We start from the raw sequence: 72,089 nt of genomic DNA on the forward strand, positions 1-72,089 counted from the left end.
CAAGGGGTAAAAAAAAGATAAGATTACCAATGAGGAGAAAAACAGAATCTCAAAACTCATTGTACAAGGGATTGAAGCTGTACAATGAGTTACCCCTGAAGAAATAAAGAAAATAGAAAAAATCGAAGTATTTAAAATTGATTTAAAAATTATGTTGATTGGGTTGTGGTCCTGTGGCTAGTGTCTCGGACTCACGGACCAAAGGTCTGTGGTTCGAATCCCACTTTACCCCAACTTGATTCCATTTTCTAATAGTGAGTTCTTTACAACTCATTGAAAATGGCCCTCAAAATTAAATATTTGGGTAAACATAAGAACGCAAATATTTCTTTTTTTAAAAAAAAAAAAAAATGTTATTGAGAAATTTTGATTAAAAAATTGTAATATTATTAAAAGTTTATATTAGTTCTTAATGTGTTATGAACTAACTTAATAAAGCGTAAATAAAAATAAAATGTTTCATTTTTCAGTGTTTCAAAAAGTAATTTTTTGAAGTCACTAAATTTTGTATTAAAAATATCTAAATGGGGACAAAGTTAAATTTAGAGCAGCTACGATAAATAAACGAGTTTCTAATATATATTTTTTTTGCCAATGAATTATAAAAAATATTTACTTGTCGTGTTGATTTTAGGGGACAATTGATTGAAATATGCTCTAAGAGATATCGACTATTGATAAAATTGTCCCAGTCTCCATTTTCAAATTATATATTTTTTCATCAAAAAAGTTATTATGATTTTTTTGTTAAGTGCCATGGGGAATGTTTCTCTGAAGTTTCGCAGTCTGGCCAGTGTATACCTATAATGTTAAGAAAGTCTGTCCGTGTATTTATTTTAATGCAGTGTATTACCCTTTATAGGGTGTAATGATGGGGGTCAAAAATTAAATTTAAATACTTCACAAATACCTTTATTAGATATAATTACGATAAAAATGAACATTAAAATAACTCAAAAACTTCAGCTAATAATTTGAAATATTAAAAAACATACAGATCTTAGTTATAAATATATATTTAATTTTTCCAAACTATCTGTGTTTCCGACACTAATGCAGTCTGATTTAGTGAAATGTGTAACTCGGTGTGGCTGCAAAGGTACAGTTTTGTATGGACACTCGCCACATTACATTTGTAACCCTAGAAATAGATCATTTACAAATCAAATACAAAATAATATGAATTGCATTGTGATAAAAGAAATAAAGAACATCTTCGCATGTATTTAAAGCCATAGGGATGGCTTTCGATTGCATTTGAATACTTTTATGTATAATTTTTGACCGAAAAGACGAAAGGCAAGTATACTTGTCAGCAACCTTTGAAGGGTTGGCATTACATTTCAAGTATATCGTCAGTCGACGTGCATTACCATCCCGCGGATCTACAATTTTAACAAAAATGATATCTTCATATTGGGGGATTTATAACTCTTATGGATGTTCCCTCATCGTATGATATGCGTGGGACCAATAGGAGGCGGGCTTTTTGAAAAAGAAGACTACCGCAGTTTGACGTAAATAATGTGTTAGATTTGATTTTAAGAACAGTTTTTTCTGTCTCCTGAAAAAAGTTGATTTAGTAGATTGGCGGTAATGCACGCCGTCCGACGATATAAATATATTATATGAATCATTTATTACTATTAGTATGTAAAGTATTTTTGTATCTTAACTTTTTACCAATGAAATACATAACAAAAAATATTTCATGCTATTTTTTCTTCATACCCTTTTACTCAAATACAATAAAATTATATTAATGTTAAGATGCTCGCCTCGTACTTGGAGACTATGAAGGTTGTATTTTCCATATCACAAAGAATTTTTAAAATTTCTCAAATCTAGGTGTTTTGTGCTGTAATTTCACTACCGTCTCTTAGTGTGTTGTAGTACAAAAAAATCTGTATTTACATATATATCACAATAACAATTTCCCTTTCTGCACCTAATGGTGCATACGGCACTGCATCGGTACATCAAATGCAGTTTAACTTTATAATATCCATGCACTTTGTAGCTGCAAGACGATTAGTAATCTAGCTTCAATAGATAAATGTTATCAAATCTCCAAATTTAGTAAGTGAGGTTTAGAATCCCAACCGTCCATGCGCTCTGTAGCTGCAAGACGTGGTGGGATATTTATTTATTGTACAGCGCCCTTGAGGTGATTTTCACAAAAACGGCGCTATAAAAATTATCCATATATATACATATATATATATATAAGGTGGTTACGCCACATTTACTTTGTTGTATTTATTTGCTGCATACTGGGCCCTGGTTAAAATGTTGCGTTTCTTACTGTGGGTAGGTACCACATCTTTGTCTCGGGCCCAACATATTCAATATTCAAAATTACTCAAATGCATTTAACAAAAAAACAATTGTTAATATAACCGAACTATCAGGATTCATGTGCTCAGGTATTTTTTTCTCTTCTCACCGCGATCGCGAACCAGTTACTTTATCCACTGTGTTGTGAAATAATTATAATCAAGAAACCATCTCAGGTGCCCCTCCTTCATGACCCCGTGATCTGATCTGATCCTGACTGTCGCGAGACAAGTTACAAACAATAAGGTACCAGAACCCCAGTGCAAGGTAGGAATTGCATTCATTGTATTTGGGGTTCAGTGGCAAAGTAAATAAAGGATAACGCATCCCGCGCACCAGCAACTTCTAGCGTGCATCTGCTAACGGACAAGTGGCGCGATCACAAGGCGATTAATGTTATGCGTTAGATGCCTGTCCAGGGATCGTAAAATATGGCAGTGAGAAACCACCTTCAAAACAAATATTATGGGACATGTGTCTAATAATAACAAACAAAATTGACAAGAAGCGGATAAATCCTTTGGTACCTACACTACGCACACAGATGCGCATCTACTATCTGCCAGGGAACAACCAAATGTGAACCAAACGTTTTTACAGTTATGTACTAGGAAAAGGACAATAGACCATGTATGTATACCTAAAATACGGACCCTTCGAGTATTGGTCACCGCTTCCGTCATCTTGTTAACCTTAATAATAAGTTAAGGAATGCTATCTTTGTTTAGTTTTTTACTGTTTACTTTTTGTGCTGTTACATGTTCACTTATTTGCCATACTTACTAGTTCTTTGCTCGATGTATTATTATTGTGTTTTGTTTGTTGTAAACTTTTTAAAATCATTTTTATGTTGCTGAAATTCCACTCGTCAATGCGCTTTGTAGCTGCAAGACTTTTTGTGATGTTAGCTTTCATATGATATCAAAATTAACTTCAACTTCAAATGGGGTTTAGATTTTTAACCGCTTATGCACTCAGTAACTGCAGGACATGTAATCTAGATTCTATTTATAAACGGTTATTTGTAAATTAAAAACACTTTTTACTAATTTTTTTGTGCAGTGTAAATGAGAGCTAGATTTCTAAACGTCTATGCGCTATGTAGCTGCAAGACTTCTTGTAATCTAGCTCTTATATAATTATTAAAATTCATCATCATCATTCCCTTTTCCGCACCTAATGGTGCATAGGGCACTGCATTGGCACACCAATCGCAGCGTATCTTGATCATTTTTGTTACATGAAGGTAAGATAATCAGTCTCACACTTCGGGTACCAGTCCAGGGACTTTTATTTACAGGGTATTTCTTGCATGGTAGGCAAATGCGTTAATCAATACGCCATGAGGCCGACAATTGTTTAAAAATTAAAATTACGTTAATGGAAATGGGGAACTAGAATCCCAACGGCCTATTATTATTATGGATAACTTATATAGCGCCATTTTCGTAATATAATACCTCAAGGACGCTTTACATAGTGATTCTATAATTATTTTTTATTTTTTTATTGAAGCTTTTAAATTTGTAATTTAATTAAAACAATTTATTTTGTTGGTACACATGCTACGGATTTATTCAAATGAGAGAACAAATGAGTTAAGTTTTTTTCCGAAACATCACTTCACTTTTACAGCCTCGCACCTCTGCTGGGAGAGCATTCCATGCCATAGGGCCTGCGACCGCAAATGCGCGTTCACTAAATTTAGTGCGCTGTTTGCGTAGAGGTATAATAACTTTTTCAGCCTTTTTCACTTTTTTTTTTGTCAGCTAATTCATCTGGAATGTATAGTTCCCTTAGATATTCCGGAGCAGAGTTGTGCAGTGACTTATACACAAACCCAATAGATTTTGAACCCTCTGGAAAACGTAGCCAGTGTAGTTCCCGAAGTAGTGGAGTAATATGACTGAACTTAGAGATTCCGAAAATAAGTCTCACTGCAGCATTCAATACAGATTGTAGGTGAGTCATTTTGTTCATTGGTAGACCTGCATAGATACCATTACAATAATCGACTCTAGACACTACAAACGCATTTATTAATTGACGGGCAGCATCTTTGTAGCTGCTAAGCGTGTTGGGATGCTTATTGTACAGCGCCCTTGAGGTGATTTTCATAAAAATGGCGCTATATAAATTATCCTAAATAAACAAAATATAGGCCTCGATTATAAACGCTATCTTCATCTGCATATATAGAGACGGTATACTTAATGTCTCTATTATCTCTATCTTCTCGTTACGAGGCAGACTTACGCGCACTTGATTTTCTTTTTCGGGATTTTTACAGGCGAATGTGCTAAAACGATGTATGATAGGTGCACAAATGTTGAAATCTGTTCATAATGTAATAAGGCTGAGACTAGCATTATCGACAAAATCAAGAAAGGGGTGCTGCGTGGGTTCGAACATGTAGCACAAATGGACTGTCTAAAAAGATCGACGATGCGAATGTTGAGGGTTGTAGAAAACAAGGAAGACCGGGAAAGACACGGCATGACCAAATCCAACAAACAATCAAGAGTCGGAATAATCAGAAGATGTATAAATGCAAAGGAAGTGAGGTCTGTATGCGAAGACAGGGTGATATGGCGTTTTATCCTCTCTGCCTACCCCTGCGGAGCAGCGTGATGGTTAGTCTGTTTACCTGAGATTAGCTATCAAATCAAAATAGATTTTTAAGATTTTTTGTAGTTTTGTATTTCTGAAATTACTACGCATGTGACGTCTCAAATTCTCTTTCGCTTCTTACCGGTCAGTTCTGCCGATTGGTCCGTTGGCTTTCCGTACACCGGAAATCTTTCACAATCCCTCTTATCATTGGTTGATTCTTATGAACTAGCGACGTCGCTCGAAACAGTTTGTTTTTATTAAAATATTTTATTTTTTTTCATACATTTTCAAGAAACTTTGCTGTAAAATTTAACGCTCTAATTTTTCCCATGCGAAGAAAACATTTTTTATATCCAATTTACCCATAGGGCTGAACTTCCTCATTATTGGGAATTTATCAAAATACAAAATGAAAAAACTATTTTACACCAAATTATGTATTTGACAGTAAATTAAATTCAGGCAAGAATTATCATTCAGATAGTGAAATTTATTAAACCATTAAGTACTATATAACACAATATAAATTACAGATTAGCATAATAACACTCCTTTGTCAGTATTTTCACAGCCTTTTAGATTTTGGTCAGTGTGCCCTCTAAATACCTACTAAATATTTCACAAAGATCCGTATTAATAATTTATTACTGAACACACACCGATTTACATACATAGTACATTTTTTTACACAATTTCAAATAAATATTTTCATTAAAATTAATATTTTTGTAGTGAACTTAATTCTACAGTCGATTTCAAACTCTTTTTTTATTTGATTGGGAACACTAGTATTAAATCTAAAGATAGGAAATTTCTCTGTTGCAAGTATACACACAAATACTACAAAACCCCTTTTATCAGCAGAAAGGTGTACGCATGTATGCTTTTCTATGTGGAATTTTTAAACCTTAATATTTACTGTCGATGACAAAACATTTGGAAACGAAGACATGACAAGTGATAAAAGTGACATTCCAATCGAAAGAGTCATTGATACATTTCTGGTCATGTGCCTACAAAAGCAGATCCCAGCAGAATGCTCGTATGAGGTTTTCCTGTCATTTGAATTACGTAATACCGAAAACACGTACGACTTTCGCTCAGAGAAATTTCTCTTTTGTGGCCCCAAGAGTTTGCAATGTCCTGGATGAACATAAAACTCTCCAAAACGAAAGCCATTTTAGGAAAAGTGTACAAGTTTGGATCTTGTCTAAGGGAAGAAACCATTGCAGCAGACTGCTGCGAGATATTGCATTGATTTATATATAGTACTATTAAGCGCGTTGTCCAGATGTGTATTGAAATTTATGTTTATGTAATTTTTTTTATCTGTAGTATTTTTTAATAATACGCATGCTTCCACTTTCTATTTTGTTGTATCCCAACTCAACACAGGGCTCTTGGCCTCATAGAGTTAAGGATACGTCATTATTTTTTTGTAATAATGTGTCTACATGAATAAATAAAAATAAATCAGAAAAACGTAGACAGAAATACAAGATTTAATTTCATTTCTATACACAGTAGAACTCTGTTTATCCAAACTCTGGTCATTTGGATTGCCAAATCGTTATCAGGAAATAAAAAATAAAGATGTTTTAATTACAAATAAAAAAAGGGCGCTGGCGGTTGGCGCACTAGCATTTAACTTTGCTGGGCATGTTTTAATAAGTTTTCAATGTGATTCCGATTGGTTCTATTATTTCAAAAGCAATACAAAACTTGATCTGAATAATTTTTGCGTTTTCTCTCAAAACATTACCTTAATTTAATGTTTAATCCAATTATCCGGATTTCGGCATATCCGGATTATATTAATATACGGATAATTAGAGCCTTGCTGTATTTCATCTTTTATTTTTAGAAAATGAAATAGTAGGAATAACTTATAGCTTTTCATGTTCGTTTTTTTTAATGGATTTCAAAGTAAAATGAATGAATTTATAACCTAGATATCTCAGCATAATATCTGTATATTTTAGAAACACAAAACAATTTTCTATCATAATAATGCTCACAATATAAAAAATACAATGGTAGACTAATGAATATTACCCGAGTAAAAAAATATTTACTATTATTCATAGTTGTTTTCAAATGCTCTCTTCTCAAATTTTATTCTAATTTGTATAAATAGTAGTAAATATATTAATTCATTGTTACATAAATTTGCTATTTTATTTTTAATTTTACTGTTTGTACTTTTCGATAATTGTGATTAATGATAGATACCTAAACTTTTACTGGGATTTCTCCAAATTGGCAGCAAAACTGTAAAATATGAAATCCTGGGTAGATCCGTGACTGAACTATTCTATTATTTTATTTGCCAAAGCCAGTGAAAATAAGAATAAGTACAGTTTCAATACGCACAAGTTTAAGTTAATGGTTAAAGCCTTTGTGAGAAAAGCTGCTTAGCTTACTAAATACTTACAACACATTGCTTATAAAACCTTTTTTGTATACTTCTTAGATATTGATGAACAGACTCGCGGAAACAAATGTATAATGTTCTTCTTAGTGTAGGCCTTGTGACCTGCTTTTCAAGAGGGATGCGTCTTCTGCAAGGTGGATTCTCAGCTGTCGATCCATCTCTTTATTTTTGGCCGTGCAATGCAATGTGAGGGAGTCTGAATGGCTACATTCTCCCCACATGTGCGTGTAATGTTCATTTCTGGAAATTGTATTTTAGGATCCCCATACAAGAACACTTGAAGCAGTGGAGATTACTTTAGAATTCTCATTTTTACTGTGAGACCTTATTGTACAATCTTTGCCACATATTTTACAGTTTTTGTTTTCCTTCTTGACATGCGCATTCATGTGCTGGATTCTGAAAATAAATGTTTCATAAAAGAAGCAACAACTGGTTTGATTTATTTGGAGTATTTTTGCAACGATCAAGGTGGCAATATCAAATATTTGTATCCGGTGCAGATAAAAAGAATGAAGAATTATTGTCAGTGTAAAAACCAAAAAATATTGCAACAGCATTGTTTATAAATCTTTTTATATAAATTATAAAAAAATTACGTTTGTTTATTTAGAGTTAGGCATGCCACAATACAGTAAAATTTGTATTTCAGAGTAAAATTATTGTATATTTTACTATTATGTACCTTAATCCATTATTTATCACAATATATTGGGATCAGAAAGTCATGAATTTCATGTCAGACATTAGTGTTGTTTTAAATAATATACCTTTTAGGTGGGTTTTTTAAAAATATGTTTATTACTATATCTAATATACCATTGAATTTATTAGCTAAATATTTTTTTATTATCCTGTCTGGACTCCAAACAAAGGTGATTTTGAAATGGAATGAAAACTTATTCATATGAATATTATTAGATGGAGGACTATACTAACTTGTTACTGGATGTAGTAAATCTCTTGTTACACAAAGGACACTCAAATGGCTTCAATTTTGCATGAAATCTCATGTGCAGGTTTACATCTTCATTTCTGTGAAAAATAACAAAATGTTTTAATAACCATAAAGTAATTTAATTTTATACATAGAATATAAAAAGTTATTTGTTTAATTTGCTTATTATTTTTAAAATTGGTTAATTGTATACAATATTTTATAAGAAACAATATATATTTTTTATTACAAGGTTTAGAATAGTTTACCTCGCAAACGATTTATAGCAGACCGTACACTGGAACGGTTTCAGTCCTGTGTGAGTGCGTAGATGATAGGACAACGTAGAGGAGGAAGCGAAGCTCCGTTTACACACCGCACACTCGTAGGGCTTCTCTCCTGTGTGAGTTCTCATGTGATGAGAAAGGTTAGATGACTAAAAACAATTTAAACATTACAGGCATGAAATAAACAGCATCATTTTTCACAATAAACCAAAATAAAAACAAACCTGAATGAAGCTTTTGCCACATATTCTACAAACATAAGGTTTTTCTCCAGTGTGGGTACGCAGGTGAGTTGTTAGAGTAGATGCGTGAGTAAAACTGAAAATAAACATCACAGTTCAACTTTGAGTGGAATATTCTTACATCAACAAGAATTATAAATTACAATAGGTAGTAAGTATTCAAATTTTAATATATTTTTGTAGTAAAAACAACACCAGTTTTCACCACTTAAAAATATAAATGTTATTACTGCACCTACGCCTATGCCTAATAGTGATGCGTAATGGAGGCTCTACTTTGCGTACACTTTACGCAATCTTTGTAATTTATTAGTCCATGGATGCTGAATAATAAATATCACAATACATCTGCACTGTCCTTGAAAGACAGCATGATGCACGTGGAACCAACACATTATATTATATTCTTTGAAATGGGGGTCAGTGCTATATAAGCTCCTGATGTCACTGCGACCTGGGAAGATCTATTGTGACGAGTCCCCATGAATCAGTTCTCGCTCTCCAAGCCTGAGCTTTAAAGAGCCTGACTACTGCGTGGAGGGAGGGTGAGAGTTCTCATTTTGCTAAATCTCCCCCTCCAAGCCCAGATCCATAAAGTATCAGGCTATTAGGTAGGGGGCGAACTCTTTAACATCCTCAGGTTTAACTGGTGGTCTCCCGATGATGAGGCTTCTTTTATGATATAAACCATCTCATTCACAAAAAATATGCATAAGTGTTTCCTCATCTGCACTGTAGAAAATACATCTAGAAATTTCAAAAAGGTTTATTCTATTAAAGTGTGTTCAATCTGCAGTGCCCCGGGCGGGCTTTAGTGATGACCCTCACTTGATTTCCTCCGAGATTTACTAGGTCAAAAGCAACCCTTTATTGATTCCTTCACGTGATGCTGATGAGGTAATTTTTGCCAGAGCATTATGCTCTGCTTACGGGCCCATGACCTAAGTTCATTACGAGGAGCAAATTTGGGCAACTCACAGTAGGGTTCGGGGCCTATTGGGGCTGTTTCAACTCCCAGCCTTGCCAATTCGTCAGCTGCTTCGTTACCATCGATATTTAAGTGTCCAGGTACCCAGATCAATGTTATGCTGTTACACTCCCCGACAGAATGAAGCGCCTGTGGGCATTCTAAAGTCATAAGCCCTGTAAATGCCTATACTCCCATATTCCCTTCTCAAAAATGTTTTCTCTCTCTGTTGCAACAAATTTAAATATTCTAAAGTTAATTTAGAATAGATCTAAACCGAGCTCAGTGCTTTTAGAGCAGCCTGACTGTCGCGATAGAATAAAAGTTATTTTGCTTCTGTATTGTATTGTGCACATCAGATTAAAATAATTTAAGTATAAAGTAATAACAATTGTATGAATTCAACTTTTGTTTTAATGTACATAATAAAAACAGATGTAAAATATATAATTTAATGAAGTTTTATTAAACTCTTTTATTCCCATAATTAGATAAAATCATGATTTACAACCCCTGCTTGCACTTGTATGTAACATAGAAATTTGTTTAGTCTCCCACCAGTGAGACGATGTCGGTCATGATGAAACCCGGTTACTGGTAAAAATTATAAATAAAAGTGGATAAAATAAAACTATATACGTATTTTTATTATAATAATTAAAATCCAGTTTCCACCGTCATGTGAAATGTCAGTAGCTCAATTTATTAACTCTTCTTCTTCTTCGTTTTTTTCCTGGCCTTTTCACTTCTCAATTCGGGTGTTCTGGCCAAATTTATTAACTCAAAAATATAAAAGATAGGTAATACATAACCTTTTGGCACAAACTATGCACTGGTGAGTTTTCTCCTTGGTGTGGGACTTTTGATGTGAAGTGAGAAGGCGCGAATCGGAGAATGATTTCCCACACTCGGTACATGTAAAAGGCTTTTCTCCGGTGTGTTTGCGCATGTGGATGGCGAGATATCTTGAATTTTGATAGCCTTTGCCACAAATCATGCATAGGTGTTTTTTTTCTTTCCACGGAGAATGGCTTAAATGAAAAAGAGAAATGAATTCATGCTGAAACAGATAAACAAGCAAAAAATACATGTAATAAATAAATATTACATGTATTATATACAATTTTGATAGAGTCGACAAAATAAGACATTTGGGTGAAATAATTATTGTAAATTTAAATAACAGTTACAATAAGATAAATCATTTACAAATTTAAAAAACGAATATAATATGTACTGACTTAATTCAATAATAATTGAAGCTGTAAAAACTTTTCAGAGAATGTGGAAGTCTAGGCATTTATAGGACTTATGGCATGTCATTATCTGTTTTTGTATAAACATCAGCTGAAATCCAGTCCTTGTCTACAAACATTTAGACAAACTTAAAATATTGTTGTAAAAACTTATCATTAACCAGCACAGATTTTCATATCACAAATTTTAGTCTGCGCTTTTTTTTCCGCCACTATTTTTTTTTTCACAGTGAGAATTAAAATAATCAAAATATTACATATTTTTAAAATTTGCAAAATTTCGTTGGCATTTTGCAAACAGTTGATTTTATTGAGTGAATAAAAAAATGCAAAAATTTAAAAAATTAATAAATTCTCAATAACTCAATGAGGGAATCCAGCCTGCACAAACATTTGGACATACTCAAAACATTTTTTATTGAGAGAAGTTTACGTAAGTTAATAAAATAAATAACGCTTAAATACATTCTTCAGTCATGCCAAAAGTACACCCTAATATAAATAACAATCTTTTAAAAAAATACAGAGGAATACATAGTTTACGAAGTTTGTCGAAGATAAACTAATGAACATTCATTTTAAAGTAACCGTTTCATTTATTTAATAAATAAGTAATGGAAATTTTTCAACAAAGAAATATAAAATTCTAATATGAAAAGGTCACCCCAAAAACAATATACAATTCTTTTTTGGTTTTAGTTTATAGATCTTTTTAATTAACAATACTTTGAGTATGTCCAATGAACATTTAGGTGTCAAACTTATTAACTAAAAATTTAAAATAAATAAATTAAACCTTTTTATATGTTTATTTAAAGTTCCCAATACTGAAAACCTCTTGTTACAAAAATGGCAGGAATGCGCTTTCCACGTCATGTGAATTTTGATGTGTCGTTTAAGAAATTTTTTATCTAAAAAAAAAATCATTATTATCAAACGCACTGTGAATTTTTCAATATGCGTATTTATTTTTGTTTTCCGTATTTTACAAAATATTTCATTAAAAAATATATTGTACATGTAGGATAATTTGAATTGTTTTTAAAGATTTTTATTTTATTAGTGTTTGCATGTATAAATATTTCTATTTTTTTTACTATTCTTCATTGTTTGTAAACCAAATAAATAAATAATATGTGCCTAATGTATATTGAATTTGATATACGTACGAGTAAATTGTTTATTGCAAGCATTACACTGAAATGTTTCACCAGGAGAATGTACAGACATATGCAATTTAAGGTCTTCAGAAGTAACAAATGATTCTTTACATTCTTGACATAGAAATGATTTCTCTATGTTTGTCACATCCATAAGATTTTCCAGCTCATCTGTTGAAAATAAAAATTTACAAAATAAACATGGAATTTAATAAATTCCCGCTGTTTCCTGACAGATTATGTTATCTTAGCCAATACTACAGCCATCTTCATCACGAAGCTCACCATTACGCTATTATTCTGCCGAAGTGTAAACGAAATATTTTTTCATAGCATTAAACATATCAAATTACGTGCCAAAAAAGAGTATTTGCGAGGAATTTTACTGCATTACTTTTTTATTTTTGAATCTGCAGCAAAGTACATAGTATTTTTATGGAGACTTATGGCAACCATGCCCTGTTGGAAACGTCATGCGGAGATCATTTTCGATGCTTGTAAAAATGATTTTGATGTTGAAGATAAAGCGCACCGAAAAAGTTTCTTCTAACTTGCATAACCATTCAGTTGATCACACAACAATTGTCAAATGTTTAAATTTCAAAAATAAATTAAATTAAAAGCATTAGGAATAATTCGAGGAAATTTATTGCAGTACGAATTGAAGCCGAGAGACATCGAACGAACAGCGAGAACTTTTTTAAGTCCCCAATAGAAAGTTTTGGAAAATGTAACATCATTTGCATTAAAAATAAAAAAAACTTATATATGTGTATCTAAAATTGATATTTGAAGCACTAACTTTGTGTTTTTTTACAAAATAAATTAACTGTGTATTCATTTTTTCAATACAAACCAAATCACTTGAATATTATTTTAGTGATTTTATACAAAATAAATATGTAGTTATGTGTTATAAATATTTAAAGCATGAATCAATAAATGATAGTAAATATTTGTATAAAACCACTTACCGACTTTTCTATGTCTACCGATTTCATTAGGAAACTAATTATACTAACATGCAAACCCCGCTATACATCTTCACTATAATAGCTGCATAAAAATATAAAACCAATGTGTTGATAGGACACGTGCTATTAGAAGCTAATGTTGGTGCACGTTGGTTTTATATTTTTGTGCAACTATTGTGGTGAAGGTGTATAGTGGGATTTGCATGTTAGTATAATTAGTGTCCTGATGTAGAGACAGGTACGTTTCGAAACCGGTAGATAGTGGTTATAATATGTACACAAATATTTACATTTAGTTTATCTGTTTCAAAATACCGTATATCATTAATCAATGATAAAAGGTTTGATTTTTTTTTTTTCAAAAATTTACCTGGGTTTTGATCCAGAGATGATGTAATCAAACTGAAATTTATCAAATTACCAACATTCAAATCTCCTTTGTCAAGAATTATAGAATCTGTATGTTGTAACCATAGAGCGTCCTTTTCATTTGGCAAATCTGTTCTTAGTATATCTTCCTTCATTGCAGCTAAAGCATTCTCTATCAGATTACATTCCGGTTCTAATCCAAGTTCTGGACATTCTGTGTAACCTAAAAAAATCTTTTAACAGTTATAGATGGAAATAACATCAGCATAGGTGTGTAGTTTAAACAAAAAACAAATCTTAGGATTGGTCGAAACCTTTTTTTAACATTTACAGTACAAACAAAATTTTAGAAACAATGTATTAGATATTTCAATTGGTAAAATAATTACGCACGGTTGTCACACATGTGCTGTCAACTGCGTAACTTTTAACTAAAAACAAAATGTCCAACTTTAAATATTTAACTTACAAGGAATATTCAGAAAATAAGTTCTGTTCGATAAGTTAAAGAAAACAAGTACATATTTAAAAAAATAAAAATATTGTGAATAAAATCTTTAGGCACTTGTCAGCGGGGCACAAGCTTTTCTATTCTCTCTTCATAAAAGGGGAAGCCCACTTCCTTCGTCATCGTGCACACCATCATGACCTTCATTAAACTGTCTCACCCATTTCCTAACCATTGAATCACATGTTCTCCGTACACCTCACAGATCTGTTGATGAATGTGGGCAAGTTCAATGTTTATTGTTAATATTCAAAGCATTAACTTTGTGGTCAAACATTTAGGTTTAATGTTCTTCGCATTAAGGAAACAAATTACAGACCTTATCTCACATGCGATGGGATTTTATTCGGCATTTGAAACAAGCACCATGAAGCGTATTCAACAGTAAGCTAACTCATAATGGTGTCAATTCCTTCTCAATATTACTAAAACTAAAATTAAAATTCTAGATTAATGCTGTATTTTATTAAAAAATAAGTAAATGCTGCCTACCTCAGAACAGGTATTTACAAATATCTAGAGAGGATAGGCAGCCTCTAATATGTTTGTACACAAATTAATTCTCTTAATTATTTTAGATACCTTTGTCACTGTTTTGCAAACAGATCATATTGCATATTTGTATTATTTACTATAATAAACACTGATTTTGGGCACTGAACTGAACTGAATAGGTCAGAGTAAGTATCACGCGTGCATGAAATACTGCGCTGTGATAGAAAGAAATACAAACTAAACATACGTTCTGGATATACCTCGTATTTTACAAATATTTCGTACCTGAAGCATCATCATCTTCAGAAATATGTCCTGCTAGTGTTGTAAAATGCTGAATTTCTGTAAATTGAGATTGATCAACAAATGGCTCCAATGCCATATCCTAAAAGAAGAATAAAATAAAAAATTCAGCTTAAAAGATACCTACATATCGACTGTAAAAAGGCTAAACGACTGAAGCGCCATAAAGTTAATTTTGCAGGGGAGTCGATTAAGATTTTTTAAATAAAAAAATTAACATAACTTTCTTATTTTGATTCAAAGTAGGAGACAAGTATTCATGTAAAACAATAAAGGCTATTTTATTTATTTTTTATTATTATTTTATTTTATTCAGAAAACATAGTCATACATAATAAGTATTAAAAACAACAATTTTTTTAAAATAAAAAGACCAATTAAGTTTTCATAAATTATGCAAAACATATAAACATTAAATGTGACAAAAAAAATAAAAATAAATAAGAATTTCAAGTGAGAAAAGAATAATTGCTAACATTTGCGTTTTCCATGGAGGTAATAAATTAAAATAAATAAAAATACCGAATGCACTCCGAGCCATCCACGCACACACACGTGAACGCACATATAAAACATACACAAACATATACATAGCATAAACCACCCAAGATGCACATTCAGTAACTATCCCAAATAATCGACCCCATGAAGAAATTTTCTGCAATGTGCAGTTAAAAATGTCTACATCAAAACCGAGTCCATTATAATTTCTACAGGTATGTCTAATGAATGAATTCGAGGTATAATTGTTTTTACAAGTTGGTTTATAAAAGAGAATTTAAAGGATAAACACCAAAAAAAATGTACTGTAAAAGCGGAAGTTTTTACGTTACATACAGTTCAAAAAGGGTATTTATTTATTTGACACTTTATATACAAATACAATATATATACATATAAGGGCGGGCATATTGCCTTAAGGCAATTTCTTCCTACCTACCCAAACCGTTCAGTTTGAGAAAATTATAAATACAAGGGTAAACCTGTATATCAAATTTGCTACCAAACTTTAATGTCCGAGTTGAGGTTACCATTGCTCTCCACCAGAAGGACAATTGCTGACCTCACTCTAATGCACAAAGTGATATGCACCATAATAGATTGCCCAAAATTACTCTCCATGATAAACTTTCGAGTACCCACAAGGACCACCAGACTCCAACACATGTTCCAGTGCGAGTACAATAGGACAAACTTCACCCACCATTCTCCCCCGGTGTGCATCCACGGAACAGCTAATAATTATGCTGAGCTGTTGGACTTGCTCCACACCACTCCTGCTGCTATTGAATTGCATCAATTACTATAATACTTTATGTACTTCTTAACCAAATATTGTAAGAGCTCTCTGGACGCTTATAAAAATTCATCCAATTTTGTACAATTTGATTTAATGAACGTCCAACAGAAGGGTTTTTTTTATGTCAATGCCAAAATTTACATCCGGTATCCATGGGTGTCGGTTGATATGACGCACCTTAGATTTCTGAGAAAAGTGGTATAAATAAATCAATTTTGGCTGTAGTGATCAGTAACGATGGAAAATCATACAATTTTAAATGTGCGTACGCACATCACCATACATTAATTTGTACAGGACAATTAATCACTACAAACGTATGATGTTCAGCGCTACCTAGAGGGTGTTTTATTAACTGTAATGTACCATGTGAAGTAGGCTTCAGTGTGCTTTACTAATCTTGCTACCTAGCCAACTGCTTTCCGGGGGTTTTACTAAATAAAATTGTATTGTGTGAAGTGTCCGTTGAAACGCATTTGTAATGTCCACGCAATAAAAAAGTGTGTATGGTGTTCACTTAAAAGCACTGTAATACTACAATTGTAAACGGTGTGATCTCATCGCTAGTAGCGCATCAGTCACTTAGCTGTTTTACTATCAATATGTATTCATGACCCATAGTAAAAATAGCTTAAATCAGATATGATATGTAAATGAGGAATAAGAGAAATACAAACCACAGTGTTCAGTTCTTGGGGTGGGATAACTTTTTCATCTACAATATCTATTTGTTGAGATAAACTGGACTGCAAAACATCCTGAAAAATGATGACATAAAATTTAACTAAAACCCAGGCAAAATACATTTATTTTGCCAAAATCTTATGTTAATGAAATTAGTTGCAACAAAAATACCTCATGTGGAAGGCATCCATAAAGAATATATTTCCTTAAAACAGAATCAGATTTCTCACAAAGCTTTTTAAAAGAACAAGATTTATTGACTTGTCGCAAACATTGCAAGCAGATATTGCTTGGTAGTCCATCTCCATGCACCACCTACAAAAAACATATTGGTTAGGTACATGTTTTCAAAGTTTAAAATGCATTCTCATCGCATATTAAACTTACTTCTACGGAAGCACAATACATCAACATGTCAATAATAGTGGAATCACAGAGGGGTTTCATGCCTTCTTTTGGCCTCAAACAAGTTCTACATAGAGTTGAAAAGGGTGGACCATAACCATTTTCAAATGAATCCATTTTTGATAGATATATAAAAAGGTTAATTAAAAGTCGGTGGTCAATCGGAAAAGAGAAAAATAATTTACTATCTCTCAGCTTTTTCTGGCACCATGGAAAACTTTCCTTTTGACAGATGACAGTAAGTGACCGTGAATGACACTTGATGACACGAGATGACACGGATGACGGCTCTGTGACCACAAACTATGAGTGACTCACAGACTACAGATGAGTGACTGCAAAGTACAGATTACACCCGTAGAAGTAACTATCAAAAACAATTTCATTATAAACATCATCATCTGCGAGCATCATCAAACCGTTTACCAAAAAATATAGCGCATGCCCAAAATCAGTATGTTTACAAATTCACAATATTCACATACAAGATGTCGAAATAGACATAAGATATAAACGAAGAGCACTCATGCAAAAAGTAATTTTCCCAAATAGGAAGAAAGAAAAAAAAAAATTTACACTAAGAACATAATTATATAACACAAAAAGGGTATTGTTTCTTTTTTGGGTGATACCATGTGTGTTGGATTTGTTCCGACGTTTCAGCTACCATTGCAGGAGCCATATTCAGGGTAAGCTGAGTGAAGTGAACATATTGATGATAACAGTGACCGCGAAAACCTTCGCACCTATTTAACAAAAACTGTATTTTGTTTTTCGTATTGTAATTTTTAATTAAAATCAACATTTTCCAAGTCGAAAAATCAATTATTATAACTTGGAATCAATACCATTATTCTTTCAAACAGAGGCCTAACGGGCCCATTTGTAGCACACGAATAATGAAAAGGGGGCATTTTTTGTTTTATTTCTTCCGGTATCTACCTGCATTAGCTTTCGTGTGCATTAGTGTATTTTATAAATATATATTTTTAAATCATATTTGCGCTGGCAATATCTGTCAACTAATTATGATTTTTTTCCCCTTTGTTAAAAATAAAAAATGATTAAAAAAATGTCGCATTGTTTGAATAATTATCTCCTTCATTTAAAAAAAATATATTACTTTACAAATGCTGCCAGCGCAACATTATGTATAACTAATACGGCATATTTTTTATAATATAATCTATCAAAGGTGCTTTACAAATACATGGATATTAATTTTAATTTGTATAGTGGATAACTTTGAATTTACAGCTAGATTTATAAGGTTCTCATCGTGGTATATTTCTTTTTGTACTATTTACTAACCCACACAATTTTATAATTTAGATTCTTGCTATATGCTAATGATTTGAAGCTATTTAGAGAAATAAGTTTCCCAAATAATATACTTCACATTCAAGAGAATATCGATATTTTTCTGTAGTGGTGCGAATCCAACAATCTGTTTTTAAGTGTAAAACAAGATAAGATAAGAAACTAACCTTTACGTTATAATGGGAATAATAATTATGAATAACTTATAAGGCGCCATTTTCGTAATATAATCGCTCAAGGGCGCTTTAAATAGTGATTATTTAAAGATATAAATTTAATTTTAACTTTTTAATTTAAGAAATATTATATTTACTTTGTCACCACATGCTAAGAATTTATTCAAATAATTTAGAGAACAAGTGGGTTTTAAATTTCTTCCGAAACATCACTTCACTCTCACAGTTTTGGACCTCTGCTGGGAGAGCATTCCATGCCGTAGGACCTGCGACCGCAAATGCGCGTTCGCCAAATTTAGTGCGCTGTTTGCGTAGAGGTATAATAACTTTTCCTTTCGACGTTGATGTAGCTGATTTAAGCGTAAGACGTCTTTCAGCTAGTTCATCTGGAATGCAGAATTCCCTTAGATATTCTGGAGCAGAGTTGTGCAGTGACTTATACATAAGCCAACAGAATTTGTATTCCACCCTCTGTGGTAAACGTAGCTAGTGTGATTCCCGAAGCAGTGGAGTGATATGACTGAACTTAAAGATCTCAAAAATAAGCCTCGCTGCGGCATTCAATACAGACTGTAAGCGAGTCATTTTATTCATTGATAGACCTGCGTAGATACCATTACAATAATCGATTCTAGACACTAAAACGCATTTATTAATTGACGGGCGGCATCAACTGGCAAACTTTTGCATAAGCATTTAATCTGTCTCAGCTGGTAAAAGCATGAACTTATCGTTCTACTAATTTGAGCGTCAAGAGAAAGGTCAGAATTAAGGATTACTCCCAGTAGTTTAACGGCGGGTAAAGCGGTACTCTTTGCATCGGGTAGTGCCGTATCCTGAATCAAATTCTGTCGTCAGGCTGAAGCCATCCATAGTTGTTCCGTTTTAGATGGGTTAAGTGTTAGTCTATTTTCAGCTATCTAGTTTCCTATTTTCTCAATGCATCCATTAATCAAATTAACATGCACATTTCTCTCGCTCGGTTTACAATAAAAATAAATATGTGTATCATCTGCATAGCAGTGAGACCGCAATCCACATTCTTTGATAATATTCTCTATATCTTTAGTGTACAGGAGATAGAGGAGTGGTCCGAGTATTGATCCTTGGAGTACTCCAGTAGACACCTTAAAGTTGGATGAGCTATTGAGTACCATAGAATGACAACAACAACCAACCATCACGCCGTTTCCCCGTAAGGGTAGGTAGAGAGGGTAGAACGCCACATCACTCTATCTTTGCATACAGATCTCGCTTCCTCTACATTCATACATATTCTCATGCACGCGCGCTGATTATTCTGACTTTTGATATGTCCATCCTCAAGTATTGGTTGGATTTGGTCGTGCCATGTCTTTCTCGATATTCCTCTATTTCTGCATCCATCAACATGCAGATGCAAAAGCTGGTCTTTATTATCCCGAATACAACAAGTTTTAGTAGCATCGTTTCAATAAAATATCCATGCAATGCTCTAGTCTTGAAAGCGATGAAACCGGTCACTGTTTTTTTTCCCAAACTTGTGGATATAAGTATCACTTGTATTTGATTTCTACAATAAAATATCTAACAATAAACATCTCATCATTGGACTTTCTACTTCGTTTCAGAATACGAATTATTTGACTGTAATAAGTACCTATGAATGTAAAAACAGTTTTTTTTTATTTGTCTCCGAGGGGTTTTTTCGACATGTCCTGGCGGACGAAGAATACAATTTTGTCCGTGTAAAATAAAACCAGAACTCCTGACGAATTTTCCAACTCGATGGCCTGGGTCGCAGTTCGATTTCTGACAGAGAGTTGTGAAATGTGGTTTTGAAATGCAATGTTTCATTTTCCCTGAACAAGCACCTACAGTGTAAGACTAATCACCTTAACTCCCATCTAATACATTCAATCCAGAGACGCTGCGATTACAGTACCAATACAGTGCCCTGAGCACCACCGGGTGCGGATCAGGAAATAATAATGATGAATGATTTTTTTTAAGAAAACGTAACATTTACTTAGATTTATTAAAGGTATTTTATTTTGTCATAAAGTACCTATTTAACGATACCGTGAGTGAATGTTTTGAAATCCAACCAATATTATTTAGTGGCTTCCGCGATAAAGTGATTAAGACGTTTGACTCGCACACTGGAGGTTCCGGGTTCGATTCCTGGTGAGAAAACAAAAATTACAACGTGATTTTTCTCAAGCCCGGGTCTTCTGTGCTATAATTCATCACTGTAATTGGGCCTCCTGGCCTGTTGTGATGTGGAAATGTGAAGTTCATGATGATAATCTCCCCTCTTCATAGTATAGTGTTATTTTTTTTATATGTAAATTTATTTTTGTTAATCTTTGCTTTTAATTTTTGTGTAAAATTGTAAGATACAATAGGTCCATGTATTTATAATTTTCCCAAACTAAACGGTTTGGGTAGGTAGGAAGAAATTGCCTTAAGGCAATATGCCCGCCCTTATATGTATATTTATTGTATATGTATTTAAAGTGTCAAATAAATAAATAAATAGTAAACGTCATACGGGCCCCGGTACTTGTTTCTCAATAAAAATGTAAAACCACTAAAAACTGTTTAAAAATTTTGGACTTGGGTATGTTTTAAAATAAGTCACTTAATTTATACATCACTGGCATACAAGATTTGTGTATATATGGCAACATTCAAGATTGCTTTTGTCTTTGCTTTCTGGGAATCTGTCAATATGTGGTTGCCAAAGCCTATCTGTAGTCTGTGGCCAAAGCTAGTCTATGGGTATAATTTGAGAAGCAAGTGTCAGTCCCGGTGGCCGTCAGAAATTGGAATTAAAATAAAATACATTTTTTTTTTCCATTTTCAAATAATTGTACAAGTACAAATCAGTCCAAAGAAAACCGTTAATTTTCTTGCCTCTACTGTATACACTCGTTCGTATGTTTTTAATTACATACAAGTATTATTATTAAGATTATTATTGTATTTCTATTTACTCAACTAATAATATTTTTTTTATTGAGTGAAAAGTGATGTTAATTCATAAGTGTTTCGTTTGAAATCTTTAAAATGCTGAGAATAAAATGGAGGGAGCTTTTTCCTACCAAATGGAGTGTTATAATTTTTATTGCTTACATGTCACTGTTTGTAAACCAAGGTATGTTTAAAAAAATAATATTTAAAAACTAGAAAAAAGTAATCAACTTAATTTAAATTCCAGCTGAATAGCAGAAATACATAAAAATGTACAAAATTGAAACAATGGGTACGTTATTATTATTATGGATAACTTATAAAGTGCAATTTTCGTAAAACAGCTTATTTTGTCACTTGCTACAGATTTGTTAAAATAATATGGAGAACAGGTTGGTTTTAAGATCTTTTCTAAAATATCACTTCAGTCTCACACTTTTGCACTTCTGGTAGGAGAGCATTCCACGCCATAGGGCCTGCGACTGCAAAAGCGCGTTCACCGAATTCAGTTCGCTGGTTACATACAGTTACAATGCCTACCTCGCAAGAGGTCTCGGGTTTGATTCCCGGCATGGTTCACATAAAATATTGCATAAGACTGATCATCTTACCTTCATGTAACAAAAATGTTCGAGATACCCTGCAATTGGTGTATCAATGCTGTGCCCTTAGCACCATTAGGTCCGGAAAGGGAATGATAATGATAATAACTTCTTCTATTGCCATTGATGTAGCTGATCTAATCGACTCTAGACAATTTAAAAGTATTTTTTAATTGACGGGTGGCATTAACCGGCAAATTTTTGCATATGCACTTGATTTGTCTTAGCGGGTAATAATATGAACTTTTTTCCACAATGTTTTAGTACTTAAGTAGGTTCCAACAATAGTATGAATAGGGAGAAAATAATCCATCTCTTACAAACAAAAAATGTTGTTGAGGAATGGACGAGGTGTGAAGAATACCTCTTCCTAAGAGGAGGAAAATTTAGATAGTGGACTGTATTGTTGGGGAAAGAAGGTTGCGCAACTCCACTAGCCGGCTGATGATGAGGCGCAATGTGTACTGTAACCTGGCTGCTGAAGCTGGCGGTCGTGAGATGCTGGCACAGCTTGTATGGAGCTAGCGGTCTAAATGGACGCTGGCACAGCTCGCTTGATGAATGATTTGTTAAGCACTTCACTTTGTTGATGTTAGATTAGTACTCAAAATTTAATATTGTTTCCGGCACTCACACGTGGAGTTATTGTTGAGTGCTCTAGGAAATAGGAAGGACGGGTAGGTAGATATGAATTTGGTTGAGAGTTGGTCCGAACAAATATATTTGTATCCGGTGTTCATTTGATGTTTAAAAATTCAATAATTATAAAAAATTTTGTGCTAGATTCATAAAATGAAAGAGACTGGCTTTTATATCAGGAAATATGAATAAAAATAATTCGTGGCAACTATGCATTCCTTTCTACTTTCTTCTTATTTATTAAATGTTTATATTTCTTTTTTTTTTTAATTTCTCGTTAACTATAGTTTATTTTGCAATTTGTAAGTAAATAAACAAATAATGTAATGATATGTTTTTGAAAAAGTTTCCTCTGAAAAGTCACATAAATTTGATTTGGTGAATTAAATATGTAAATTTTCAATGAATAAGGCTCGAATGCCAAGTTAGTTTACTTCTAGTGCTTGGCCGAAGCAATTGCGGCGCGGCGCGGTACGCGGTGCTCGGTGCCTCGCATCACTATTGCGCCACTATGGCCAAGCACGTATGTAATTGTTTCTCTTCTATTTTTCAGGGTCGTTTTTTAATGCTTCATTTTATTCAGAATATACTTTCTACATTTTACAGCACTCCTAATATTTCAGGACTTCCTGTTAAATGATAAAACTTTGTAGATAACAGGATAATTCCTCTAATGATAACTGTTAAATTCACTAACAAATTTATAATAAATTCATCCTAGAGTGATAATATTATTGTATAATTAATATTTTTGATGTTTCTGATTTTGTCAAACGTATCTATTTCAACGTGCCTAATAGGCCAATGATCATCAAATTTATTTCAGATATTTATATATTAGTCCAATTCGCACAAATTCTCTGTTCCCGAGAATTCACTCTCAGGAACAAATAACAAATTTGTTATAACTTTTTGAATCAATTATTCTTAAATTTTTTGAAAAGTAGTATTTTGATTAGCAGTTTCTAGCATTCCTTTTTTTTCATTTTAAATTGTCGGCTTCGTGGTGTAATGGTCAGCGCGTTTACCTACCATTCAAGAGATCTCGGGTTCAATTCCCGACATGGTTGATAAAATATTTATTTAAAAGGGTGTTTTCACGTCAGAATATTTCATAGTCCCTGGACTGGTACCTGAAGCGTAAGACTGATCATCTTACCTTCATGTAACAATTTTTTTAAATCAAGATACACTGCGATTGGTGTACCAATGCAGTGCCCTATGCACCATAAGGCGTGGAAAGGGAATGATGATGATGAGTTGTATTTTTATATTTGTAAATTGTTTATAACCTCTGTATATGTAAATGCCCCTTGGGCGTTAATAAATAATGATTTCTCACTATGTCGATGACTTCAAACTGAAAAGTACTTTTTTTCCAGGTTTGTCAAAAATAGTTGAAGATGTTGAAAAAAATCACATGCCTCGTTGTTCTACAATCCTGACGCAATGGTAGTTTTATTATTTATAGTCATTCATGGTGATATGTGCACCTGAACTACTGAGCTCAATAAAATTTAATATCCCAACTAGAAACCTCAGACAAAACTTATTCTTTCATACCGATAACCATAGAACTAACTATGGTTTTCATTCCCCTATGCCCAGAATTCTTAGGTCTGCCAACAAACATACCAGTCTTGATTTTTTTGATAACAAGTTGTCTTCTTTCATACGATCACTGAATCAAATTCGACTATAAACACTTCTCTCCCGCTTCCACTCCCACCAAGTCTACTATATACCATTGTGTCTTTCTACTTTCCTTTATAATAATTTTCTATGTAAAAATATGTCCTTAAAAATGCCCATCGGGCGTATATATAAATATAAATAAGTAATATGTTTTTTTTTCAGGCATAATAGTCACTGCTTCACAAAGTTCTGACAAAAAGTATAATTACAGTACGACTCTAGTTGTACTTCTCACAGAAGTTTTGAAACTATTGACTTCTATCATACTTTACTGTAAAAAGTAAGTGTTTATTTATTAAAAACATTGATTAAAATTTATTTAGGTATTTTATGGATCTGTTGAAAAATGGCTTCAGCAATTCACCGAATTTTTCGGCAATTTTTCAGCATTTTATGCAAACGATGCATTTATGATGAAAACAACACAGTAGCACTAAAATTTGTCTTGTAAACTAAAATTCCCACAATCCAGAGCCCATCAAACTAATTGCTCTTCTTCAAAATCTGTGCAAAGTGACGTTTTGCCACCTTTAACAGAGGTGGAAAATCTTTTAAAGAAAGGAATATGGAAGTCTAAGCATTTACAAAGTTTGTAGTCTGATTAAAATAAGCTGATAAAAGCCGTGTACCATGAATTATTTTACCCATCCATATTTCTTCAAGTCTTCCATCTGTTGCATTCGCATATCTTGCTTGAGGTCCCGGGTTTGATTCCTGTGAAATATTTGTTGTAAATGTGCCTCTACACTGCAATATTTGAATGTAGTTATGCAGAAAGCAGCCAGTCCACAATTTAAAAAAATATATATATTGATGTTATCAGGTGCAGTTAGGTCAATTATATATGTTCTGCTAAAAACAGCAGGACCGCTTTCATATAAAAAATTGTTTTAATCACCTTCTGAAAATGGTGTCCATCACAAAAATGGTATTTCTCAATTTGCAGAAAACACCCACAGCAGTAAAAAATCTTAACGAATTTAAAACTCATTAAAACTGGTCAAATACATAATTAAATTCTTGTTTGTTATGTTAAAAAAAAACTAATATATTCCTTGTTTATCATTTGTTAAAGTCAAAAACAATCCAACTGTTGTGGAGATTTGTTTATTCACTCTTTTCACAAAGGTGCTATTATCTCAGTTTCACTTTTCTATGGCTGGCTGCTTTCTGCATAGCTACTTTCATTTCATCGTTGCTGGGCCCCGATTACAATGAGAAGTTAACAGAGTTATCTTTAACTTGCCATTGTAATCAGGGCCCGGGGGGAAAATTTAATGGAGTACCCATGCAGTGCCCCTTGTACCACCGGGTGGGGATAGGGAAATAATGATGCATTGAACGTAGTTATGCAGAATGCAGCCAGTCTACAATTTTGAAAAAATAAGATATTGGTGTTATCAGGTGCAGTAAGGTCAATTCTATGTTTTATTAAAAACAGCCGGGCCACTTTTATACAAAAAAAAACTGTAATTATCACCTTCTGAAAATAGTGTAGATCACAAAAACGGCATTTCTTAATTTGCAAAAAACACCCACAGCACTAGAAAAATCTGACGATACTTTAAAAATCATAAAACTGGTCAAATACATAACTAGATTCTTGTTTGAAATATAAAAAAACTAACTAACAAATCGGGTTGTGGTCCTGTGTCTAGTGTCTCGGACTCACGGACCAATGGTCCATGGTTCGAATCCCACTCTACTCCAACTTTATTTCCATTTTCTAATAGTGAGTTCTGTACAACTCGTTGAAAATTGCCCTAAAAATTAAATATTTGGGTAAATCATAACGCAAATATTTTTTTTCATTAAAAAAAATTAGTAAAAAATGTATTAATTGTTTATCATTTGTCAAAGTCAAAGACATTCCAGCTGTTGTGTAGATTTGATTATTCACTTGTTTTATAAAGGTGCTTTTATCTCAGTTTCACTCTTCTATAGCTGGCTGCTTTCTACATAACTACGTTAAATTATTCCTCAGCTTATTAAATACGTATAAAGTACTCGTTACATAATTCCTAATGCTTTTTTGTTAATTTTGCATTTTAACAATCAAACGATTATTCTTATACATAATATTGGTTTGAATATGACATCATCAAAATGGCCTTTAATGTTTCTTAATGAATAGAATCATCTTTTTTATAAACACTTACAATACTCAAGGTTGCTATATGTTTCTATAAGATGTGTGTTGTAATCTCAGAGTAATAGCCTCAATAATAAATTATGAATATATGTTTAAATTTGTTGCCACAGAGAGGGAAAACATTTCTGAGAAGGGAATATAGGAGTCCAGCCATTTACAGGGCATATGACCTGTCATTGGCTGGCTTAAATGGCCACTTTACACACTGTGTAACATCCCTGTAAATGCCTGGACTCCCATATTCCCTTCTCAGAAATGTTTTCCCTCTCTTTTGCAACAAATTTAAATATGAACAACTCCCTAGGGAGAAAATCCAGCCAGTCTGCAAGCATTTATTTGGACATACTCAAAACATTTTTTAAAATATGTTAGTAAATATTTGTAAATAACCACTTACCGAGTTTTCTATGCCTACCGAATTTGAGATGTACCTGTCGCTTCATCAGGACACTAATTACACTAACATGTAAATCTCACTATACACCTTCACCATAGAATTTGCACAAAAATTTAAAACCAACATACAGATCTTTTTGTGCAACTACTATGGTAAAGATGTATAGTGGAATTTGCACATAGTGTACTAGAACATGATATAAAAATAATGTAAATGAATGCCTCGACACGGGTTATGCCCAGTGAAGTGTTCATATAGAAAGAAAAAGAAAAAAAAAACTATATGTTCATCACTAATTTCAGTGAAAAAACATGTTTCCTCATTTATTAATAATAGTTTCTTATTTGATTTTAATAAAAATGCACAGTATTTCCAAGCTAGAATCTTGTGCCACTTATTGTACCATTTATTGCACCATTTATTACACCATGATATGTTAGTTTTACTCTATTTGATTAATACATTGTTCAAAATAATTTTTCTTCATGTTAACATTCTTTTTATTTTTAGTGAAAGGGTTGTTACTATGTTCAAAGTGATCAATGACAATTTGGTCTTGCTGGGGCTCTACTTCATCCCTTCGCTGTTGTACTGTTTCTACAACAATCTTTCCTTCATCAATTTAGTTACATTTGACCCCACTACTTACTATCTACTTCTCCAATTCAGAGTTGTTATCACCGCTCTTCTTTTTCAAGTAAGTATATTCGAAATTATTATAAAAATAACCTTTGTTATTAGTGTTACACAATTCTTATTCTTTTACAAGAACACTACTACAGTTTCGGGAAAGCACTCCTCCCATCGACGGGTGATATAAAATGAATATAGTAAACATAGAATATTGTTCACGATGTCATAGAATTTAAACAAAAAATAAAACAAATTAATCAGTGAAACTTAAAGCAGGGGGGTTTTATTCCACTTATTTATTTATTTAAGTTTTTGTTCATAATGTTATTTGTACATTGGCGGGCTTATTGCCAAATGGCAATTTCTTCCAATCAACCAATAAAATAATAGTTTTATTTTTATAATTCAAGTTACAGAACATAGTCAATAGAAAATAAAGATAAAAAAGCTAAAGATATAAAAAAATAGAAATAAATGTATTTGTTTATAGATTACCTTCAATCAAAACTATTACTCAATGGGAAAAAAGAGAAAAGGAGGAAAGATTAAGGAAGAGAAAAGAGATGTTTCTTCAGACGTGATTTAAACAGAGATAATGTAAGAACATCTTTAATGGTGGATGGGAGATGATTCCACAGTCGAGCCGCATGGACACTATATGAGTTAGAGAAGGAAGAGGAATTGTGGATGGGTATTAAGAGAGTGCCTTGAGAATTAGAATGAAGAGGTAAACCATGAACTGATAAGCGTTGAAATTTTTCACGGTATATAGGAGCGTTAGGACTATGAAGTACATTGAATAGAAGTGGGAGGGAGTGATAGTTTCTCCGCTGTCTAATTTTGAGCCATTTCAGCTGCCTACGATAACTTATCTAAGATGTTAGCATATATACGGATAGTTATCTAAAGTACAGATATGAAAACATGATCAATGAGGGAAAGAACGTTAAGTAGAATTTATTTCTTAAAATTTAGCACATAAGTGGAAGTTTCAATAATTAAGTCTAAGATTTCATATGTAAGAAGACATCACTTGGCCAAGAGAGTGTTAACGGACGCGAGTCTACGTGGGTAAGTGGAGTGAGGGAGGTTGCAAAGGGAACATTGTCAATAAAGGCGAGGGGTGATTATTAATTAAATTGTTCTCAAATTTTTGTGAAGTTATATTATTTCCACATTATTTATATTACTGCCTTTGTTATTTACTTGGTGCAGGAGTTTTAGGGTGTGATTATGGAATGAGTGGGTAACCATAATAAATAGTAATATCTATTATATGATTTGTGAATTCCGAGAAATCTGTGTTTACTATATTCGTTCTATATCACCCGTCGATGGGAGGAGTGCTCTCCCGAAACTGTAGTAGTGTTCTTGTAAAAGAATAAAAATTATGTAACACTAATAACAAAGTTTATTTTCATAATAATTTATAAATTGTTAAGAAGTGAATGCTGATTCAATTAACAAAAGTATATTCTATGTTATTTTTAGTGTCACTGAAACATCATTAGATGACAATAAACTATTTCAAGTTTTAAATGTTCAAGAAAAATTGGTTACACTAGAACATGTCGATGTGTTTTGACTGAAATATGTCTTTTACAATTTATTGTTTTTAGCGTGTGCATAAATGAATGCCCAAAGCTAGCAATAAAGAAATGTTTTTGTTTAAACTTATTTTTCATGGCCATCCAATAAAATATAAAATAACAATTATGAAAATCTTGAAAAGTAACCGTTTTTTTTAAGTAGTACTTTCATGCTAATTAATTTCATATTCTAAATTAATGCCTCGATCTAGGTTATGTCCAATTGGGTGGGGTGTTCATACACAATAAGAAAATGTATAAAAATACAATGAATTGATTAAGTATTAACAAAGTGTTTTTTTCTGTACTTGATAATACATCATTATTGATTTAATTATGCTTTTTGAAAAAATGAAAAAAATGGGTCCAATCACTTCTATTATATAAAATGCATAGTTATGGACCCTTTCCTATTGATGCTTAAATTTTGTTATATTTGTTTTAACCCCTTAATTATTTTACTAATGAAAATTGCAACATTATATTTTATTTGTTGCTCTACTGTGAGAAAGACAATTTCTTTATGCATTCTTTCTACATTTGAATTTTATTTATTTTGAGTACTCTCCTCACCGCCTCATTGATCACATAAACCCACGCACATGTATCCTCTCCCTCATTCATTCACGCATACACACATTCACATACACATGAATACAAATGTCACACAAATACAATTACTAAACTTCTTTTCTTATATATTATGTGTCATTATATTTACAGTGGATTTTTTTAATTGGCTTTAGTATTTTTAAGATTTTTCTAATTATTTTGTTTATGTAATAGCTGTAAAAATCCCAAATAAAATGAAATAAATAAAAATAAATAAATAAAGTTATCTAATTTACCAGGTTATCTTTAAGAAGAATTTAAGTGGAAGACAATGGATCTCTCTGCTCATGTTGACCGTGGGATGTATGATCAAGCACATGGACTATGGGGGAAGCCAAGACGGGGCTGGAGCGCTCGGGAACAACACGACCAATTACAATTACCCCTACAGCATTCTGAAGCAAATGTTCACATTTAGTGCTGTTTTAATATTAGTCCAAAGCTTTTGCTCTTCTCTTGCCGGAGTTTATAATGAATACTTGTTGAAGAATAGAGGTCTCAGTGTTGATATTTACATACAAAATATTTTTATGTACTTTGATTCAATTATTTGTAATGTAATTGTTATAATCCTACAAGGTAAAAGAGAAGAAACATTTAATATGGAGTCGTTCGGAGCGGTGTTCCAAACAAATGTAATAATTATTATGATCAATAGTGCCATAATCGGTATAGTCACAAGTTTCTTTTTAAAAACTATGAATTCTATACTTAAGACGTTTGCCAGCGCTCTAGAGCTCGTTTTCACAGCGGTAGCGTGCTATTTAATATTCGGAATAGTCATTAATTTATTCACTGTGGTGTCTATTTTTATTGTTTCTGTATCTGTTATAATATACTCTCAGAATCCCGTAGATAATCAAGTCAAAAGCATCAAGAGTGAATCTGATCAAGTCCACTTATTAGTGGAACCGGAAAATGTTTAACAATGTATTGATCCTGAAGACATTTTCCAGCGCTCTAGAGCTCGTGTTTGCAGCGATAGATAGATAATCAAGCCAAAAGCATCAAGAATGAATCTGATCAAGTCCACTTATTAGTGGAACCGGAAAATGTTTAACAATGTATTGATCCTGAAGACATTTTCCAGCGCTCTAGAGCTCGTGTTTGCAGCGATAGATAGATAATCAAGCCAAAAGCATCAAGAATGAATCTGATCAAGTCCACTCTTTAGTGGAACCGGAAAATGTTTAACAATGTATTGATCCTGAAGACATTTTCCAGCGCTCTAGAGCTCGTGTTTGCAGCGATAGATAGATAATCAAGCCAAAAGTATCAAGAATGAATCTGATCAAGTCCACTTATTAGTGTTACCAGAAAAAAATCATGTATAATATATTCTTCTATTTGCCATTTACTATGCGGGTAAGATTCATCTGACTGAATGTTTTCTTTGTAGGCAATGCCTGAAAATATTTTTCAACTTTTATACTTCTTGGACCAGTTGGTTCAATCGATAATATTTTGAATTTGTCCAAATTTTTGTCGACATTGTCTGAATTTTCTCCTCCTAGGCTATATTTCCTTCTCTTAACTGCTCTCCATCTCTGTTGTAATATGTTAATCTTAATGTTGTTATTCAATGGTTATTAGTTACACATTCTATTTTTTTGTTATATTTTAAAAACTCAATATAACGAAATTTGAAATATAAATAATATAGTAAATAGATTTATGATTTCTGTTTTAAGACTGGAACAACCAAAAACCTACTTTAATATATATTTTTTTATACTAAAATAAATAATTTTGGAGTTTTCTGATCACCGAATATTCCCAGATATTTAGAACTCTCACCATTTTCTATAACTTGAACTGACAAAGCCAATTGATTATGGGCGTCAGTCACATTGGTGTTGATTTTTAATTTCATGCATGAAGGGTACTTTTTAGCCAATAGCGACTTGAATATACCTGGCTAAGTCGTCAATAATGACTGCGTCATTGGCATACTCCTGCATCTACATATCTGTGTACATAAGTTTCTGGGAGAATATGATCAATATTTCTTGGTCTAATGGAATTCACTTCCTTAAAATGAAATCAATAAAGATTATGAAAAGAAATGGTGCAAAGGTGGAGCCTCGTGGAACTCCGGTGGTGACCTTAAACCATTTATTTAATCTGTACATCTTTAGTCACTAGATACTCGCATAATAAGCCCAACTACTTGTCCACAGAGAAAGTAAATTATTTTTTTATTTCTCTCTCAAAGTTATGTCTCCCTAGTATAATTTTTTTTTGTACATACCTTATCTCAGTATTAGTAGAAACATAAATACTAGGTATATCTTTTTTTTAATAAAACATACATATGTATGTACTTTTTATAATTTCTTTTTTTTTGCACCACAACAGGCCAGGAGGCCTAATAACAGTGGTGATTTACATCACGGGCTTGAGAAAAATCACATTTAATTTTTGTGTTCTCACCGGGAATCGAACCCGGAACCCTCCGTGTGTGAGTCAAGCGTCTTGACCACTACACCACGGAGGCTGCCATTTTAATTGTTTTCTAGTATACCTACATATTTTATCATAAAAATTTAGATTTTTTAAATTCAGATTGATTGATTGATTCAGACCCTTCACAGATTGAAATTATCTTACAATTTGTGTGTCTTTCACACCGAGTCGAAAGTCTGGAAGGTAGTTTTTTTAATGGAAACCACCGTACAATTAAAATTGACCAATATTCCAACATTTAATTTAGGATAGAAAATCACTCACATTTGAGGTATTTTGGATTTAAAATGATAAAACTGGGAACTAGAACCAAAGCAAGTAGTGGTAGTATTGTAGAATATAGTCTCAAATTTTGTGTTTGTAATTCCTTAATTTTGGTTGCAGGGCAATTATAACAAATGTGATAAAAAAAGTAGGAACTATTTTTAAATATTTAATACACTTCATCCGATCTTATTATTATCTTATTCATATTGTGAGAATTACTAAAATTATTGTTTTACGCTTACCGGGTTTTTATTTTTTTAAGGAATGTTATTGAAAATGAATACCATTATTTCAAGAAATAAAAGAATATTATTTATTGTTTTTATTTCTATGTTATTATTACGTATCAATAAATTAATTCAAGACATGTAATATTATTTAGTATTCCCTCAATTAGTTGGCTAATAATTGCTATTATAATATAAGGCTGATATTAGCATGTTACTTAATCAAGTTCCTGTTAAAAAAAAGTATTGAGAAAGATTTTGGACTTATTATTTTGGAAAAATTCAATTTTCTGAGTGAAGTTTAATAGATAAATAATAAAATGTTATTGAAACTGTTGACATTTTTTATTATTTTGTGTGGAATATGATAGCTCAAATTGCAGTTTAATGACAGTCGCGCTTGTCGCCGGAGTTTTACGGATCCGAACTGTTGTGGGGTTAATATTGTGATTTTAAGAATTCTGCATTCAAAGTATTCTCCAAATTCGATCTGAGAAGTTCAAAAACTTACAAAGATGCTGTAGAGGCTGTTGAATCGAGGACGAAACAATTCAATTGAGAAAAATTTCCTCTCTTCATACAATCTGATTTTTCAACATTGTCAGTTGATTTACTATGGTTTCAGTTTTTTAAAATTTAAATTTCGGAGAACTTCCGAATATAATTTGAAATTTTTTCTCAATCCCCATCAATCGTTTTGAGGAATGTGTTTTTACCTTAATGGGGAATTTGCGGACAAACGTGCAAAACTGCTTATCAGTAGACATGACGAAGTGTCAGCGCTAGTTATGATAAGGAACAGTCATGTTCTGAAACCAGTCGGTAGATTAAATACATGGAGTGATTTTACACAAAGACAATATTTAGTTCAATAGAATTAAATGATAATTTAACATGGAAAATGAAGTTTGTGCTTCAAATATTCATTTTGATGTTAAATACATTTTTTTTATTTGGAAAAAACAATAGAAAATTTATAAACAATTCATATTATAATAGAATGTATGAGTTCAATTAAAGTTTTTTACGACTATATAATACCTTTTGTAGACATACTAATGAACAGATTAAAAATATGTACGAGTATATAAAAATATTTTTAAAATATACGAGAGAGTTAAATTAAATAATAATAATTTCATTCCCAAAGCGTTAGGAGGGATGAAAAGGATAAGAAAAGATAAGGATATAAGAAAGAGGAGGGATTCTGTTGAGGAGATTACCCTTAAAATGCCTAAAAGGAATGTAGACAGGAGAATGACGTAATACTGATACATATTTCATTAAAGTACATAGTTCTAATATATATTTTTTTTGAATGAGAAAGTTTTGAATCCAATATCTCGAGGAAGGAACAATATATTTAATATACTAGTTCTGATGGATATTCTCACAGCATGTTTTAAGTCTCTTAATGTGGTAACAGCAGCCACTGAAATAAAACTACTAGTCAAATTATTTATAATTCTAAGAGAAATGATTTTGCACATTTTCATTTGAAAGTTGAAAATTTTGTTTGCATATTTATTTATTATTATTATTTATTGGAGCCACAGAAACCAGCCAAGTGTTAGAATCTTTTAAGATAAAACTTCTTTCTCAGCCTGTTTCCGTCCACTCCTGGACAAAGGCCTTCGTTTGCCTTCATGTCGCCCTGTCCTGTGCAGGCTGCACCTAGGTCACATCGGCATGCCGGTCTAGGTCATCTCTACACCTTAGTTGTGACCGCCCGCTTTTTGTTGTTCGAGGTCTCCGAGTCAATAGACTTTTCACTCATTTCTCGTCCGAGCTTCTTGCTATGTGGCCTGCCCATTGCCATTTTAGGGTCGCTATGCGGTGAATGATGTCAGAAACTTTTGTTCGTCTTCATTTCTGACTCTCGAAATTATTCCTAGCATGGCTCTTTCAATGCCTCTTCGTGTCACTCGTAGTTTCTTGGCAATTTGTTTGGACAGTGTGACCGTTTCTAGGCCATATGTAGCAACCGGCAGCGCACGTGCTTCATACACTTCTCTCTTCAGGTTGATGAAGATGGTGGTTCAGTGGATTACTCATTTAATCAAATACAAAATAGCTAGGGGTTATGTTTGGACATAAAATAATATATATGTATTTCATTGATTCATTTAATTATTCCTTTTCACACGTAATGGTGCTTCTTCTTCTTCAACCTTCTGTCCTTCACTGCTGGATATAGGCCTCTTCCATATCCTTCCAATTTTCTCGGCCGGGTGCTACTTGCAGCCAATTTTTACCCCCTACAGCAGCTATGTTGTCGGACCATCTCTTTTGAGGTCTTCTGATGCCTCGCTTCTCCCAAGGTCTCCATCTTGTGGGGTCTTGTCTCGCAAGATTGGTCTTTTTATGTTAAAAAAATGTTGTTTTTAATACTTGTTATGTATGACTGTATGTTTTATGAATAAAATAAAATAAAACATGTCCTGCCCATTGCCACTTCAGTTCTGCTACGCGATCCATGATATCCGTTATTCTGGTTCTGTTCCTAATTTCTTATTTTGTCTCTTAAACTTATACCAAGCATGGATCGCTGTGTGCATTTGAGCTTTTCTACATTTCTTTTTGTGAGGGCTATGGTCTCTAATGCATATGGTGTATAAGGCACTGCATTTGTACACCAATCGCAGCGTACCTTGATCATTTATCATTTCGCGAAGGTAAGATGATCATTCTTATGCTTCAGTTGCCAGTCCAGGGACTATGAAATATTCTAGTGTAAAAATATTAAATAAATATTCCACGGCCATTACGTCGTAGTATAGAAATTAGCACAGCTTAAAAACTGTTTCTCCGTCATTCTAACTACATAAAACCAAACTAAACGAATCGGGTTGTGATCCCGTGAGCAGACTCACGGATCAGAGGTCCGAGGTTCGACCCCATTCTACTTGACTATAACTTGATTTTCATTTTATAATAGCGAATTATTTGCAACTCTTTGAAAATGGCTAGCAAAATTGAAATACTTGGATAAATTATAAGAACTCTAATATTTCTTTTTCCAAAAGAAAACTATAATTCAGTCAGTGTGATAAGTTTTATTTATAATTCTATCTCAACCGTGACTGTCTTCTTTAGCTATGGTATACATTCCATAATCCTACAGGAAATGTGAAGTTCTTATAAATAATAAGTTATAGTTGATTTAACATCTGTCTATGAGAGCATTGTCTGATACATTCCATTGACTGCACATGTTGATTTATGCTGACGCGCAATTTAAGCACTTATTGCAATGCATATATAATATTTAGTAAAATGATTTTGCTTTAAGATGATGTACTTTTTTGGAAATTAGGTTTACACAATTTATTAAAATTTGTTCAATAATTAACTTAAAATTGAGCCCCTGTTACGGTATATTTCTTTTAGAGACAAGATTTTCAAAAATCTAAAAATTGTTAACGCGTTTTTACATAACCCCAATAGCACAATGAGTTTCTATGGGTTTTCGTGCTGTGTGCCATTCTTACTCCTTTCCGATGTTTTGGATCACATTACAGCGTCCATCATCAGGGTTGATGTTATTTGTGTAATCGGGTTGTGGTCCCGTGGCTAGCGTCTCAGACTCACGGCAAAGATCCGTGGTTCGAATCCCATTCTACCCCAACTTGATTCCCATTTTATAATAGTGAGTTGTTTACAATAAAATTAAATATTTGGGTGTTTACCAAAATATTTCATTTTATTGTAATTTTCATAAGAATGCAAATATTTCTTTTAAAAAAACATGTTTTTAGAATTTGTACCGTGTCACAGTCCCTGTATGCACCATCCAAACTTGATTGGCAAAAGAAACGATTGAGATTTACAAACATCCCGATAAAATAAACAGAGGTAATGGGATGCGATTGAAATCTTTCTGGTACCAATTACAAAGAAATCACATAAAAGCATAGACTGCAAAACGATACAGATCTCAAATTAACAAGCTGCATACAGCAACAACTGTGACACGATACAAATTCTAAGTATATCTTCTTCTTCTTCCAAGTCGGTCCCTCAATGCTGAGGATCGTGACCACCATGAACACTTCTGATTAGTCTGTCCTCAGCCCGACAAACCAACACATCAAATTTTATCCCCGTAGCCTTCTTTATTTGGTCAGTCCATCTTTTTTATTTATTTATTTAATCCAATATAAAATACAAATACATAGTTTACAAATTAAAATGTGTTTATACAATTCAATATAATTTTACTTTTATTTATGGATGTAGCCAATCCACTGGCCCACAGGCACGTTCCGGATTGTCAGTGTATTATTTATTTTATACATAATTGTACATACTTTCACATCAATTGTTGTGTAAAAATTCAAAAGAAATCAAAAAAATTAAAACATACCTACATCAATAAAACGAGAAAGGATTTTTAAGAAACTAAAATTATATTCTTATATATGTAACGTATTCCCCAGCTTCCTGTCTAGTCTTTTTAGTCAACTGACCATACATTATTGTCTTTACTAGATTGTCTGGCTAACGTCTAGCAATATGTCCAAAGAAAGACATTATCCTCCTCAGACACACCACTGACAGACGAGTTGTAATATGGAACTCTTCCAGTATCGATGCATTTCTTAAGGCTGTCCAAGGCACACTCAGCAGCCTTCTCCGACACCACATCTCGAATGCATCTATCCTCTCTTCCTCTCATAGGCAACGCATTGTCCACGTTGCAGCCCCATATAGTAAAACGGAGAATACCAGGGCTTCCATCAACCGTTCTTTTGTGTTTATTGATGTACCTTGATTTCCCTAAATCTTCTCCGTTTCATTCATTGCTTTTTTGGCCATTTGAATCCTGCAACCAATCTCAGGTCTGCAACTGCCGTTGTTGGAAATAAGCGAACCGAGGTACACAAAGTCATCTATCAGTTCAAGGTCTTGCATCTGCCTTGTCCTCAGGAGACTGTACATAATGTTACCCTTATAACATCAACCCTGATGATGGACGCTGTAATGCGATCCGAAACGTCAGAAAGCAGTACGAATGACACATGACATAATAACCTAGACTCAAAACAGAAAAACTCGTGCTTCTGAACAGCTGTGAAAATCTTAGAAATTTAACCACATAACAATAATCTTGTTGAAATTTTTCAATGAATAAAATATTGTTATATGTTGCTGTATTGTAAATCCTGATTTTATATTATTCTATCTTGTGCAAACAAAACCATTTAATTTTTAATGAAAATAAACTATGTGCTAGTAAATATATAATACATATTTTCATGTTGGTAACTATCTAGTTATTCGCTTTCTATAATTATTATTTCTGAGTAAATTTGTCTAGTTTTCTATGAAAATAAAGTACATATTTATTCAACTTACTGACATTTTGTTTCATTTTTATTTACTAATTCTTGTTAGAAGAGTTGCTCGCGAATGAATTACAAATCACAATAAAAAAATACTAAAGCTATCATCATCATCAAGTGGTGCATATTATGGCACTGCTTTGGATCATTACATGCAGCGATCTCGATCATCTCTCACGTGAAGGCAGGGTGATCAGTCTTGCGCTTCAGTTGCAAGTCTGGGGATAGTGAAATATCACAATGTAAGACCGCCTTATAAACTCGCCCTCCTAGAAATCGAACCCAGGACCTTTAAAACTTTCCATGTACCATTCCTTCCTGTCGACCTTCGTTACATTCTAACCTACAAAGCAGGGGTGAATAATAAAGTATAGATTAAACATTTGTGTTAATTATTTATTTTAACAAAATTGTCCACCTTAACAAAATTTCAAAAGTTTAAGCATAAAACATGTATTGCAACATAGCCCAACATAATATCGCAGTACGGAATATGATCCCTAAATGGTATTGTTTTTGGGTAATTGAAAGCATGTGTTTTAAAGGCAGATTGAAGATGTTACCGTTACTACAAAAAGCTATAAATATCATCAATAATAAACTCTTTTCTATTTATCAATACATAAAATGAATTTTTAAATTAACAATTTGTTACAGTTCAATTTTCACTGTCACAGATTTCCAAGTAACGTTTCACTCACATTTACATTACTATAAGAATATACTTTGGCTGCAGAATATCATTTTCAAAACTAAATTTAGTATAATCATATCAGAAATATGTACAAGTTGTAAGGTGTGTCAAACCTGTGTAAAACAGTATAATACATTATGTAACACTACTAATTAGTTTAGTAACAAAATTTGATTATAAGTAAAACCTTTTAAATAAATGACTGGAAGAATATAAAATGAGCCTTGTCAGTAGACAAAATCTACAGTATTTTACAAATGTTTTACAATTTTTATAAATCAAACATTTAAAGTACAAAATGCACATTTTAAAAGTGATTTACAATTTCAAAAACTTGCGGGTGGTAATAAACATAATTTGCTAAAATCCAATTAAATGTACTTATTTATTTAATTTCATTGCCAATTTTGCAGCCATTTCTCAACAATTTCAATAAAATTAAAATCACCCATAAAAGTTACATCCCTTACTATTCTAAAAAAAGGAAAAAGTATTCATCCTATTATCTGTTGCACTGCCCAGAATGTGCTAACCTAACAAAAAATCTCCAGTGACTACAGTCGTGAAAAATAATTATATAAAACTGTAATCGAGAATACATTTTTTCTATTATTTACAGTTCAATAATATTTTTCAAATACTCCATGTGACATTTAATTTTGTACATGTGTCGTGAAAATAATCACGCATAGACGGATTTCTTTATTGTAAGTTAAATCAATGTCGCCAATCGCATATCAATTTTCTCAACCCTCCCTCCATTGCTGCCAACTTATGGGATGTGCAATCAACGAAGTAAACTATTTCTACCAATTTTTCACATTACATTTTCAATAAAATGATTATTTTAAAGTATATTGCCTCTTCGTAGCAGTAGCACGCTGTAATATTCCTGGAAGGAAATTTGTACTTGCGGGTGCATCGATAAAGCAATATTTGTAAATCTATCAACAGTATATTAAAAAATTTAAGGCATAAGTGAATCAGCATTGATGTTTGTACATTACAATATTAATAAATAATCCTATTATATATTTTCAATAAACTTTACGGAAAATTATTTTCATCGGGTTATTCTGTCTTAGTCTTAAATAAAGATGTACAGATTCGTGAATCTTTTTTGTCAGTCAATAGATTTTCATCTTACAGATTAAAGAGCTGAAATTTAAAATTTGGTGGAAAAACAACTACATCATTATGTCTGAGAAGTGACATTGTTTGTGATAACTCTCGGAATTTTCAGTGACCATTTTTCAAGCGATAATAATAAAAGTAAAAATGACGCACCAATTTAGCTATCAAGAATAACGATTGCTTTTCCAATTCCGATTAATTTGTCTTTATATTGTCATATCGGAAGTACAAATGGATCGCGTAACAATAGTCCTAAGGGGAGAAAGCTAATCCCAAATTTTACTAAGAGGACTAATAAATGGCCAAATGTACATAAGCTTTAAAATAATACTATAACAATGGTAACAAGACTAATCTGTACACGATCCTCACAGAGTCGGCGTTAAACAACGGAGTGATGTTTCTAGTCATATTGGCTTGTAGAGTAAAGTTGTCACATATTTTTTTCTATATCTATGAGTGGCTGATAGGACCATCACACCGTCTTTAATTGATAAGGCATATAGGTGATTTAACATTACGTGATTTGGTTCTGGAAGCAATGTCGGCTCGCACTGAAATAAACACAATCAAATAAAAACAAATACAATAAAATGCAATATGAAATAAAAGTACAATATAATATTTATATATGGCTCCAATAATGGCAGAAGTGTCTCCTATACATAGTGGATATGTGCTACAACATAGATTTCGATTAACTCAGAAAAACAATATTCTTTAACTATTCTCTACAGAAATAAATCCATTTTAATCCAAGAATTAATGTAGTCAGAACCTAGTTTCTATTTCTCCATTTTTATTGATGATTTCAATTAAAGAGTTTTTAAAAAAGAAATTGACAAGTTTTTGCTGTTATTTTTTTAAAGGAATATGGAAGTCTAATTTCGACATGTTGCTTAAAACAGCTGATTGTAAAACAATATTTTGAGTGTGTCCAAATGTTTCTGTACAATTTCTGGATTTTACCCCCAAGGAAAATTATCAAATTTAATATACTGTTATGTTCAAATATGATCCGGAATTTTTAATTTAAAAGAACCGCGCTCAAAATATTGGTAATTTTTTTCTTCTTAAGGTCGGTTGGACTGTCATAGGTGTTAATTTTTACCATGATCTGTCATGTAGTTTGTTTATGGCAGCAGTGTAAACAAAAATATTGTTACAATAAAATATACATCAAGTTGTAACAGACTAATTATTTAGCTTATCTTGATTAGTCTTTCTCTATGATTATTTACAATTAGCTGCACAAGTGATCGCCATAAAAGCTGTTGTCTGTTTTTAGTTTAAGGTTATTAGCGCTACATTAAATTCTTTTAAGATTAGATTAGAAGTTGTAAAATTATTCAACTGATAATGTGATAAAATAATACAACTTACTGATAATGGAGTATCTTTATTTAGGATGACTTGTAACAAATGGGGAGGGAGAATGGGAGGACCAGACACTTTGTCCCAAGGTTTACTTTGAGGAATTTCCTGCAATCAAATGAAAATTCATTATTACAACATTCATAATAAATTATACAATTAAATATGGCACAGTGAAAATATTGCATGAACATACGCATTGAAACATTGTTTCCGTGTTGTTTCCTAATAATATAATATTACAACTCAAAATCGTACAGTCTTAAATTTTCGTTAAACTTCAAGGATATATTTTCCGAATTATTATTCAAAATACTTTTATGAAGACTTGAAATTCATTTGCCAGGTATATACAAATTTTTCAAATCTCTCTATATGCATTATTTACTCAAAACTGTCATCTTTTTAGTTGCAATAGTCTTATGTTAAGAGTGCAATATGTTTATCAAAAAATATATAAGGAAATGCCATTATTGATAACATGAAATATTGGGTGACTTTCAATAGCTCATATTAAAATCAGACTGAAACTAGGTCATAATTCTGTCACCATTAATCTGCTTAGTATTAAGGGTTTTAATGTCATCGAAGAGGCGTGGAAAACGTCCATTGAAAACATCCATGAGAAAAACAACATCACATGAACAAACCGCTGTGAAGTTTTTTGTGTTAACCAGAACTCAACTTAAACTAATAAAAGGTACACAACTCACTGTACACAACTTTTGTAGGATCAATGCAGGCAGTGATAATTTTACCTTAATTACAATTTAAAGGTCAGGTTCTATAGCACCATCTCGGATTTTTTTTTCCAGAAATAAAATCATTATTTGAATGGACCATCACTACAGTACAGAAGTAACAATAATTGTAACTGGAGATCTGAACATTCATTTTGACCGTGAAACTGATTCAGAATCTACTAATTTAACGCATTTTTAAGTGATTTTGATTGTTCACAAGAACACCCCTACACATGATGCGAAAGGTACACTTGATGTTATAATGCGATGAAAATGTGATCAAAAGATCACAGTCTCGCGTAATAAACGCGCTACCGCTATAGAGCCACTTATATGGACCAAAATCATTCTAGGATTATCAATCACAAAGTTATTATTAAGTGAAGACAAAATATTTTTTTAAACTTAAATTATAAATTTTATGTTAAAATTACATTTATATTCATATAGTCACTTTATAAAACGCCCTTGAGAATATTACGAAGATGGTGCTATAATATATGATTATATTATTTTTTTCCCCTGCTGAAGGTGCATTTTTAATATTAACCCCTTAAATATTAAAAATGCACCTTCTCTAGCCTCCTTAAAGAAACGCTTGAAACATTATTATATATTACCAGAATTCTTATTTTTCTCAAATTTATTTTTTTTATCCCTTTTTCTTTCCTTGGTTCCTCTTTCTCTCTCCTTTCAAACTCATTATCAGATCCCACATTTTCCTCATCATTTAATACGTATAACATAATGTACTTTTTAAAAAATAAAAAAAGAATAATATTAATATGTGCAAGCCTTATTTCCCAATTAAAAAATAGCTGTTATTTTTAATTAATTAGGTTTTTTTTTTTACAGAGAAATACTCGAGTTCTTATTATTTACTCAAATATTTCAATTTTCAGACCAATTCCTATAAGTCGTAAATAACTTGTGCTGGAAAAATGGAAATCGAGTTGTGGTAAGGTGGGATTTGAACCTCGTACCTTTGGCCCGTGAGTCCGCAATACTACCACTGGACCACAACCCGGTTCTATATTTGTTATACAACAGGTTTAATATTTTATTTTGACATAGGTATGTATCTATTAATATATATTTATGGTTTTTAGTACAAAATTTTGACCAATCTCTTCTTTTGACCAGTCTTTTTTTTGGTTGGCTGGAAGATATTGCTTTTAGCAATAAGTCCGCCAAAGTACTTATTCTTTGTACTTGAAGTTTAAAATAAATAAAGAAATTATGTTTTATAAAATATTAGGTTATTATTTGGAAAACATGAAAGATAATAAAACAAATTGACAATTGAATGCTTTAAAATAAAGTTACGAGAGAATTTATGGCATAACTCCAGCACAGAAGAGTTATAAATTAAAAAATTTAATTTGTATCAAAATACCACCGTGTTTAATATAAAAATAGATAAGTTTGATCAAATTGCTTTCGAAGGATTTTCAAAAATCAATTTCATATTTGGTACCAAGCAAACACCTTAATATTAAATGAGTTAATCAGTTTCCAGAGTTACGCAAAATGTGGTAATTTTTAACCCAGAATGGTCTTGTGCATGGTGTCACAATTTAAAATAAGTGTGAATTTCCTACGAATATAAGGTGGAATTAATAAATAAAATGATTGATTACCTGCGAGTACTCCCTTTGTGTGTGAGCGTGAACACTCTCACTATCTGTGGCTAGTGCTTGGAATACTTCAAAATCAGTATTCTTCACAGAAACTAAGTTATTTTTAGAGCCCATTCCATTGTCAATCAATTTCTGAAAAGTATAAATTTATAGAAATAAAAAATAACATAAAACAACAGTATTCAGCTTATTACTTCACCGCTGATGAAAATACAGGAGTGTCTTAAAACCGAGGGTATGTAGCAATGAGGAAGAAACTAAGCCAATTTTTTTTTACGTATCATATTATCAGCACTATGATTTTTTGGGTTTTGAAATTACTCCGCATGTGACGTCACATGTTCTTTTTGGTGATTTCTGCTGACCGGTGAATTGGCTTCCCATAAACCATGAATCAATCACAACACTATCATTGGTTGATTCGGAAGAACTTGTGATGTAGTTTATTTTTATTAATTTTTCATACGTTTTTGAGAAACTTCACCATACAGATAAATGCTCTAATTTTTACTGTGTGAAAGAAAACATTTTTTATCAATATCTTCATTGTGAAATATTAGTCTTAAAACCGAAAAGTTTTTTTACAGGAGATTATAATAATATCATGTCTTAAGGTAAATCCTGGGAAGAGACTGCCATAAAAGCCAATAAATGCCTATAATGACCGGCGGATGATCCATCAATTTGATGTTTTGAATGCTCAAAAATTCACTTGTTTGAGCTGATGTGTGACAGCTTGCATTGTCGTGGTGGAGAATGATTTGTCTTCTGCAATTGGTTTCCCTTATTTTTCCGAACACTTCTGGCAAACGAATGGTGGTGTACCATTCAGAATTGACCGTTCTACATTGCTCTAATGGAATGGCGGCGACATGTCCAGTTATTCCGAAAAAACAGGAGACCATTTGCTTTGAAGTCCTTCGTGCGCAATCAACTTTTGTTGGATTTGGCTCGTCTTGAAAGACCCATACAGTCGATTGTTTAGTTTCGGGTTCATATGCATAGATTCATGATTCGTCGCCTGTCACGATCTTATAGACGTCTTTTAAAGCACCGCGATTGAATTTTTAAACATTTGTTTGCACCAATCGACACAAGCCTTTTTTTGAGCGATTATCAAATTATGCATCCAATGCGAACAAATTTTTTTGATGACCAAATGTTCATGCAATATTGAATGTATGCGAGTGGAACTAATGCCCAAGAATGCCTCAATCTCACGGTATGTCACATGATGATCTTGCAATATCAGTTCACGCAAAGCATCAGTTTTTTCTGGCACAACAGCCGATTTTGGATGACCTTCACGAAATTCGTCCTGTAACGAAGTGCGACCACGATTGAATTCAGAAAAGTAGCGAAACACGGTGGCTCGAGATGGTGTTTCATCACCAAAAGTCGCAGCGAGTTGATTGGCACACTGTTGTTGGTTTAATCCACGTCAAAAGTCATAGAAAATCATTGCACGAAAATGTTCATGATTTAGTTAAATTAAAAAAAAAAAAAATTAAGTATCTGTAAACAACACAAATATCACTCGTATGACAAAACGTTCTGAGTATGTTTACAGATTTAACATATTTAACATATTCACACTGGTGTTGACATATCTCAAAACTTAAGTAGCAACCCTCATAGAATATGTTTTTATGCGCCAACATTTATTTCCTAAAATTTTTAATGGATCTAGTCAAAGATTGAATAGTTTACTTCCAGACTCGGGCAAAGACACTCATTTTTCATAGCTTCAGAACTGTTTGATGCATTGTTTTATAAGGACAAAATGATAGAGATGAATTATTTGACTTTGTTTTGATTTAAATTTTGGTTGAAATTATGGATGAAAAAAGAAGATTAGACTTTATTATTATTTTCACACTTTTATCGTCAAAAGAATTGTTTTCTAATATTAGCTCTTATTTAATTTTTTTGATATCTATCGTATTAGTTAATAAAATGTATACCCACACACAGGCCATGCCTTTGTGGGATATTTTTTTGTGTTTTTGCAATAGTGTATTTTGAATTTGTAACTTATGTATACCTATTGTAAAATGCAAAAAAATAATAATAAATAAAAAAAATAAGCTTTTTCCAGGAGACAGAAAAAACTCTTCTTAAAATCAAATCTAACACATTATTTACACCAATATGCGGCACAGTTCTTTTTCAGAAATTTTACCTCCCATTGGTCCCACGCATATCGTATGATTAGGGAACATTCAATAAGAGTTGTTATAGATTGCCTATTATGAAAATATCATTTTGTCGAAATTGTAGATTGGTGGTAATGCACTCCGACTGACGATATAAAATATACATATTATGTAGATATACCTTTTGAGTTTTTTGGTTTACATAATTTGATGAATACAAAAATATATTATTGGATGTGTTTTGATTATTTACTATTGCGTAAATCTTATCGTCGTACCTTTGTGAGGCAACATGCGCTATTTATTTTTATACAATGTGAAATATATGATGAATTAATTCAACTTACAAGCGAAGGATCGTGCTTCCATTCTCCATCAACACAAAATTTATATTGATGCTCTCCTTCGGGAAGATCTATTATAGTCACAAAATCACCGTGGGACTTCACCATAGGTAACGTCTTCCAATCTGTGAATGTTCCACTTATAAAAACCTGTTGACAGATAATATAAAACGAGTTTACAGCCAGAGTACAGAAAACATCACCAGCAGATAATTTGTCACCAGTGTATTCACCTTATCACGCAATAGTACTTATTTATGTAAATAGAAAAATCTACAAATCTTTCCATGTATAGTCTATTCACTTATGAAAAAAATTACGTGATTTTACGAAATATAATGTAAATATAAATTAACGGCAAACCTCATTTTATCGACGCTTAAAATTTACAAATTGCATTTAGAAATAATTTAATCCTATAGCGAATTTTAAATATCCAAAGACTTATCAAATATGTTACATAGAGAGAGAGAGAACATTCGATTGAAAACCAAAAAAAGCACTATCATAATTAAATTTGATTCATCTATTGCAATTTTAAAACAGTACCTTTTTAAATTAAGTACTCTTTTTGCAGCAAAATAGATTAATCGCAGAGGAGAATTTCAACACACAGCACCTAGGCTTGTGAAAAGTTAAATTGAATTATTGCAAACTTACTGCGATTCCAACCCACAACCCCCGTGCGTGAGACAAGAGTTTTAGTCACTATACTATAGACTTCAGTAAGCTTACATGCCCGAGGACCTTGTGCTGGAAGTTGGTTTAAATTTTGAACTAATCATTTGTTCAGCCATTAAAATAAAACCTTCACATTACTGACCGAAGCATTTACAACATAAAACTTACTGCCAAAAGCTATAGTTGTCTGTTTTGCAGACAATAAGGGGTACTTAATTTTTTTTGCTTAATTTTAAGGACCGAATATATTTCAAAAAAAGTAGTGACAGTTGTACTTCATTATTGGTTTTTAATCGCCGAATTATCAATTCATGAAATGCGAATAAATTACACGTAGACGAGTCAGTAGCATTTACCTGTTTTCCACCGCCTTCCCACTTGAAGACAGTCGGAAGAACCTTCCTATTATCAGGAATTTTAGTGCCTTCAGAAACAGTGTTAGATCTTGGCCTTTGCCTGTTCGTCGTAAACTCCATATCATCCTTTGATATAGTTTTACTATAGTACGAGTCATCATCATCTGTTGATTTATCATCTTCTCGGAGCGAGGTTCTTCTAACTTTAGGTTGAATCTTTTTATCAAAAACAAAAGCCTCTCCCTCCTTCAGTGGGGATGGCGGGGCAGCATCCAACGAGGTAGACTTCAGCCTTTCTCGGGGAGGGTTAATTCCAGCATTACCCATATTTTAATTTCAAACAAACACAACTACGAGTCAATGCATTAGAAATTAAATAAAATATTTTTTATATCCCCGAGAGTGCCATTTCCCCTCATGTCAACTGATGTCAACAGATTTTCTTTATTTCTATTTCAATTTTCTATGCCACAAAAACATTACCAGAAGTAAATATTTATTCCGCTTACATTTTAAGGTCGCTATATTAGTCATCATCATCGCCAGCCATCACTCGCCCAAGTAAAGTTGAACACAGGCTTCCCACGGAACTTTCTTCTCGATCTCTATATTCTCTGTTCGTGGCTACTTTGTATTTGTTCCATTGATGCCGTATTGTCCTGCCACCCTCTTAATATCGCAAAAACTCAGTGTAACATAACGAGCAATAGAGAGGAGAATGTTTAATATTATTTTGCGGGACAGAAAACGGAAAGAATCGATTAGATAAAAAAAGGGTTACAAACGTAGCATACAAAACAGTCCCGTGGAACTGGGCTGGCTATATTATTTGAACTACATATGATAGATGGATCAAGCAGACTTTGGAATGGCGAATGGCGACAGAGTACCGGCCACAGAAATCCAGGCAGGCCACAAGTATCGGTTTATTTTAGAGATCAAATACAAATATTTCATTTCTACCCGAAACCAAAACAAAATTATGGCTTCGAGATGCCAGCCCAGGGAGTGTGAAGTATGAAATATTGCAGTAACACACATTTAAAAATTTCAGCTGAAAAATAATACTTTTGACCGTTTTTTTCGGCTTCAACTTTTTCCGGCTTCAACTTTTTCCGGCTTAGGTCGAAAATCACCAGAATCTGAATCTGCGACTGAAACGTGTTTTTTGCAGAAACCATAACTGAAATTTTAATCAGGTACTTTTTTATATAATGTTAATTTCAACAATATTTTGAGTTTGTCCAAATTTTTGTAGACAAGGATTGGATTCAACTCCCTAGGAAGCTGTTTATATTAACATATTACAACAGAGATGAAGAACATTTAAGATAAGGAAATATAGAAGTCTAGGCATCTACAGGGCTTATGACCTGTCGATGGCTGGTTTAAGTGGCCACTTTACACACTGTGTAATATTCCCCATTCTACCTATATTCGAACATCTATATTCCTTCAGTTCTTTCATCTGTTGGTGTTTGTGAAGTTAAATTGATAAATTTTTGTTGTTGATAAATCCACCTGGTCCATGAAGAAGTAAAGAAATTGAAAAAATAATATTTTCAGGCGTTGCCTAGTATGTAGGTGAAATAATTCAATTAGATGAATCTCACCCGCATAAATAAAGGTTTCAGCTCTTTAACTTCACAAACGTCAACAGATGAAAGAACTGAAGGAATATAGATGTTCGAATGTTGGCAGAATGTTGAATGTTACACAGTGTGTAAAGTGGCCACTTAAACCAGCCATTGACAAGTCATAAGCCCTGTAGATACCTAGACTTCTATATTACCTTCTCTTAAATGTTCTTCATCTCTGTTGTAATATGTTAAAGTTAATTTATTAACAAAGAGTAAATCAATAACTAATAAATTCAACCCGTTAAAGGATGAAATAAAAAAGAAAATCAGTAAAATAACATATTCCAGTTAGCACACAATTTTATACTTTCCCACTTAAGTTACTCATTCCAATATAATCCACTAAAATTTAAAATATTTTTCATTCTGAAAACACAAAAATAAATTTACGGATACTAAACATTTGAATTGTTAAAAAAAGCCGGATTATAATAAATTTTAAACTATTGAGCTGCCAAAAATAGTTTGAAAGAAACTATAACATATTATCTGAATTCAGTTCCAACCTTTTTGGTGAGGAAAACCTATTTGAATTTATTATAATGAAATCCGTGAAAAAAAAATCTATATTTTACTGAAATGAATAAATTAGTACGACTTTGAACTAAACGTAAAGACAAACATTCTAAGAATATTTTTATAACTTAAAGCAAATCATGCATTTTGCTTTCAAGATTATTTAAAAATAATATTTTGGAAGAACAATCAACAGTGTTCTCTTTTTAAAAATATTTTCTTATAAAAAATGTCTTCAAACTATAATTACGTTCTCAAAAACTTTTTGTGTTTTATTTAAACATTCTTCCTCTTTTATTGTCGTTACTAAATTACATTTAGCTACAACAAAAAAAATATTGAACAAGAATTATGAAATAAATAGCAAAATGATTTACTTTTGTTATATTTTTTCCATTTTTCTTAACTTTTTTATATTTTTATTTGTTTGTTGAAATTTCCATTTAGCTAAATTTGCATTTCAAATTATAGAAAAGCACTTTATCCCGAGTATATATTGAACAAAAGTGTATGTTAAAAGTAGGTCTAATCTAATAAAATTAACATGATAAAAGATGGCCTCCATGGTGTAGTGGTCAAACGCTTTACTCACCCACAAAAGGTTCCGGGTTCGATTCCCGGTGAGAAAATAAAAGAAAATAGAAAATTAAGGGTTTTTACCCAAGCCTAAGGGCTCTATGATGTAATTCACCACTGTAATTGGGCCTCCTGGCCTGTTATGGTACAAAAAAATTTAGGAAAAAAAAAGTAGGTACAATTAATTTCGCTAGAATTTCATTTTTTTGTATATGATGTAATTTTAGCACTATAAACTGTACTTTTCCTGACAACACTGTTTATAAACGTCAATGATCAAAAACACTTAAAAATGTCGGAACCGTGTCATGACGGTAATTGTCATGGTACTTCTAATAATTTTAGTGCGGATGAATCGCCCACAAAGTTAATAGTTAACTACATTCCCGAAATAATGAATCAAAGTATGATGTATTCGCTATTTTCTACAATGGGTAAATTAGAAAGTTGTAAACTTATTTCTAACCGCGGTTACGGCTTCGTGGAGTATAGTGATCCAGACGATGCACAGAAGGCCAAGAGAGCCTTCAACGGGTTGCTAATGCAAAATAAGACGATCAAAGTATCTCACGCTTTATTAAACCCCGGATCTAAACCGCCCACTAAACCGGAGGCTGACTGGAATCTGTACGTGTGTAACCTTCCGAATGAGATGACATTACACGATTTACATAATTTGTTTATACAATTTGGGAAAATAGTGAATTCGCGCATATCAGCGGGCATCGCGTTTATCCTATTCGAACAACAGTACGAGGCGGAGAGAGCTATCCATCACATGCACGGTATCATCCCGGACGGGTTCGTGCAGCCGCTGACCGTGAAGTACGCCAACAAGTCCAACCCCAACAAGGTGCGGATGAACCCCAGCCAGCAGAGCTCCCGCGTCGTGGTGTGCCCGCCCAAGGCTTACAGCTGGTACGGGGCGCTGCACGAGCCCACTAGCTGGTCGCTGTACGTGTACAACCTGGCGCCGGAGACGGAGGAGCTCACGCTGTGGCAGCTGTTCGGCCCCTTCGGGGCCATAGTGTCAGTTAGGATAATCAAGGACCGCCAGACCTACAGAAGTCGGGGCTACGGCTTCGTGACCATGAGAAACTACGACCAAGCCGCCATGGCGATCCAGTCGCTCAACGGGTATATGGTAATGGGGCAGCCGCTGTCCGTAAGTTTCAAGACGCAGAAGAGATAATGTATACTGTCCTTGGCAATGTCGGCGAGTTCTAGTGTCGGTACAATGTTTTGGCTTCACTCGATGTGGACTCGTTTCCTTTCTCCGTTTGCTGAACTGTCTGATGAATCTAATAATGTTGTTTTGATATTACGTAGTTTATTTTTATGACTTTAGGAATGTGGCCGGCCAAGGATGCGGGAATCAGACCTAGGCTGCGTTTTTGTTCCTTGTTTTCTTTTAAATTAAATTAACATATTTACTGCGAGTTCTTTAATTAAGTACGATTTTATTACAAAGCTATACAACCTGCCTATTGATGAGAGTATATTATTATCTTTATTTGTTATTCTTGACGAGAGATGCTTCTAAAGTACTCGACTCCGGAGTGTGATTAGCCATTATTTAAGTTAGAATTTACTTTGTCATTTCGATATAATTTTGTTATATTATATTTGCTGCAATAAATTGCTGGGTTGGCCATCACTTATTTTACTTTTTTTTATCCTCTTTTCTTTGTCGTATGTTTATCTACATTTCATCGCCCGCGATAATTGGTCTTCCACCACGAGACCAGAATATCTTAACTTTTAGGCAATTCCTTTATTGACATCAAAAGGTGTGTAGTAATTACAGTACTTAATAACTCATCACCGAGTACAACTAGAACATTGTTAGTCTAGTTAGTCTAGTTCCTACTAACATCTGGGGAATTTAGATGGAGATAAGGAGGGAATGCGGAAGTCGAGGCATTTTCAGTCTTATGATCCGTCACCGGCTGGTTTGAGTGATCACTTTACACACTGTGTAACATTCACTATTCTACCTTATTAATATACAAGTCAATTCATTAAGAATAGAAAAATGAACTTCAAATGTGTCGCACAGGTTCAATAGAACAAAATAATAGTAAACACACTATAAACAGAGATGGAGATACGCAAGTCTAGGCATTTAGAGGGCTTATGACCTCTCATTGGTTAGTTTAAGTTTTCACTTTACCTAGAATTGTTGAAGATCCACATTTCTTCAATTCTTAGACTAGCCCATGGTAGGTCATAAGCCCTGTAAATGCCAAGACTTCTTAATTTTCTACTCCAAAATGTTCTCCATCTCTGTTGTAATTGGTTAATCTTAATAGGGTGAAATCCAGTCTTTTGTTCACCAACTCGATATATTGTGAAAATTAACATGTTTAAGGAACACTTTTTCTTCTTATTTATATTCAAAATTATAGTCTTTCTGAAGCCCTAGAAAATTTACACATTTTTCGTAGTAAACATTTGGTTGGTTTAAAAGTTAAGTCCTATCCGATGCAAGAAAAAATATGTAAGTAATAACATCAAAATCTTCAAAACATACACTGGATTTAACTTTTAAGGGATTTCACCAAGATTAACCCCTTTAAATTAACAATTTGAATTTTATAATTTGATATGCGGCCAGTTTATGGGGTGAAGCGGTAAAAAAATAAATGAAATTAGGAAAAACTTGACAGCTTACAAAGACAATTTGCCATAAGATCTTGTACAAGATACCGAACAATTTCACTCATCTCAGCTCAAGCCCTAACAGGGTTTACACTGTTAGACCAAGATTCAAGAAAGAAAGGAGATTTATAATGTCAAAAAATTTGGTAAGCTGTATTCAATTCCAGATAATCGCAAGTATCAAGAACTGCAAAATATTTCGATTTACCTCACCCGTGTGAAAGAATTCCTAAAATTTTTTTTTACAACTTTATTTTACTCGACAAAGATATACCTCCCTATGCTCCCTATAAAATAAGAATCTTTACGGATGGTAGCCTGCTCGAAGGCAAAGTGAGAGCGGCATTCGTTCTTTTTGAGGTGATAAAGAATTACCAGGCAGAACATTTAAACTAGACAATTTGCTCTCAGTTTTTCAGGCTGAACTACTCGCAATACGAGAAGCTCTCGAATGGTTATTTAAAAAAACCACCAGAGGTGGGTTATTGCAAAAATATTATCAGATTGTCGTTCAGGCGTTCAAGCTATAAATGATACTCGGCCGGTAAATCCATTCATTCTAGGTATTCAGAGTAAAATTAAGCATCTAAAAATCAGAGGGATGATTATTCAAATATGCTGGATAAGAGGACATGCTGCTATCGTAAGAAATGAGAGAGCAGATGAACGAGCACGAGCCGCAACTTGTAAAAAAACGGCACCTTTCTTCTCAGAATTTCCCCTTAGCTTTGCTAAGCGCTGTATAAAACAAAATATGCAGCAGCATTGGGAGGATCATTACTGCGCTTCTTCTACAGGTAAAATCACTAAAATGTTTTTCCCAACTCAAAAAAAAAACCCTTTTAAAAAGGAGATGCTGAAGTCTGGCCGTCTATTAGCAGTCATTGGCTGGTTTAAGCTATTAATCGAACCGACTTATTGAAAAACTGTTATTTTACAATATTTTGAGTTGATTCAAATTTTTGCAGACAAAAGACTGGATTTTACCCCCTAGGGAGCTATTATGATTAACACATTACAACAGAGATGGAAAACATTTTAGAGAATTAAATATGAAAGTCTAGGCATGACCTGTCATTGGCTGGTTTAGGAATTGAAGAAGCATGGATGTTCAAACATAGGCAAAATGGTGAAACAATTTGTTTCTTTTTTTGGTTTTGGGAGTGATGTCACTCAGTTTACCCTGAAGATGGCTCCTGCAACGGTGGCCGAAACCCAACAAACACGGTATCACCCAAAAAAGAAACAAATTCATAACAGTGACCGTGAAAACCTTCGCACCTATTTAAAATAGTGAATGTTACACATTGTGTAAAGTGGCCACCAGATAAACCAGCGAATAACATGTCATAAGACCTGTAAATGCCTAGACTTCCATATTTCCTTCTGATAGCTGCAGAATTTGTAATTTGGTACGCTGAAATTTATTGACGTTGATCACATCTATAGTAAAACATAATTTTTCCTCCAAATCCATTTACTTATAAACAGGATGGCAAAAATGTATCTTCTTGCTGTGTCTTGCTAGGTCACCCCAGCATTGATTATCACTCTGGAGTATGCATCTCGGTCCTGGGCAGTACGAAATAGCTCCTATTACCGTCCATTCGCGGATGTTGCAAACCGATGATATCCTCCTTCGGCTCACATCGAATCAACCCTCTTTTTTATTCTCGATGATCTGATGCAATAGCTCACATTTTTCACCTCTAAGTACATGAACCGAGTAGAACACCTTTTGGACTTATAAATTTGGACTTATCCCTATCAACTCTAGCTCTCTGAAGAACGTTTGTGTTGCTGATCATATTCGTCCACTGTATGTGTAGCATTCTACGGTGCATCCACATTTCAATAATGTAGTTGTATAAATTAGCATATTGTCATGATCGTATAATAATGACACACATGATTTTCTCCAAATTTACATGAGCAGTTCATTTTTTAAAAACATTTTATGTCACAACTCAATAAGTACAAAAGTATATCCTTTGATACTTAGGTTAGTTATTTAAATTTTTTTTTTTAACCCTGGAATAAAAGCTTTTATAAAACTTTTTCGAGATCAAATATAAAAAATATGTCAATGTTGCATTTTTCACACATCCGTCGTTCTACAATCACAACAATATAGTAATTTAATTTTAAATATTAGTTAATATGCAATATAATACAAAGAAAAAGAAAATAAAACGTTTCTAATCGGTTCATGGTACTTACTTCGAGGGCCAATGATTCAACTATGGAGTTGGATAAGAGTACAGATTACGCATAGCATCTGACCATTGTATAAGTATTTCAATATTCGAGGTAAATAAAAATATCAGAAATTAGGCAATTTTATTGTTTTAAGAATATTATTCTTGTACCTGTGGTGGTATTCTGAATCTTCTCTTCCTTAGAGAGTGATTAATTTGGGGATTTTTATTTTTTGCATGCGTTTACACTTCGCTTCATATATGGCCATACTGATGATTAAACGTTAGATAAATATGAACATGTAAAATGAAAAATATTGATTTTCATTTAGAACATTATTGCGATTTTAAGCATTATCCAAAACACATAATTAGGTTGAATTGACCAAAGGGTTAGTTTTTTTCCATTTTTTGAACAGTTTTATACATCATTTGATGTTTAATCATCGGTGTGGCCATATATTATGAAGCCAAGTGTAAACGCAAGCAACTCATAAAAATCCCCAAATTAATCACTATTTAGGGGATAGAGAAAATTGAAAATACCAACCCTGATGTCAACTAAAATAGATTTTTTATTTACTTTGATAATCATCATCAAACCTTTATCTGCACCTGCAGTGCGATCCTGAACGCTCTCTATGGGGTAGATAAAGCATTTACGTAATCTACCCCCTAGTGTTCACAGTCTCACTACCGATGGTGTATAAAGTCACTGCATTGGTAAATTGAATGCTGCCTATCCTGATCATCTGTTACATGAAGGTAAGGTGATGAGTCTTTCGCTTTAGGTGCCAGCCCGGAAAAATTAAATATTGCAATGTAAAACTAACTCTTGCTATAAACTATTCAACTATTTATTATGTCAACCTGGCAAGGAATTGAACCCGGCATGCCGATTGCATGGTTGACATATTGTCATATGTGTCAACCATTACACTTGATTTCCTGGTGATTTGATAGTCATATGTGAATTATTCCAGAAGTATTTTGAACCTCAACAGTATGTACTTACCATTTTAGTTCAAATAATAAATGAATGTATTCTTTGTATAAATTACTTCACGGACAGTTCACATTTTTACAGACTTAAGCAAATTAATAAGTCTTTATTGTTGACGGAAATCCATCACAACGTAACTCAAATTTGACCACTTTAGAGGAGAGGTTTTATGTGTATTCAGTAAAACTATGTCTTCTTTTTACATTTAGGTAAATCTTACTTTACAATGAGGAAGTTCAGTGTCTTTTTTAAATTATTTTGTTCGTTAATAGACTATAAAACTAAGCAAAAAAAAAAAATTACTTTTATATATTGTATTATCAGAGCGCTATGATTTTGTAAAGTTTTGTATTTCTGAAATAACTCCGCGTGTGATTCGTTTACGGTAAGCGAACCGGATATCCATCACAGCTCTCATTCCATTGGTTGGTTCATATGAACCAGTACATCGTTTAAAGTAGTGTTTTGATTATTTTTTTCGTACATTTTCAAGAAACTTTGCCATACAATTTAATGCTCTAATTTTTTCCGCATGCAAGAAAACATTTTTTGTATCCAATTTCTCGTAGAGCTGAATTTTCCTCATTATATGTACAATGTCTTTGTTTTGTTTTTACTAGCAATGTTTGAATACATTTACCACCAAACGGCCTAACTGGATGACTTAGGTGATGATGGATTGCCATCAACATTATGTAAAGAGTATTTAAAAGATTTTATAAAAAAGCAAATTTTCAGTTTTGTTTGGATATTTTCTTAGGCTTCAGTTGTTGTAAAATAAGTTTACTCAAATCAGCTAATCACAAGCTATAAAGCACTGCGATGAGACTTCCATATTCCTTATTTTTAAAAATATCTCTGTTGAGAATCAATCCGAAATAAGATACTTGGCAATTTATGCTTAAAATTAACATGGATAATTTTTTAATCCCTCGAATCCTTTATAAATGCTATTGGAACAAGACACTCGCTTACAAGGGAGGGGAGAATAATATGCTCATATTAATTTACAGACATGTATATTCCCGTCCCTTTGCTAGATCACATTAGATCCGGTGCTGTTCATTACTCCTAAACCACTCCATTAAGATACATACTTATGATCATAGAACTGTATGAGATAATAAAATAAAAATGTTCATTATGCTTAAATTAACTTTATTTCATCAAATAAATGTTGCAATTGACATAATTTTACAGGTCCAGAGTTAATTAGTGACATTGTTAGGTTAATTTGGAATTCAACTTCAGGTTTCTATTGCAGTTATAGTTAGGAGTGAAAATGTAAATTTCAAATTGGACCTCGGTGAATCTACACCGTTACGGAGCACAGCTCTCGTGGTCAACTACTCTCCCTCTCCGGGGAGACAATATTGCTTTCCATAACATTGCTAATTTACTGTCGTATGACATCAAATACAATTATTAAAACATACTAACATTTAAAAGCAAACACAAAAAGCATTTAAGTGATCCACTTTAAGTAAGAATGTCTCTCATTACTGTAAATATTTGCGTTCCATTTAAGCTCATTGTTGCGATTCAAAATTTATACAAAGGATTTTAAAAAGTTTCAAAATTGCAATTATTCTTTCAATACATTAGAACTGCGATAATGATTTGAATATTGTCTATAATATATCAAAAACAAAAGGTTTTACATACATGCGCCTCTGTTCACAATGATTATATACCAATATATAAAGATGTCTTTTAGTCAGTAATGCGTAATGACAGAGAAGATGCTATGTTACTTTAATACATACATATTACAGTTGCACAAACATTATGAAATACATGTGATTTATTACCAGAGATAAGACTATAGTCGGGTCTACGTTCAATGCGTACGGAAGGAATGCCACTGTGTGTTGTGAAGCTGTCAGGATAAGTGATAAAAGTTAGCAGGTCAATATTCAGGAATATATATTATAATCATTACCGCATTCCACCCGTGCACCTTGAACGTAGACCGCGTCTACAGCTCCCCAGGCATGTGTATTGTGCCAGTATTTGATTTGATTACTTTTAAAGGAGTTTCTTCTAATAAGCGTATTACAGACACCGATTTCATTTTATGGATACACAAAGCTCACATTTCAAAGCAACACTAAAACTAAAAAAAATAATTAAAGTAAAGTCAATTATACAATGCAAAAGTCAAAAATATACATAATGCAAACACAAGGTCACTTATTGCATATGGAAATTTATTAGATTTATCATGAATATAAAAAAAAATAGAATTTGACAATATTTTGTGTCTTAAAGTCTGAATTTATGATAAAATACGTATGAAGATTAATTAAGTTATTTCCACAACATTGGAATATTAAATTAAAGAAATAGGTCAAACATTAAATTCCGTAAAAGAATTCCAAATGACGAAATTGGGCAGCCTGTTTAACATTATAATGTAACACACACAAACGACATGGTTACAAATTAACTAATATATCTCATGATCTATCTATATATTTTAATGTACTTATTTTTATATTTTCAATAAAGACTATTTATTCTGTAGTTTAGAAATAGGAATAACATTGTACTTTATCGAAGTCAATCTTAGGATTTAAAATCATATACAGTACAACTTCTATAAAAGAACTATTATTGAAGAATAAAATTGGTATTGGCTGTATGGAGGTAAGAAGAGAAAGGTATATTGTCAGTTACGAGAATCATGGATTAGTTATTATGAAAATTAATTAGCAATAGCGTACGAAAATAGCAAATTTACTGCAACTAGCAACATTACGTATGCTACGCACTACATAATTAAAAATAGTTAATTTCACCAACTCTAAATATTTTTGAAAGATTAAAATTCACTGCTACTGAAGACGGACAATTTATTTATTATGAAATCTGTCAGTAAAAAGTGAAATTAAAATTAATTGGACAATCAAATAAGTTTGTTTTGTATTGTCGATATAAATTATGTTTCTCAAAGCTAAACTTTGCACCATATACATTTCTACCCTTTTAATCATACCTTTCAGACTATAAGACACTAATACATCAATTATTATAATCCAACCACTCTAATTTTGCTTCGGTTCGTTGTATTAGTTTGAGTGCATTTTATTTAGTTAACAACATTCTACATTCGTTTGCACAGGAAGATGTACGTAAATAAATAATGAAGGGAGGGAGTTGCAAAATAAGAGTTACGCTAAATTCAACTAACTTAGTTTTACAAGCGCAGGTACAATTTTAGTCAATTAATCCACGTTCATGTTAATGCCAGAAACAATTTGTAATACATTTGATTAAAAAATAAATATTAGAATAAGTACAACTTATTGATGATCATTCTTAAAATAAATTTGTACAATTTATTGTGCTATCAACAAGAGCTAAGAAAATATTCCATTTTTATTCAATGAAAGAAAAAATTTGATTCCTTTATGAAAATTAAAACACTGATTAAGGATTGAAAATTAAAACAAATATTAATTAATTGATTAAGTTTGTTTGTTTTGTTTTGTTTTGTTTTGATTAAGGATTATGTGTAACATTATACAACATAATATATTATATGTAATCAATTGCCACTCGACATACATAGGAAAGAGGGAAAAAATATTAATATGAGGGAATACTTTACAGGAAGAATGAAATCTTGTTTGAAAAAAGCAAGAACTTGATATGTGAAAAAGATTCTAATTTACTTTGCTAAAATGAGTTTGGTCCGATTTAAGTACCAGATATGATTGCAATTCCACTTTAAAGGACACGGGATTAAAATATTGGACTGATCACTACATATTATTATGCAATCAAATAGTTTTTAGTGCTAAATAAAATGTTATAAAAAATTCATAATAAATGCGTATGTTAAAAAATAGTAAAAATATACAAAACAATTAATAAATAGTTACATGTAATGTAAATTTGACTAGAATTTTCAACCTGTACAAAATGTGAAATACTTCACAGTATTGACAATATAAATAATAACATACTTGAGGTGATTTTCACAAAAATGGCGCTATATAAATTATCCAACTATAATAATAATACATATATTATACACTAAATTGGAACAGAATGGTCGACAGAGAAGTCGGATATGTCTCTCTAGTGTTCTTAATTATGCCTAGTTATGTAAATGAATATTCTTTAATTCGTCAAACTTGTAAATAAAATTAACATTTGAATTTATTATTTGTCAATTGCAAACTCTCGTAAGAGAGTATTGATCCCGAGGTACATATATAAAAGGCATCAGGTTAAGACATTGTATTCATATTCATAAATCAGTACATTGTTTCAAAACACGAGGAAATATTGCTCCAGAAGACACGAACAGGGGGAAACAGAGAACTTTCCAGAAGACAATCACTGCGGAGGAAGTGTTCACACCGACCACAACACTCGGATCACCGAACATCACAGTTGGTAACATTCATAACACTGTACACAAATAAATACTAACTTGTTACTCCTACTCGTTAAAGCTAATCTATATTATACACGTCTATGCACACATTTACAACATATTAGAGAATTTGGTTAACAACAAACGTAAACATGGGGATAGAGTGCGCTAGTGGAGGATAAACGGCCAGAGGGAACTCGACAACATCGACACCGGCTGCGGAACATTGTCCGCTTCCGCTCTGGCTCTCCCTGGTGGATCTAATTGCCAAGAAAAATACTGAAACTTCTTATTTCTACAATAAAAGCCTACAAAACATAGCGCAAAGAATCAATTTGTGAAAACATAAGGCGAGTTCCGCAAGAACTTTACACGGTAACTTCATCTGTTTCCAAAATCTAACTCCGATTTAGTTTCCGGAGTTTCAGATACAGGCGTTCAAGCCCACAAAGTAGACGATTGGCTTCATCGGTCCTTTCACGGGACAAACTGCCACAACGAGTGTGAAAAACAACAACGGTTTCAAACCGATGGCAAAATATCTCCATTCGGATTCGGAGGAAACAATCAGCGATCCGTGTAACGTGTCATGGCGCCGCTTGCCAAGACACTCATCGGGGGTAATTTGTTCCCGTCCATACTCAGCTTGTCTCCATCTTCCGCACTGGAGTCCGGTAACACTGCCCCCTCTAGTACTTGAATACCGTCGCACAGCTGCACCAATCTCAAGCCATTACCGCTATTTTGTAACAGTTCGGTCATGTTCGTAGAGTCCGAAGTTGTTTTCCATCCGATCTTAGTTTGATATTGTTTCGAAGTTGGCAGCTGATGTTTCATGTTGTCGAGATCCATCGAGATCGGTTTTTTTATGAATTCCCGAGATATTGTGTGTCTCGAGAGAGGCATCAGCGAAGAACTGTCAGTGGTGAGGAGACTGGACAGTATTTTATTATCTCCCTTGGCCGCAGAAGAAACTGGGGCAAGTGGAGGCGGTTGTGACTTTAATATAACAATGTTACTCTTTATCACGGTCCTCGAAATCTGTGGAGAAAGGTAATTGATTAGATAATTTGTTAAATTTCATAAACATTAAGGATCGAGTTCCATCAACTCGACTTACTTTATTTTCCAAATTCGGCGCATGAAGCTTCGTGTCTAGTATAGATTGGTTGGTGCTGCTTGTAACGTTGTCTTTAGGAGCAATTATTTCTTGGGGTAAAATTACTTCCATGGCATTTTCCTTAATATCTGATTGGACATTCTGAAAATAATTAAAACAACTTAAATATTTTAAACAACATACCTACCACTAAACAAAACGGATGTTTAACAGAATCAAATAAAATAAACATACACCTAAATCTATTGAATTATATTTGCTGTCTTATGTTTTGAATAGATAATTTTTGGTTCAGATCATAAGAGTGAAATTTAAAAAAATAAAAAGTCTAAATAGATTGAAGAAGACAATGAAAACACGAATTAAATTGAATTATTGTTTTTTGTTGTTGTGTTTTCTTAATCAAAATTCCAATTTTTCATTAATTGATAAATCAATTTTCATATCGTTACCTCAATTTGAATTTATTATTTACAAGTATTTTTTTTCTGTATTTGAGATTATGATTGAATATATTTTACCCGTAATGAAGAAATCAATGACAGAAAAGACATACAACACATTTTTTTAATAACGTGTATTGTAAAGATGTTTATTCCTTGGAATACGGCGTAAGTCAGTAGGTGGTCAAGTTTACATTTATATAAGATAATTTATATAGCGCTATTTTTGTGAAAATCACCTCAAGGGCACTGTACATTTGTTTGGATAAAATACTTAAAACGTAAGTATATACCTTTAAAAAATATATATTTGGGAAAAAAAAACTTAAGTTTCGTACAAAATTATTGATTTATGTAGTTTTTATTGTCTCCTGTGAAGTGATCATTTAGTGACTTATGTTGTATTCAAATTATAGCGACGATATTTGAAAATCTGAAAACCAGTAAAATGATGGTTAATTTATGCTGCAAATAAAACTGATAAAATTTATACCTGGTTATCTAGACTTTAGTTTAGAGAGTAAAATTAAAATGAGAAAATGTTAGAACACTAATATGTGTGAGCAAGGATTACCGGGTGATTAAGGCGAATGTGTTGCAACAGCTTGGCCTTGGACGCGTACTGCTTGTGGCACGGTTGGTGCGGGCAGTGGTGGGGGGCTGAGGGCACAGCCCCCACACAGGCGCTGTAGCCCGCAGCCCAGGAGCCTCCGGAGGGCAGGCTCACTCCCCGGCTGGATGGTGGCACCGATTCTCCTACAGAGCGGACACCGCAAATGTCCAAACATTAATAAATGCACTTACAAAAAGAGATGATTCACATGTCACAAGAGGAAATCTCAGTGGTGATTTATAATGATTATGCCAACCTCCGGACTACTCTAATAGATTGCTATTCCTGATCAAGTTTCATATACCTACAACGACCATCAGACTCTAACATATATTCCAGTGCGAATACCAACGCACAAATTACGCAATCAAGTCAACTGTGCTGCATCAATTCACTTTTTAGTGTTTTCGTTTCTTTGCAACTTTTCCTTGCCTCCTTTACTTAGTAGTTTTGAAATTTAAATAAATAATTATTACACTTATTTGTTTATAAATTTGTATAAACCACTTAATTTTTTTAATTACACTTTGACCGGTTTCGAGATTACTACCTCATCGTCAGGAATTTAACGTTAAAGTTAAATTTCAAGTTAAATTCCTGATGATGAGGTAGTAATCTCGAAACCGATCGAAGTGTAATTAAAAAAATTAAGTGGTTTATACAAATTTATAAACAAATAAGTGTAAAATGTCATACCACAAAGTGAAAAATGTTTTTGATAACAATAATAAATAATTATTATATTACTTCACCCTATGTACAGTGAAACCTCTATATTCATTAGTATTTTCCGCATTTGTCGTCACTTCCACCGCTGACACTGGCACAGCGACCCCATGATCAGAATTGGGAATAATATTGGTAGTTTTGTTTTAATTGATAGCAACTGTTGTTCTTAACATTAACCTTCCTCTTCTCCCACTTCTACCATCACATACATATCGGCACTGTGATGGCAAGGATTATATCTGTCACAGACACTATTTTACAGGAGAGCAAAAAGAAAGTTTCTAAATCGGTTGTGTAGGGTATAATAAAAGATGATTCCATATACTTTATCGCTATATTATATTATTAGCTTTATCTTTTTGCCACATCAAAGAATATACCAAAAATGACAAAAACAGCATCTATAACCATTTGCCATCACAGTACCGATATGTATGTCTATTAAGTATAATGAAGTTACAGCTTAAACAACATAATACACAATTTTTATTAGAAGTTGGAAACAGATTAATTGTATTTCAGTTATTTCATACGGAAAAAATTGTTTATTCGTTGGACCCACGGGGTCCGGATAACAATTTTATTTTATTTATATATACGCCTAGTGGGCATTTTTAAGGACATATTTATACATAGAAAGAGAGGTGTTTATAGTTGAATTTGATTCAGTGATCATCGTATGAAAGAAGACAACTTGTTATCAAAGAAATCAAGACTGGTATGTTTGTTGGCAGACCTAAGAACATAATGAAAACCATAGTTAGTTCTATGGTTATCGGTATGAAAGGTAAGTTTTGTCTGAGGTTTCTAGTTGGGATATTTAATTTTATTGAGCTCAGTAGTTCAGGCGCATCAAAGAGTGGATTTATTTCGACGGTCTTGAAGAGAAGATATATTTAAGCTAGTTTCTAACTCAAATGGTAAATTAACAATGTAAATGTGTATATTTGTCTGAAAATTTAAAGTATTATTATCGGAAACCTATGATTGAACATGTCTAAAAATATTTTTATACAAATATCCAATTTTTCATACAGAAAATTCAATTGTACTTTACAGACTCTGTTAACTGCCCATTCGGAAACAGATTAATAACGAATATAAAGGGGTTCTGCTGTAAACTTCATGTGGATTTACAACTTTAATTCTAAGAGTTTCCTGGAGTACGTGTAAACAAGTCATGAAATCAACCCGTATATTAGTGGACAGTGGAAGTTACCGGGATGGTTCTTGAGTATGTGCGCCTTTCTCTTAGAGCTGCTCTTGTACACTTTATAGCAGTACTGACAGTAGTAGTCCCGAGCGGCGCGTAGTATGGGAAGTTGGAGTTCGGGGACAGAGGAGCGAGTTACCTCCGGGTGGCGCCGAGCCAGGTGGTTCACCTGTAGAGTTAGTTATGGAATCATTAGCATTGTGAAATCATAATTAATTTTCAATAACATCAGCACGAAAACAATCTCTGATCGGTGAAATAATTTATTTTACAGAAATAGAACCAGAAACATGGGCTACCGAAGGCTACTGTCAGATAAAATCCCGAAAAAAGAAATCGAGCGTGTTCGCCTACCATGCTTGGAAGTCCCGGGTTCGATTCCTGGCAGGATCATAGTTCTTGAAGCGCAAGACTGATCATTTTGCCTTCTATGTAACAAAAATTATTAAGATACGCTGCAATTGCAGTACTAATTCAAAGCCCTGAGCATCACATGGTGTGGATAGGGAAATGGTGATGATTACACAAAATAATTACATAGTTCAATTAACCTTTCATATATTTATAAGACATTAAATTATCTTTTCTTATTAGTATTATGTAAATTATAATATTTTAGAGCATATAATATATAAGATTTAAATGCTGAAAATGCGCAATATTCAATGTTTATCTATCCAAAACAAGACAATGAGGAAGTTTAATGGTATGGGAGGTTGGATACAAAAAATGTTTTCTTACGTGCGGTAAAAATTAGAGCATTAATTGTGTTCAATTGTGAGCAATTTCTTAAAAATGTATAGAAAAAAAAAAGAAGGATTTTAATAAAAATAAACTACTTTTAATGTCACTAGTTCTTCCGAATCGACCAATGATAGTGTCGCGATAGATTTCTGGTGATGGGCCAGTTCGTCAATCATTAGAACTTGTGACGTCATACGTGGAGTAATTTCAAAACTTAAAAAATCAGTGCTGATACATGAAAATATATATATATTTTTTTGACATAGTGTGATAATTAACAAATAAAAAAAAAACCACCGAACTTCCTCGTTTTAGGTGGAATAGGACACTTGTGTTGTGGACACACAGTGTTGAAAATGCAAATCTTTTTACTGTAATTATTGGGGAAACACAGTATCTCCCTCTGACGTCTCGCTACTGTTTTGAATTATGTATGTCTCTTTAGGACTAATGTAGTTAAGCTGAACACTTACTAGCATACCGCGTCGCTTGAAGCCCAACTTGCAGGGATGACATTTGAAGGTAAAGCTGAGGTATGCTGTGGGGTCTGCAGGGGGGACGGCTGCTTGGGTTCGGGGAACTTTAGCTACCACCTGCGGATGAAGAGCTACAAAATTAATGATCTATCCACCATCGAAATATTGATTTTTCCATTAGCGTCACTATATAGAGTAATTCGAACTTAATCGCCCTACCCATACGAACGTACGTGATACGTCCGCGATACTATTGCCCGAACGCAATTAGCCGTATCCCGTACGTGTTTGTGATACATTAAATTGTTCCTACTCGCCCTACACATACGAATAAGTTATATGGCGAGTATTTCGAGGTCAGTCAAAGTTGACGGATGTGTTCGTGTTTTGTTTATATGAGGAAGGAATTGCTAAAAAATCATAATTCACGAGCTTCTTCATATTTAGCAGTTCGCCTTGAAAGTGTAATGGAAAAACGACCCAAGGAAAGGTGTCTGTGTTCATTTTGAATACCAACAATCGCTGGCTACCTCATTTGCATTATATTCAAAAGAAAATATATTTGAAAAAGTATTCAATAGAATATTACTACAAAAAAATATCCGGCGACATCTCATGTTGAGAACCTCCGATTTGCAAAGGATATAAAAAAGGGTCATAAATGAATCTATTGTTTAAAAAAAATGTCTGGTACATTGTAAATAAGTATTTTTTTTTAAAAAACCTTATGAAAAAAACACTAAAATTTTAATAATAACCTGATGATTTTTCACCTACTTTTTTAATAATAATGCAAAGGTAGGGTGGTTAATTGAAGTGACAAAGGATTAAACACTGAATATTAATCGATTTAGCTACCAGTTACATGACATATGTACAATGTACACGCAAGCTAAAATCCCGAATCTTTGTGTACCTGTAGAAAAAGCTATTTGAATTTTATTGATGCTATTAATCCAATTTTCTTTTTCATTAATAATCCGATTTTAACTGTTTATTTTAAAAACTTGATAACTTAGAACCTATTAAATGAAATCGGAAGGTCTGAATTTCCTAGTATGTACCTGCTAGTTATACACGAAAGACTTGAAGTGGCCAAACACGCATTTTGTAAGATGTAAGACATTTAAAACATTTTACAAAATGTGGCATGTGTCTGCCTTTACACAAAACATTCAGTCAAAATTGAAGTAAGAAATACAATCAAAGTTCTTTCATAGACTTGTCGAGACTTGATTGACTTTTGTCGACGTTTCAGACAGCATTGCAGCATCCGTCATCCGGGCTGATGGCACAATGACATTACTTCGTGAAAAACAATAGATCGTTTTTGAAATGATAAAATAGAAATGGACTAGCCTCATTATCTTTTCTGGCTGAATTGTGTATTTTCTTGATGTGATCCTTCAGTTTATCCTTACGTTTAAATTGCTTTCCACAATCTGGACAAAGGAATTCTCGATGCTCGGAGTGCCTGCAATCAAATTTTCGATAGTCAATAAAAAATTACATATACAATTTATTAAATATGCAAAAAAAGACGGTGAGATTTAGTTACTTGAGCATGTGCATCCTGAGTTTGTCGGGAGTAGAGAAGTTGGTGGCGCACATTTGGCAGGAGAAGCGGCGCACGGCGTGGAAACCGCGGATGTGCTTCTTTATACTGGCGTAGTCTGACAGCCTCTGGAACGACATTATTATCATCATATCAGTTGAGAATGTAAAGTAGTGTTTGTAATGATGATACAGTAATAATATCTTTTTATGTATTTCAAGGGAGCAACAAAAAAAAGTGTGAAACTGAGGAAAATGTTACACAGAAGTAAAATTAATGTACTAGACTTTAGTGTAAATATACTGCCAGAAAAATTATAAAAACTGACATAATAGGGGATTCATATTTTGCACTTTTTCAAACAATATTAAAATGCGTTTTTTTTTATTGAATTTTAAAAACACGAAAATAAAATTATAATTTGCATAAAATACATACAATGATTTTTCCTCTCAATATTAGGAAATTTAATTTATTTGGTATGTATCACTTTTTTATTATGGCATCACTAAAAATTGCTGGAATTTCAACTGTCATTTACATCGTGGCAAAACTGTTTCACACTTTTATGATAACCTTTTAAATCATCTTCTTTTCACATTATGTTTTTAGGTTTAACTAATATTTCTATTGCCACATTTTTAAACATTCTGCATCATAATTTATTTCTTTGATAACAAGTTGTCTTCTTTCAAATGATCACTGAATCAAATTCAATTATAAACACCTCTCTCCAGCTTCCACTCCCACAAAGTCTACTATAGTCTTTCTACTTTTTTAATAATAATTTTCTATGTATAAATATATCCTTAAAAATGCCCATTGGGCGTATATACTAAATAAAATAAAATATAAAGATTTTATTCTTCCTAAACATTCGGTGTCAACTGAATGTCAAAAGTTAGTAAAATGATACGGAGTTTTGTTCCAAAAATGGTTAAGGATATAATGAAAGCTAACCCCAAAGAACATCGGAACGTCACTAGGATTGTATTTGCTTGAAAAATGTATAAAAATTCAACACAAAATAGCCTTTAATAAAATTAGACCCCTAAACAAAAAGGTCAATTTAAACTGCACCCCTAAGGCAGCCCTAATAGGCCCCGAACCCTACTGAGGGTTGCCTAAATGTGCTCCTCGTAATGATCTTAGGTCATGGTCCAGGAAGCAGGGTGTAATGCTCTGGCAAAAAGTACCTGGTCAGCACCATGCAAAGGAACTGATAAAAGGGTATTTCAAGTTTTGCTTTTGACTTAATAAAGCTCAGCCGAAATCAAGTAAAGGATATCACTAGAGCCCGCCCAGGGCACTGCAGATTGAATAAACCATAAATTAACCTTGCTAGAATGAACCTTTCCGAAACTTCTAGATGTAGGTTCCGCAGTGCAGATGAGGAAACACCTAAACACATTCTATGTGAATGTGATGCTTTAGCACACTGGCCGAGCTTATTATCAAATGGTAATTTCTTCCAACCAATAAAAAAAGATTTTTTTAAATTATGTATTAGATTGAGGCGTTTGAAATGTTAATAAAAGGAAAAAGATAAAGAACTGTTAACCATTGTCAAGAAAAGAAAAGGTTGCATGCTTCGGCCACATATTCAGTGGAGAAAAATATGTCCTTCTGCAGCTCATCATTATGAACTGCGGAAGGGAAGATAGACGGAAGACAAGGTATGGGATATACAAGACCACCATGGTTCAGAAATCTTCCAGTGGTTTAGAATACCAGATGCAGCGATGTTTGTCAGAGAATGGCCCAGGATCAAGAGGAGATTGATTTATTTTTATGATACTAAAAAAGTAGTAGCAATATGAGAACATAAATAAATAAATATCAATACTAGTCTTTGGAAGGAAAAGGGGAATGAAAGAATTTCTTTACCTTACACTTATATAGAAAAAAATATCAAAATACGCAGCAATCGGTGTGAGTAAGGGAATGTTGTCAAGGAAAGCAAACCTTGTCACACATGGGGCAGTCGTACTGGCCATCCGGTCTCCTGTGCTGGGTCTTGGTGTGCTCCTTGAGCAGCCAGCTCTGGGCGAAGGTACGCGGGCAGATTAGGCAGTACACCCCTCGTGAGGGGACACTGTCGCTAGCCCCTCCCCTCGGGCCTTCTCCGGGGGGACACGACGGGCAAGGAAATATACCTTTCTTCTCTCTGTGCGAGTTTCTGCAAAAAGGCATAATATTTAAAGTTACAAAAACTAATTAATTCATCGGGTCATGTGGCGAGACGAGGTTGATATGTGGATCCTCAGAATAGTAAATTGAAGACACTACGAAAATTAAAGGAAAGTGGGGGACAGACTGATGACATCGTTGAACTCGTGGGACACGGGTGGAAAAAGAGTGACAGAAAAACATGGAAGAGGCTTATATCCAGCAGTGGAGAGAAACAGGCTGATACGAAGAAAAATAATAATTCATTCATTTCTCTTTCCGCACTCTGTGATGCATGAAACATCAAATGCAATGTACCTTGATCATCTATTATGTGATCAGTTTAACGCTTCAGGTATTAGTCCAGAAACAATGAAATATTGCGGTGCTGAACCGCATTTAAAACCAACATTTCTCTTTCACCCTGCCAGGAATTAAACCCAGGACCACAAAAATGGTAGGCGAATGCGCTAACTATCAAACAAGGTGGACTTATCTCTTCGCGATTTGAGGATTTTTACTGAGTCATCGAGTTGAGAACACTCATCCAGAGTTCCGGTTCTATTTCACACACAGAATAGGATTTTTCATCCACTTGGAGACATTAATTAAAATAATATGCCAATCGGTTTTGCAACACAACTGTTCATTTGCCGAAAGCGTGGATTATTTTTATATCTTCTTGGTTTCTTTAGGCATGAAAGGAGGCCTGCATTATAATCTTATTTAAAATGCTGAATTGGTGAATATTCTGAATAATAAAGTTGAACATAAGGATACAATTAAAATAAAAACAAGTTGTTTTTAACGACACAATATTTATTTAATTACCGACTGGATTGAAGCTACACGAGCTTCCTTATCAAAAAGCTATTTATATGCTTTATAGTATTTAGTAGACATTGTTAAAATTATAATACTCATTACTAAATCATATCTTGATAAGGAAGTTTATGTAGCTTCAAAACCAGTTGGTAATGAAATAAAATTGGTTAAAAACAAAGTTTTTTGCTTTTGATTTTAATTATAAATTAATATCCACAATTTTTGTGCTGCTTCAAATATAAATTTTATAAAGTTAAATTCTAAATTAGCAACATACAATTTGAGATTCATCCTTCCACATTTTTCTAACCCAGTCTACAACTAAGCACTTTTAATTGAAATCTTGAATGAATAATTAGACGAAATGTATACCTTTTAAATTAATAAAATATAATGTAATTTTTAAGTTTAAAAGCTAAAACTTTTTTTAAGACGAGAAGACTCAATAAATTTTTGGAATTAGTATACATTTTAAAGGGCAATATCATTTTAAAAGGGGTACTAACTTATGTTGTTCGTATTCTTCCAAGGTGGAGCACATCTTATTGCACATGTTGCATAAGTAAATATCTGTATTAGATTCCACAGGAGTGTTTTCCTTTTGTCCCGAGCAGTAGGAATCTTCCGATGTAAGCTGATCCGTGCAACTACTGTCCACAGAGTCGTGGTCGATCTGACTATCCGGCTCCAACCGCTCCTGTTTTCCAATCTTCATTTCCGCTTCTCTTTTCAGATCGACAGGTTCGAAGTCCACGGGGTTAGTGATCGTATTGGGGCCCGTGTCCACTTCCATGTTGATATTGGAATTCTCGAATGTCACTAATGTAAGCTCCACTTCGGGTTGCAAGCAATCGATAGTTTCGCATTCGGCAGATCTAAAAAAAGATAATAACCAAACAATTTAAACATTCGCATGCCAAATTGCAGAACTCGAAACTGCCAGTTTTGGAAACTTAGTCCTAATTTTGGAAATGCTAATTATGTGTTGCATAATATTTTGGACCATGTTAAAATGAATGGTTATTTCATATGCAATGGAGGTTGATTTATTTCAGTATAACTGTATTATATTATATTTTTGTACAAATATTATAATTTTTTTTTTTTAATTTGTGAATCAATTTTTCACATTTTTTTTTGCACCACAACAGGCCAGGAGGCCCAATTACAGTGGTGAATTACAGCACAGAACACCCAGGCTTGAGAAAAATCACATAATTTTTTTTAGTGTTCTCGCGGGAATCGAACTCGGAACCTTCTGTTTGTGAGTCAAGCGTCTTGACCGCTACACCACAAAGACCGTTAAGTTTATTATGTTTAAAAGAGCCTTTGAGGTAAACATATAGCGTAAATAAAAAATGTTTACACATCGCATGACCAGTTTGGTGCAGTCTAAAAGTACTAATATGCATTACAAGAATAGGTTACAAAATTAATAATTAAAACGGAAACCAAGATAGTGACTTTTCTAAAAACAATAAACCGATATAGGTTTTATTTTTTACCGAGTTTGGTCTAAGCAGCAAGAGGCATAGCAATGATGGAGACCTTCAAAACCCTGAGATAGCAACATCAAAACAAATATTTAGTATAAAACATTATTGACATTTTCAAGGCCATTTATAAGCAAATAAAATCTAATTTTTTTTAACCACATTTTTCCACACATTCTGCAACATATGCCCTTCCTAATCCCCACCACCACACATTCTGCAACATATCGCTGAATAATATTAACCTAATTTTAGTGCAT

At 33.0% G+C, this 72,089-nt stretch overlaps 4 protein-coding genes and 1 pseudogene across 11 annotated transcripts in view; 2 read left to right on the top strand and 3 right to left on the bottom strand.

Moving 5' to 3' along the window:
- Positions 1 to 5,371: 5,371 nt before the first annotated feature.
- Positions 5,372 to 17,775, bottom strand: LOC148281087 (uncharacterized). 4 transcript variants are annotated; one of them, XM_088227318.1, is made up of 12 exons: positions 17,254 to 17,775; positions 17,038 to 17,181; positions 16,860 to 16,940; positions 14,865 to 14,964; positions 13,578 to 13,799; positions 12,243 to 12,404; positions 11,870 to 11,984; positions 10,630 to 10,848; positions 8,833 to 8,926; positions 8,591 to 8,757; positions 8,324 to 8,419; positions 5,372 to 7,783 (listed from the first exon to the last, which is right to left on the bottom strand). In XM_088227318.1, exons 1-12 carry the CDS (start codon positions 17,386 to 17,388, stop codon positions 7,639 to 7,641), a joined length of 1,680 nt encoding a protein of 559 aa, XP_088083444.1. In that variant the 5' UTR covers positions 17,389 to 17,775; the 3' UTR covers positions 5,372 to 7,638. The 4 variants fall into 4 exon arrangements, with proteins under 4 accessions (XP_088083444.1, XP_088083446.1, XP_088083448.1 ...); XM_088227320.1 differs by having other exon boundaries at positions 17,457 to 17,564; XM_088227321.1 differs by lacking the exons at positions 5,372 to 7,783; positions 8,324 to 8,419; positions 8,591 to 8,757; positions 8,833 to 8,926 and having other exon boundaries at positions 10,678 to 10,877; positions 17,254 to 17,587.
- Positions 17,776 to 21,539: 3,764 nt separating this feature from the next.
- Positions 21,540 to 31,313, top strand: senju (UDP-galactose transporter senju). 2 transcript variants are annotated; one of them, XM_088227333.1, is made up of 4 exons: positions 21,540 to 21,906; positions 24,821 to 24,938; positions 27,718 to 27,904; positions 30,281 to 31,313. In XM_088227333.1, the coding sequence occupies exons 1-4, from the start codon at positions 21,819 to 21,821 to the stop codon at positions 30,965 to 30,967; spliced, it is 1,080 nt and encodes a 359-aa protein (XP_088083459.1). In that variant the 5' UTR covers positions 21,540 to 21,818; the 3' UTR covers positions 30,968 to 31,313. The 2 variants fall into 2 exon arrangements, with proteins under 2 accessions (XP_088083459.1, XP_088083460.1); XM_088227334.1 differs by lacking the exon at positions 21,540 to 21,906 and adding an exon at positions 23,375 to 23,486.
- Positions 31,314 to 38,728: 7,415 nt separating this feature from the next.
- Positions 38,729 to 47,920, bottom strand: alc (5'-AMP-activated protein kinase subunit beta-1). Its single transcript, XM_088227335.1, has 5 exons — positions 47,469 to 47,920; positions 46,435 to 46,581; positions 43,932 to 44,063; positions 41,558 to 41,656; positions 38,729 to 40,728 (listed from the first exon to the last, which is right to left on the bottom strand). Exons 1-5 carry the CDS (start codon positions 47,793 to 47,795, stop codon positions 40,582 to 40,584), a joined length of 852 nt encoding a protein of 283 aa, XP_088083461.1. The 5' UTR covers positions 47,796 to 47,920; the 3' UTR covers positions 38,729 to 40,581.
- Positions 47,921 to 50,455: 2,535 nt separating this feature from the next.
- Positions 50,456 to 51,861, top strand: LOC148281090 (ELAV-like protein 2 pseudogene; annotated as a pseudogene). The gene has a single exon (XR_015822442.1). The product of XR_015822442.1 is annotated as an ELAV-like protein 2 pseudogene (transcript).
- Positions 51,862 to 59,537: 7,676 nt separating this feature from the next.
- LOC148281091 (PR domain zinc finger protein 10-like) overlaps positions 59,538 to 72,089 on the bottom strand; it is a 28,908-nt gene continuing 16,356 nt past the window's right edge. For all 3 annotated transcript variants that reach the window (XM_088227336.1, XM_088227338.1, XM_088227339.1), the window contains exons 14-22: positions 70,843 to 71,211; positions 69,308 to 69,521; positions 67,346 to 67,470; positions 67,147 to 67,261; positions 65,785 to 65,904; positions 64,574 to 64,736; positions 62,587 to 62,768; positions 61,570 to 61,710; positions 59,538 to 61,490 (exon numbers count right to left, since the gene is read on the bottom strand). In XM_088227336.1, the coding sequence (XP_088083462.1) occupies positions 61,017 to 61,490; positions 61,570 to 61,710; positions 62,587 to 62,768; positions 64,574 to 64,736; positions 65,785 to 65,904; positions 67,147 to 67,261; positions 67,346 to 67,470; positions 69,308 to 69,521; positions 70,843 to 71,211 (1,903 nt within the window). In that variant the 3' untranslated portion in view covers positions 59,538 to 61,016. The remainder of the gene's footprint in view (positions 61,491 to 61,569; positions 61,711 to 62,586; positions 62,769 to 64,573; positions 64,737 to 65,784; positions 65,905 to 67,146; positions 67,262 to 67,345; positions 67,471 to 69,307; positions 69,522 to 70,842; positions 71,212 to 72,089) is intronic.

Source organism: Micrasema longulum, unplaced genomic scaffold (genome assembly GCF_059751315.1).
Source record: "Micrasema longulum isolate JH-2025_06_02 unplaced genomic scaffold, ASM5975131v1 h1tg000499l, whole genome shotgun sequence".
NCBI classification, from domain to species: Eukaryota; Metazoa; Arthropoda; class Insecta; order Trichoptera; family Brachycentridae; genus Micrasema; species Micrasema longulum.

What these genes read in the sequence shown, in the direction of transcription:
- alc (XM_088227335.1), bottom strand. Translation starts at nt 47,795, where the DNA reads ATGGGTAATGCTGGAATTAACCCTCCCCGAGAAAGGCTGAAGTCTACC. An exon ending in GGGAAGGCGGTGGAAAACAG is followed by an intron (nt 46,582 to 47,468) that starts GTAAATGCTACT and finishes ATCTGTCAACAG; the next exon opens with GTTTTTATAAGTGGAACATT. An exon ending in CACAAAGGGAGTACTCGCAG is followed by an intron (nt 41,657 to 43,931) that starts GTAATCAATCAT and finishes ATTTGATTGCAG; the next exon opens with GAAATTCCTCAAAGTAAACC.
- LOC148281087 (XM_088227318.1), bottom strand. Translation starts at nt 17,388, where the DNA reads ATGGATTCATTTGAAAATGGTTATGGTCCACCCTTTTCAACTCTATGT. An exon ending in TGAAGATGATGATGCTTCAG is followed by an intron (nt 13,800 to 14,864) that starts GTACGAAATATT and finishes AGATTTTTTTAG; the next exon opens with GTTACACAGAATGTCCAGAA. An exon ending in TTAAATAAACATATAAAAAG is followed by an intron (nt 10,849 to 11,869) that starts GTTTAATTTATT and finishes TTTTCATTTAAG; the next exon opens with CCATTCTCCGTGGAAAGAAA.
- senju (XM_088227333.1), top strand. Translation starts at nt 21,819, where the DNA reads ATGCTGAGAATAAAATGGAGGGAGCTTTTTCCTACCAAATGGAGTGTT. An exon ending in GTCACTGTTTGTAAACCAAG is followed by an intron (nt 21,907 to 24,820) that starts GTATGTTTAAAA and finishes TTTTTTTTTCAG; the next exon opens with GCATAATAGTCACTGCTTCA. An exon ending in ATCATACTTTACTGTAAAAA is followed by an intron (nt 24,939 to 27,717) that starts GTAAGTGTTTAT and finishes TTTTATTTTTAG; the next exon opens with TGAAAGGGTTGTTACTATGT.